The 72,089-nt window shown below is 42.3% G+C and overlaps 4 protein-coding genes and 2 pseudogenes across 4 annotated transcripts; 3 read left to right on the forward strand and 3 right to left on the reverse strand.

The window, feature by feature from the left end:
* Positions 1–7,406: 7,406 nt before the first annotated feature.
* Positions 7,407–9,985, reverse strand: LOC103300971 (olfactory receptor-like protein OLF4; annotated as a pseudogene).
* Positions 9,986–13,131: 3,146 nt separating this feature from the next.
* On the forward strand, positions 13,132–14,067 carry LOC103300959 (olfactory receptor 7A10-like). Its single transcript, XM_054718324.1, has one exon. It carries the CDS (start codon positions 13,132–13,134, stop codon positions 14,065–14,067), a length of 936 nt encoding a protein of 311 aa, XP_054574299.1.
* Positions 14,068–19,353: 5,286 nt separating this feature from the next.
* On the reverse strand, positions 19,354–20,307 carry LOC129149558 (olfactory receptor-like protein OLF4; annotated as a pseudogene).
* Positions 20,308–35,668: 15,361 nt separating this feature from the next.
* LOC129149275 (olfactory receptor-like protein OLF4) lies at positions 35,669–36,622 on the forward strand. Its single transcript, XM_054716837.1, has one exon. The coding sequence runs from the start codon at positions 35,669–35,671 to the stop codon at positions 36,620–36,622; it is 954 nt and encodes a 317-aa protein (XP_054572812.1).
* An 8,794-nt stretch (positions 36,623–45,416) lies between these two features.
* LOC103300973 (olfactory receptor 7A10-like) lies at positions 45,417–46,370 on the reverse strand. The gene has a single exon (XM_008157890.3). The coding sequence runs from the start codon at positions 46,368–46,370 to the stop codon at positions 45,417–45,419; it is 954 nt and encodes a 317-aa protein (XP_008156112.2).
* A 4,609-nt stretch (positions 46,371–50,979) lies between these two features.
* Positions 50,980–51,771, forward strand: LOC103300964 (olfactory receptor 7A10-like). The gene has a single exon (XM_054716838.1). It carries the CDS (start codon positions 50,980–50,982, stop codon positions 51,769–51,771), a length of 792 nt encoding a protein of 263 aa, XP_054572813.1.
* Positions 51,772–72,089: the final 20,318 nt, after the last annotated feature.

The following is a 72,089-nucleotide window of genomic DNA, read 5'->3' on the forward strand; positions in this document are numbered from 1 at the left end:
AAGAAGGAACAAAGGGTTAAGAATAAAAATGGTGACAAAAAAGTACTTATCAATAATAACTTTAAATGTAAATGGATTAAATGCCCCAATCAAAAGACATAGGGTAACTGGATAAGAAAACATGACCCATATATCTGCTATCTACAAGAAACCCATCTCAGAAAAAAAGATGCACACAGACTGAGGGTGAAGGGATGGAAAAAGGTTTCTCAGGCGAATGGAAATAAAAAAGAAGCTGGGGTAGCAATACTTCTATCTGACAAATTAGATATCAAAGTGAAGGACATAAAAAGAGAAAAGGAAGGCCACTTCATAATACTAAAAGGAGCAATCCAAAAAAGAAGAAATAACTCTGGTAAAGGTATACGCACCCAATACAGGAGAACACAGAATCATAAAAAAACTCCTGGAGGATATCAAGGGAGAGATTGACAACAATACAATCATAGTAGGGAACTTTAATACCCCACTGTCACCATTGGACAAATCCTCTAAACAAAAAATCAGCAAAGAAACATCAATCCTAAATGATTCACTAGACCAGATTGAATTAATTGACATCTTCAGAATATTTAACCCCAAAGCTACAGAATATACATTCTTCTCAAGTACACATGGGTCATTTTCAAAGATAGACCATATGCTGGGACATAGGCAAAGTCTCTTCAAATTCAAGAAGATAGAAATCATATCAAGCATCTTCTTAGATCACAATGGTATAAAACTGGAAATCAACTACAATAAAAACAATCCAAAAAAATCAAACACATGGAGGCTAAATAGCATGCTATTAAACAATGACTGGGTTATCAAAGAGATCAAAGAAGAAATAAAAAATATCATGGCTACAAAAAAACAAATGAAAACACAACAATCCAAAATCTATGGGACACAGCAAAAGCAGTCTTTTTTTTTTTAATGACCTAATTCATTTTTTTTATTTTTTATTTTTTTCAACTTGAACATAGCATTTAGTAACTCAACAGGACTTTTACAAAAGGAAAAATAATCATGTTTTCCAGTTAACAGGGGAGATTCCATATCATACAGTATTTATCTTATTTTTTATTTTTATTTATTTTTATTTTTTTTTTTAAAAATTTCTTTATTGATTAAGGTGTCATATATTTGTCCTCACCCCCCCATTCCCATCCCACACCCATCCCCATGGATGCCCCACCCCCCTGTTGTCCTTAACCATTGGTTAGGCTTGTATTGCATGAACACAAGTCCTTTGGTTGATCTCTCCCCCCTATCCCCACCTTCCCCTACCCACCCTCTGAGGCCCAACAGTCCAATCATGCCTCCTTGTTTCTGGGTCTGTTCTTGTTCATCAGTCTATGTTGTTCATCATTTCCCCTAGATGAGTGAGATCATGTGTTACTAGAAATATACTTATAAGAACCGAATGTGAGAAGAGCAATAATAGTTATGGTGACAGGCAAATGAATCAGTCTGTAGTGAGTTTCTTTCTGGACCAACAGTTCTTTTGAGACCCAATTTCAATGTCCACCAGTTCCTTATGTGTACATGTCGGCACTGACTTTTCAGCGTTTGCTCTTTCCTCTTCCCTCTTAGTTGTAAATCCACCATTTAGCCAGCTCTCCTGTGGTTCTGGGTGGCAGACGCTCTGTCCTCTAGTTGTATTTTTGAAATTGCTGTGCGCAGCGCAGTTCATTTGTTTCACTTTGCCGCCATCTTGGTTCTCTCCGAAAGCAGTCTTAAGAGGGAAGTTCATTGCTCTACAAGCCTACTGCAAAAAAACGAGAAACAATGATAATAAATTACCTAACTCTACAACTCAAAGAGTTAGAAAACGAGCAACAAGAAAAACCCAGTGTAAGCAGAGGAAGGAAATAATAAAGATCAGAGCAGAGATAAACAACATAGAGACAAAAACAAAAAAACAAAACAGAAACAAAAACAAAAAAAAAAAAAAAAATATCAAAAAAGCCAAGAGCTGGTTCTTTAAAAGGATAAACAAGATTGATGAACCTCTAGTCAGGCTCACCAAGAAGCAGGGAGAGAGGACCCAAATAAACAAAATCAGAAATGAAAGAGGAGAAATAACACCAGATCCCACAGAAATACAAAGGATTGTTAAAAAATACTATGAACAACTCTATTCCAACAAACTGGGCAACCTGGAGGAAATGGACATATTCCTAGAAAAATACAACCTTCCAAAACTCAATCAGGAAGAATCTAAACATTTCAATAGTCCAATAACTGTGGAAGAAATTGAAGCAGTCATCAAAAAGCTTCCAGCAAAAGAAAGCCCATAAGGCTTCACAGGGGAGTTTTACCAAACATTCAAGGAAGAACCAAAACCTATCCTCACCAGACTATTCCAGAAAATTCAATAGGACGGAACACTTCCAAGCTCCTTCTATGAAGCCAGCATCACCCTAATACCAAAACCAGTTAAAGACAACACAATGAAAGAACAAAGTAAGTGGGATCTCAATGAAAGACAATTATAGGTCAATATCCCTCATCAACATAGATGCCAAAATCCTCAACAAAATTCTAGCAAATCGAATCCAGCAGAACATCAGAAAGATCATACACCATGACCAAGTTGGATTTATCTAGGGGATGCAAGTACGGTACAATATATGCAAATCAATAAACATGATACATCACATAAACAAATTGAGAGGTAAAAATCACATAGTCATATCAATTGATGCAGAAAAAGCATTTGACAAAATACAACACCCTTTCTTGATAAAAACTCTCAGCAAAATGAGAATAGAAGGATCATACCTCAACATAATAAAAGCTATATATGATAAACCCACAGCCAACATCATACTCAATGGGCAAAAATTAAAACCATTTCCCCTAAGAACAGGAACAAGACAGGGATGCCCACTCTCACCATTCCTGTTCAACATAGTACTGTAAGTATTAGCCATTGCTATTAGGCAAGAAGAAAAAATAAAAGGCATCCAAATTGGTAAAACAAAAACAAAAACAAAAACAAAAAAACTAAAACTGTCCTTATTTTCAGATGATATGATATTGTAAATAAAAAAACCTAAAGACTCCACCAAAAAAACTATTAGACTTAATAAATGAACTCAGCAATTTGGCAGGATACAAAATTAATGCCAAGAAATCTATGGCATTTCTACACACCAATAATGAACTTACAGATAGAGAGACTAAGAAAGCAATTCCATTTACCATCACACCAAAAAAATTAAGATACCTTGGAATACACTTGACTAACGAGGTAAAAGACCTATATGTGGAAAACTACAGGACTCTGAAAAAAAGAGATAGAGGAAGACATAAACAGATGGAAGAACATACCATGTTCATGGATTGGTAGAATCAACATCATCAAAATGTCCACACTACCCAAAGCAATCTATAAATTCAATGCACTTCCCATTAAAATAACAATGGCATATTTCACAGATTGAGAATGAACTTTCCAAAAATTCATCTGGAATAAAAGAAGACCCTGATTAGCTGCAGAAATCCTGAGAAAGAAGAACAAAGTAGGTGGGATCTCAATACCAGATATCAAGCTGTATTACAAAGCCACTGTTCTCAAAACAGCCTGGAACTGGCACAAGAACAGATATATAGATCAATGGAATAGAATAGAGAACTCAGAAATCGACCCAAATCACTATGCTCAATTAATATTTGACAAAGGAGGCATGAACATACAATGGAGTCAAGACAGTCTCTTCAATAAATGATGTTGGGAAAATTGGACAGATACATGCAAAAAAAAATGAAACTAGACCACCAACTTACACCATACACAAAAAATAAACTCCAAATGGATAAAGGACTTAAACATAAGATGAGAAACCATAAAAATTACTAGAGGAATGCAAAGGCAGAGAAATCTGATATATGCCAAAGTAATTTCTTTACTGATACTGCTCCTAGGGCAATGGAAACTAAAGGGAAAATAAACAAATAAAAAGATTTAAAATAAAAAGATTTTACACAGCAAAGAAAACCATCAACAAAACAACAAGAAAGCCCACTGCATGGGAGAATATATTTGCCAATGATATCAACGATAAGTGTTTAATCTCCAACATTTATAGGGAACTCATTCAACTTAATAAAAGGAAGTTAAACAACCCAATCAAAATATGGGCCACTGACCTAAATAGTTACTTTTTGAAATAAGACAGAAGGAAGGCCAAGAGACATATGGAAATATCCTCAAAGTCACTAATCATCTGAGAGATGCAAATCAAAGCAACAATGTGGTACCATCTCACACCTGTCAGAATGGCTATCATCAACAAACGACAAGTGCTGGAGAGGATGCACAGAAAAATGAACCCTCATGCACTGCTGGTGAGAATGCAGACTGGTGTAGCCACTGTGGAGAACAGTGTGGAGTTTCATCAAAAAACTAAAATGGAACTCCCATTTGACCCAGTGATCCCACCTCTAGGAATATATGCCAAGAAACTAGAAACACGAATCAGAAATGATATATGCACCCCTATGCTCATAACAGCATAATTCACCATAACTGAGATTTGGAAACAGCCTAAGTGCTCAACAGCAGATGACTGGATTAAAAAAACTGTGGTACATCTACACAATGGAATACTACGCTGAGGTAAAAAAGATGATTTTCTTACCATTTGCAACAACATGGATGGTGCTGGAGAGCATTATGCTAAGTGAAATAAGCAAGGCAGAGAAAGATAAATATCCCATGATCTCACTCAATTATGGAATATAATGAACAACATAAACTGATGAACAACAACAGATCCAGAGGCAGAGAAACCATGATCAGAACCTCAAACCTCAGGGAAGGTAGGGAAGGTTGGGGGTAAGGGTGAGAGACCAACCAAAGGACTTATATGCATGCATATAAGTCTAATCAATGGACACAGAAACAGGGGAGTAAGGGCATGAATGGATGGTTTGGGGAGGGGGTCAAAGGGGAATAAGGACACATATGTATTACCACAACCAAAAAATAATTTTAAAAAATTTAAAAAGCTGAAAAAAATGTTGACTCGTGCATGCACGATACATATAAAGCTATTGTTGGTGACAATCGCAAGCATGTGTTTTGATCTGTCATTGTTGTTTGTGAATTTGGTTGTTTTTGTTGACATTCTGAAGCTGAAAGAAAGTGGCATTGTCCTTGACAGAATATGTCTGAAGAACAACTATTGGCACAACATACCTCTGAAGCTGAAAGAAGTCGGCGTCTCAGCCTGACACTGGCCTCCCATTTAAATTCATTCTTAGACAGTTTCCCATGATGCCAGCATTTGGGATGACTATTAATAAATCAGAAGGACAAACTCTAGATAGATTAGGACTATTCCTACCTGAACCCATTTTCAGACATGGTCAGTTATATGTTGCTTTCTCTTGAGTTCGAAGAGCAAGTGCCATTAAAGTTAAAGTTATAAATACTTCATCACAAGGGAAATTAGTCAAGCACTCTGAAAGTGTTTTTACTCTTAATGTGGTATACAAAGAGATATTAGAATAAGTTTAATCAATTTATCAGTCATTGTTTTTATCAATGTTGTTTTATATCATGTTTTTTGTTGTAAAAAAAAATCCTATATAATAAAGGGTAATATGCAAATCAACCAAATTACAGAATGACTGGTCTCTATGACATGCACTGATCATCAGTGGGCAGACGATCAATGCAGGAGCTGATCTCTGGAGGTCAGTGCGCTCCCACAGGGGAAGTGCCGCTCAGCCAGAAGCCAGGCTGACAACTGGAGAGCGCAGTGGCAGTGGCAGAAGCCTCTCCCACCTCTGTGGCAGCGCTAAGGATGTCTGACTGCCAGCTTAGGCCCACTCTCTGGGAGTAGCAGGCCTAAGCCATCAGTCAGACATCCCCTGAGGGCTCCTGGACTGAAAAAGGTCACAGGCCAGACTGAGGGGACCACCCGCCTCTCCCCACCCCCAGTGCATAAATGTCTTGCATCGGGTGTAGAGTAAAAATAAAAACTAAATAAAAAAGAAAATGCAATACTTTGCACAGTAACAAAATTAGGGCTTCACAATTTTCCCTCTTCATATTTCAGGTCATCTCTGACATTAAACCCATATTAGAGTAACTGATGAAAACTTCCCTTTCTATGTAGACTTCACTAGTAGATATACGTTTGATAGTCACTTTTTGTCAGTGTCTATAGTAGGAATTTGGGACACTGAGCTGAATAGCATCATAAATCCAGGAAACCAGTTATAAAGCAGAACAGCATGTTTGTAGTGTAATTGCCTGACACTGAACTTTTAATTTCCAAGGCATTCATTTGAACGATAACCATGTTGAATAAACATGTGGCCACCTCTGTGACACAGCTATGAGATAAGCACCCAGGCCAACTGGCCCAGGAAGTTCTCCTTATGGAAAGCCCTGGATAACATAGATCACTGACCTCATAAGCGACTCTCCTTTTCACTTTTCACACGCTATCACCTGCTCTTAAGTTTTAAATTCACCAAGAAAGAGTGAAAATTTGAAATTCAATGCATCCTCCCTTGGACTATACCAGATGCAGAGACCACAGTTGTGTTTTCTCTCTGTCTCCCACCACCCGCCCCGCCCTCTCTCTTCTTCCTTCTCCTCCCTCTATCTCTTCCTTCTCCTCATTCTCCTCTTTCCTACAACTCCTCCTCCCTCTCTCCCCATGACCTCCTGTGTGGACTCCAGGCAGGGTGTGTGAGCAGGATTTATGAGCAATGGATCTTGCTTTTATCAGGTTTTCTGAGGTTGCTGCTTGTGTGCATCTTGCAATAATAATAAGAACCACAAGGGCTGGTCCAGCCACAGCATTGGCTCAGGTCAGTGTCACAAGAATTCAAGGCCCATGAGAATGTCCCAGTCATTTATAACAAACATCTTTTTTATCAATAGGCTGAGACTTAAATGGAACAACATTTAAAATCTATATTATTAGGAAGAAATAGTGATGTAAAAATGAATGACAGATGCAAAGTGAAATCTGGTTTCATATTTTCCTGTAAAATAAAATTAAATAAAAATCCTTAGATGCCACATGTAGTTTTGTCCATATGAGTAATAAACCCTGATTATTTTATCAGGAAAACTAGAGGAAAAGAGCTTAGCCTAATATATGTCACTTTAGAAGAAATTATTTTAGAGAAATCCAAGTTGTCCCATGAAAGATATGGAAATTTCCAAATATTTCTGATCTAATGTTGAGAAAATCTTTGAGTTTATATAAAAATTATAAAAACAGAAAACTATATATATATTATAGCAGAAGCTTAATAAAGTGAGATGCTTATATTATATCGAGAAGCTGAATACAAAAAAGGGACATGGCTGGGATTAAAGAGAAGGATCCACATGATCAATCACAGCTTCTGGTTTCAAGGGGTTGAGCTATGCAACCAAGGGCACTTATTTAGCCCAGAACAATTGTCCCTTTCATACCTGCCATCCCCAAGCAGCAATTCAGAGCCATCTTTATGTCTTTGTTCCTGAGATTGTAGATGAAGGGCTTCAGCATAGGTGTGACCATGGTGTACATCACTGAAGCGATTGAACTTGACCGTCAGGTGTGGATAGGAGCAGAGCTGAGATACACGCCTAGGATGGTATAATAAAATAAGGAGACAACTGAGGGGTGAGATGCACAGGTAGAAAATGCTTTATACTTCCCCTGAACTGATGACATTCTACATAAGAAGTATAATCTTTTAGAGTGAGAGTAAAAGATCCCAACTTGAGATCACCAGCCAACAGCCCAGTTGTAAAATACATCACAGTGCCATTAAGAAAGGTGTCAGAATAGGCAAGTTTGATCATCTGCTTAAGTTCACAGAAAAACTTAATTTTTTAAGTTTTAGGGGATTTAGGGGATTAGGGGATTTCTAATTCTGCAGGGAAGGACAGTCTCGATATAATGAAGCTATGTAACAAGGAATTCAAAACACTCATGATTCAGGACACCAGAACCAGCAGTCCACAGAGCTGGGGGTTCATGATGACTGTGTAGTGCAGTGGGTGGCAGATGGCCACATACCTGTCATAGGCCATCACAGTTAGAAGGAAGTTGTCCCAACCTCCAAAGAGTGTGAGAAAATACATCTGTGTGATGCAGCCTTCATAGGTGATGGCTTTGCTCTGTGTCTGGATGTTCACCAGCATCTTTGGGACGGTGGTGGAGGTGAAACAGATGTCTACCAAGGACAGGTTGGAGAGGAAGAAGTACATGGGTGTGTGGAGGTGGGAGTCTGAGCTGACAGCCAGGATGATGAGCAGGTTTCCCAACACAGTGATCAGGTACATGGAGAGGAAAAGCCCAAATATGAGGGGCTGCAGTGCTGGTTCCTCTGAAAGTTTCAGAAGAAATTCTGAAATTGGGGTATCATTGACTTATACCATGTGGTAGTGGTCAAAACGAGGAAGAAAAATAATATGATTAATTTTACACATGTGGGTATTAACATGGTGAAATGCTAGAATTTATGTTTTTATTTTTTTCAGTCAAGAAATTATATAGTTATATTGAGTATGTCACCATTAAGGGGTCTGCTATGCTAACTTTAATTAGGAATTCTTGTCTTACACTCAGTTTACCCCCAAGAGGTAATGTAATATACAGTCTTAATGGAAGATTCTTTTATGCATTTGAGGAATTTATATTTAGTACTGACTATCTTCTAGGGTAAGAGTATAGAATGCTGAGAAATAAAGTTTTCTACAATCCAATGATGGAGAAAGAATATAAATTACCAACTAGAAAAACATATGCTCTGTCACATAGTGACAGATCCTATGAAAAATAAAAGCAGGCATAAAGTAATTTGAATGGAGATGTTGTATTTTAATGAGAGTTCAGAAAGACCCGCAAAGTGATATTTGAACAGAGTCCTAGAGGAAGACAGAGTGGGAGTCATGAAGTTATCTGGGGGAAGTGTGTGCCAGGCTGTGGGAAGAGTCAGTGCAAAGACCCAGAGGGTGGCATTTCTTTCAGATATTCAGCCTACAACCCAGGCATGTGCCTTGACCAGGGATCCAACCATGACCTTCTGGTTCATGGGTTGATGCTCAATCACTGACCAGCACTGGCCAGGCAATACTTGCTTGTTTTTTTAATCCAGAGTGATCAAAATGACTTCTTAGTTGCAATAGCCTTCTAATGCATTTTAGGTAGCCAATTTTATCATCTGAAAATGTGATTATTTTACTTTTACCCAAAACATGAGCCTACTATTGCTTTTTCTTCTTTGGTTGCATTGGTTTGAAATTTCAGAACAGTGATGCCATACATGATAGTAGCAGGCATTTGTCCTCTGTATGACATTCAAGCAGATTTCTCAAATATTTTCTTGTCAGGTCTGATAGAGTCTCATGGCTCTCATGGGTGGACTGCTTCTGTTCATAATTTAAATCAGGTAGTCTGCACTCCTTACACTTTCCTATAGATTTGAAGGGTGCCTTCGTAAGTGAATTGCTTGTCAGGTTACTGGAACCATCAGCAGAAACCAAGGACAGCTCTGGCTGGGCCTCCACTCAGCTAAGTTCTCCTAGAGCTAAGTTTTGAGGAACTTCAGGTTGACTTTAATGGACACGGGCATAGGGAGAGTTATATTGGGAGGAAAGTCAGGATGCTGAATTGGTCTGACAGCTACATTAGCCATGTCTGGGGAGAATGAGCTCAGCCTGTGTGATATAAATTTCCTGGAGCTTCCCACTAGCAGAAAAGAAGCCAGATTTAACTTTTTAAAAATATATATTTTTATTACTTTCAGAGAGGAAGGGAGAAGAAGATAGAAACATCAATGATGAGCGGAAATCATTGATTGGCTGCCTCCTGCACATTGGACCGAGTCCCAACCCAGGCATGTGCCCTTGACTGGAATCGAGCCTGGAACCTTTGGGTCCCCAGACTGACGCTGTATCCACTGAAACAAACCAGCTAGGGCTTAACTTCTCTTTTAATTTTACAAATTTTTATTTGACTTACTTACTGCCCATGTCTGAATCTAAACACTTAAATCAGGGGTCAGCAAAGTACTTCCCAAGAGCAAATCCCACCCACAGCCTGTCTTTGTAAAGAGGCTTTATTAGTAGGGTGATGGTAGCCCTATAAAAGATATGTCTACATTCTAACCCCCAGTAACTGTAAATGTGACCTTATTTGAAAAATGGCTCTTTATAGATATAATTAAGAATCTCCAGATGAAAACATCATGGATTAGTCAGTTGGACCCTAAAAGCAATGACCAGGCTCCTTATAAGATATAGAGTGGAGAGGCACAGAGAAAAGGAGACCACACGTCTCCTGAGATTGGAGTGATGCAGCCACAAAGCCCAGGGATGCTTGGAGGCACTAATAGCAGGATGAGGCCAGGAGCACAGCCTCCCTTAGAGCTTCTGCAGGGAGTGCAGCCTTTCTGACACCCGGAGTTTAGACTTCTGGCATCAAGAATCTGATGAAATAAATTCTTGTTGTTTTAAGCGACCCAGTTTGGGCTTAGTTGTTACAGAATCCACAGAAAATTAATACCTACAGCCAAGCCCATCCGTGTGGGTATTGCCTACAAGTGCTTTCACACTACAATGGCAGAGTTAAGTAGCTGCAACAGAGAACTGATGGTCCAACAATAATCTTTATCTAGTTCTTTACAAATATTTTTGGCAGTGACTGCTCTAAGTCATTATCAGGTACCGGTTTTATATTCAAAGTATTCTTTTCCATTATAAAGAAATGCTCTGAATAGCCTCACTGGCATATATATATATATATATATGTATGTATGTATATGTATATATATATATATACACACACACACTATATATATATATATATATATACATACATACAGTATATATGTATGTATATGTATATATAGTATACATATGCATACATGTATTATATACTATATATATACATATGTATGTATATGTATATATACTATATATGTATATATATATACTATATATACATATATATACATATATATAAACATATATATATGTATATATATATACATACCTATGTGAGATTAAAGATGTGAATGCAATTTTACCAGATCTGGGGAACTTTTACAAAGGACATACTACCTCTGCAGCCAAAATAATTTACCCCCCCCGCCCCAATCAAGTGCATTTTCAGAATCAATCTCTGGTTTTCAAAGTTGAGGTCAAGGGGAAGTTTCTGCGAGGTTCCTGCTTGGAATGGATGTGGTCAGGGACATCACTCAATCTCTGTGTCAGACACTCCGTGTGACTCACAGCAGCTCAGAAGCTCATGATGTTATCCTGTTCATGTGTCCTGCATGAGCACTTACATACCCTGGGGAGATGTTCATTCCAGGAGAGGTGGAACGATAGGTAGGAATTGAATATGCACCTGGAATTGAATGTTCACCTCAAGATGAACCCACTGAGACCAAACTAGCAGAAGAGTTGCCTTTTATTTATGGCCACATGGTATCAAGGTAGCTGAATTGCTTAGAGAACTGAGCAACAGTAACACAGTTCATTTAATGAGGAGCTCTGAGAATTCAGCCTCAGACCTCCCTCTGCAGACTCACCTGCAGCTCCTCAGACACAGGCTAAATGCATTCTCTCTGTGCCTCTCTAAGATGTTCAGCTGCTCTGGAACCAGCACCTGACCTGCATTTCTTGCCCTTTCCACATCAATTGTCCAAGGAAGGAAGGACCAGTAGAGCCAAATCCAGTGAGTGATGCCATTGGGGGTGCCAGAGTGAGCACTGTGGGAAAGCATCGTGGGGAGAAGTAAAGCTTTTAATAATCACGTCTTCAGGGGGAACAGTCAGGCTGATGAAATAGTGAAAGGGATGGACTCAAGATCCTGCACATTTGGTGTCCTTAGCTCTGAAGGGCTTTCTTGCAACTTGTTCCTTTTCAGCCGCTTTCTTCTCATCATCTCAGAGTACAATTACATGGCCTCTCTCCTCCCACAGCAGGAACTGACCCCTCCCTTCTATCTGCTCAGCTCTCAGGATTCTTTCTATTTCATCCTTTGCATTTCCTTTTCTTTGTGAAGCATTGACAGAGTGAGGCAGCCTTGCAGAGTAGCAAAGCACTGACTTAGAGTCAGGGAGGTGTGAGTTCTAATTCACTCTTCTACAGCTAGTGCCTGATGGATCTGGGAACTCTTCTTACATTCTGTAGGTCTTTCTCTCATCAGCACAAGAGTGAGTAGAAGGAGATCTCAGAGAATGCTCATGGATGAACAGGTGCCATGCATCAAGTGCCCAGGACCAGTGCACCTGGCTCTCTGCTGGGCTCTTCACTCTTATTATTTTCCCTCATTAGCAGGAACTGGCCTTTTAAACTGTTCTCCCATTTATTGCATTGAATTCCAGATTATTTTTACTGCGGCCCAAAACAAGATATGCCTTTTACATTGTGATCCAGCAATTTTTGTACACAAATACAGAAACACACACACACACACACACACACACCTGAACAAAGGGAACCATACACCCTCACTATGTATGTTGCACTCTAATATTTTGTTTTGTGCCTTCTTGACTCTATTCTCTTTCACCATTCTGTGTCCTTTCTGAGTCTCTAATACCTAAAACAAGTGTCATCTCAGGGCTTTGGCACTGCCTCTTTTCCTACCTAACCCCCACCCCAAATAACCTCATGTCTCCCACTTTGTCTTTCTTGAGGTCTCTGTTCAATTGTCACCTTGTTTGCAGGGCTTTCTGAACTCCCAGTTTAAAATAATACCCATCCACTCTCTTTTATACCTACTTTTGTTTTTTATTTACATGACACCATCTGACTTGGTATATGACATATATGTTGTATATATTCTTTCACTATCATTATATTATAAGAATTTTGTTTCTGAGCATCCTATACACTTTCCCTAGAGGTGGGAAATGTCAATAAATATTCCTCAAGCGCATGAACGCATTTCTCATGAAAACAGTGTAATTCATGACCACCTTGGAAACAAAGATTGAGAAAGACAGGAGTTCCTAATCAGAGATGTCACGGGGATGATATGTACAAAAAATAAATATTGTTGCTTTATTATAAAATTTAATTGTAGCATTTAAACTGTGCTTGTAATGGCCATTAGTGCAAAAAGTAATCATGCTATTTTTTTCTTTCCTACTAGTCGCCTCCAACCCATGGGTCCTGGAAATGATACTCTGATTTCAGAATTTCTTCTTCTGGGATTATCAGAGGAACCAGCACTGCAGCCCCTCATATTTGGGCTTTTCCTCTCCATGTACCTGATCACTGTGTTGGGAAACCTGCTCATCATCCTGGCCGTCAGCTCAGACTCCCACCTCCACACGCCCATGTACTTCTTCCTCTCCAACCTGTCCTTGGTAGACATCTGTTTCACCTCCACCACCGTCCCTAAGATGCTGTGGAACATCCAGACACAGAGCAAAGCCATCACCTATGCAGGCTGCATCACCCAGTTATATTTTTTTCTACTCTTTGGAGGACTGGATGACTTTCTTCTAGCTGTGATGGCCTATGACAGGTATGTGGCCATCTGCCACCCCCTGCACTATATGGACATCATGAACCCCGGGATCTGTGGACTGCTGGTTCTGGTGTCCTGGATCATGGGTGCTCTGAATTCTTTGTTACAAAGTTTAATTGTGTTGCCTTTGTCCTTCTGTACAAACTTGGAAATCCCACACTATTTTTGTGAACTCAAAGAGGTGGTCCAACTTGCCTGTTCTGACACCTTTCTTAATAACATGGTGATGTATTTTGTATCTGTTCTACTGGGTGGTGGTCCCCTCGCTGGTATCATTTACTCTTACTCTAAGATAGTGTCCTCCATTCGTGCAATCTCATCATCTGAGGGGAAGTATAAGGCATTTTCTACGTGTGCTTCTCACCTCTCAGTTGTCTCCTTATTTTATGGAACAAGCATAGGAGTGCATCTCAGCTCTGCTGCTACCCACAGCTCACACTCAAGTGCAGCAGCCTCGGTGATGTACACTGTGGTCACACCCATGCTGAACCCCTTCATCTACAGTCTCAGGAACAAAGACATAAAGAAGGCTCTGAAAGGATTCTATTGGATGGCACAATTATTTTGAAGTAAAAAGTTCCCTTGGTTTTGGGACTCCAATACTAAAAACCAGAAATTGTGATTCTTTAATCACATTGTGTTTTTTAGATTTGCTCTTTTTGGTTTTTTAAAAAAATATTTTTATTGATTTCAGAGAGGAAGGGAGAGGGAGAGAGAGATAGAAACATCAGATTGATCGGCTGCCTCCTGCATACACCTTCCTGATAATTGAACCCACTACCTGGGCATGTGTCCTGACCAGAAATCCAATGGTGACCTCCTGGTTCATGGGTCGATGCTCAACCACTGAGAAACACAGGCCAGGCCAGACTTGTTGCTTTAATTTCTGTCCTTGAATTTCCTTTGTTTGTTTCAACTTCTCTATACAATTTAAGTAACCATTATATTAAGCTTCCTGCTTTGTCTGTTACATAGACCGTTTTCCCTTTGTTCTTTTTTAACCTTCCCAAAGTTTTTTCCAACCTTGGTCTGAAATAGTGAGAAGTTTTCATTTACTTCACTAGAAACATTGATGTCTTAAGAAAAATTTATTCTCAAATGACATATATCATTGTAAGTAATTTGTTCTGTTTTGTAGGTAGAATAGTAATAAGTGGTATTACTCATGTAAAAAAAACTGCACTTGGCTACCTAATCCATTGTATAATTTCATTCCATAAAATCTGAAACACCATGTGTCCCTCATTTTTTGTACATCGGTACCTTAACTGTTCTTCCTGATATTATGGATTTTATCATTGTTCCCTATAAGTCTCAGTCTATTGATAGTGATGCAATAGGATAGGAATGCCTGGGCACTAACCTGGTTCCTACTAGTTGTTCCTCAGACCAGAGTCAATGTCCTGGGTGGATGGACTCTTGTGGTCCTTACTATAATTACAATGGCCATCATGGAACTATGAAAACGTAAGGTTCCTTACTCACAGGTCCTGTACGCCCAAAGCCACACAGGAAGCTGTGTGTATGCATGTGTGTGTGTGAAAGAGAGAGAAATGGGCTTGGGCTGAAGGACTCTGCCTCTACCGGGGACCAAGGGCAGGATGGCTATGGTTTTGTGGGTTTGATTTTTTAAATGTATCTTTATTATTGAAAGTATTACAGATGTCCTCCTTTTATCCCCACATTAACCCCACTCCTCTCTCCTGTCCCCTCCCCAGGCCTTCGCCCCACTATTATCTGTGTCCATGGGTTATTCATATATGCATATAAGTTCTTTGGTTAATATCTTCCCTCCCCCCTTCCCTCTGAAGATCCACAGTCTGTAGCATGCTTCCATGTCTCTGGATCTATTTTGCTTGGCACTTTATTTTGTTCAGGAATTTCTTTGACTGACTTATTTCACTTAGCATAATACTCTCCAGGCACCTCCATGCTATTTCAAAGGTAAGAGATCCTTTTTTCTTTCCAACTGCATAGTATTCCGTTGTATAAATGCACCATTTTTGTTGTGTGTGTGTGTGTGTTTTTTAAAAATATATTTTATTGATTTTTTACAGAGAGGAAGAGAGAGGGATAGAGAGTTAGAAACATCGATGAGAGAGAAACATCGATCAGCTGCCTCCTGCACACCCCCGACTGGGGATGTGCCCGCAACCAAGGTACACGCCCCCGACCGGAATCGAACCCGGGACCCTTCAGTCCGCAGGCCGACGCTCTATCCACTGAGCCAAACCGGTTTCGGCATGTGTGTGTGTTTTTTAATCCATTCTTCAATGGATGGGCACCTGGGCTGTCTCCAGATCTTAGCTATTGTAAATAACGCTGCTATGAACATAGAAGTACTTATTCTTTCTGATTAGTATTTCAGACTTCTTAGGTTATATTCCTAGAAGTGGGATCACTGGGTCAAATGGCAGTTCCATTTTTATTTTTATTTTTTTGAGGAAACTCCACACTGTTTTCCACTGGGGCTGTACCGGTCTGCATTCCCACCAGCAGTGTACTAGGGTCCCCTTTTCTCCACATCCTTACAAGCACTTGCTGTTAGTTGATTTATTGATAGTAGCCATTATGGCAAGTGTGAGGAGGCACCTCACTGTGCTTTAATTTGCATCTCTCTGATGATTAGTGACCTTGAGGATTTATTCATGTGACTCTTGACCAGTTGTGCGTCCTTTTTTTTTGGATAAGTGTGTATTTAGGTCTTCCATCCATTTTCTGATTGGGCTGTTTGTCTTCCTTTTGTTGATTTGTATAAGTACTTTATATATTTTAGGTTTGCTTTTTATTTGAAACCTAAGATCAGGAATTAAGGCAGGGGAAGGAAATGCAGGGTCATTAATATGGTCAGTTGTCTAGGTTACTCAGGGTTTTCAAAGGGGGAATTTTATAACATGTTAATTCTTGTGTAAATATCACACAAATTCTGTGTCTGTTCCTGTGTGTAATTCCAAATGACCTTTGCTCCCTAGATATATCTATTGTCTAATGTGAAGTTTCTCCCTTTGTTTGTTTTGAAAATGTTTCTAATTAAAAATAAAATTTCATATATTAATTTTTCCAAAACAAAATCATTAAATTTAAAATAAAAGGGGAACTTCATGGATAAAGGCAACATGAGTGCTTAGGTAGGAGCTGTGTCATGCATCTGGCAATATGATTATTTGTGATGGATGTATTTGAAACAAAAGCTTAGTCAAACATGCTACTGTACTTTATACCTAATTTCCAGGTTTCAATGTTGTATTTAGCTGAGCATCCAGAAAAGCTACCAAAGTTACTGGAAAAAGTTGATTATCAAATATCTATATCTCAGTGGAACCTACTTGGAAACAGAAGTGAGAGATTCAGAGACAGGAAGAGCAGTGAGACATTCTGAGCTCAAGATGAGGTAAAGCTCCTGAGGCTTCAGAAGGGAAGAACAACATTGCAGGACAATGAGAAGAGCAGATGTTCAGTAATTAGAAATTTGCCCTGCCATATATACTGGTATAGGTCATAAATGTTATCTCTGATGATAACTCTTATTATAAGAAAGACCCAAAACATAAATTTTTAAGGGAGAGGTAAAAGTTTGCCTTGGACTCCCAGGGTCTCAGTTGCCTACAGCTCAAAAATAATCCAAGTACATGTTTTGGGGTGACTCATTCTGAACCCTTACAATAGTGACCCAGTTTCATTCTTTTGCCTGTGGTTGTCCAGTTTTCCCAGCACAATTTATTGGAGATACTACCTTTCCTCATTTAAATTCTTGGTTACTTTCTCCTAAATTAAGGACCTTATGTGTGTGGGTTTATTTCTTGGCTGTCTATTCTTTTCAATTGATCTATGTGTCTGTTTTTTATACCAGTACTATATTGCTTTCATTACTATCAACACTAATAAAAGAGTAAGATGCAAATTGACCATACCTTTGCAACGCCCACCAGCCAATCATGAGCGAGTACGCAAATTAACCCAACAAAGATGGAAGCTTAATTTGCATATGCAGGTGCTGAACGGCCAGGGGCTGGGGGGAGGGTGCTTGCGTGGTCACCATGGCGATGACACTGGCGTTCTGCATCTCCCCAGGCCCTCCGGGCCTCTGGGAAGCGTGGTAAGGTGTAAAGGCGGCTCAGGGCCTGAGTGAAAAGGTGGCTCATGCCAGAGCAAAGGCAGTGCCGGCAGCCAGGGAAAGAAGGCCCATTCTTGCATGAATCTTTGTGCATCAGGACTCTAGTAGCTTTATAATATAGTTTGAAATCAGGGAATGGGTTGCCTCCAGCTTTGTTTTGCTTTCTCAGATTGCTTTGGTTAATCAGGGTCTTATGCGGTTTAACCCTTTGCACTCACTTGCTTTTTTCTTGATTCCTGCTACCAATGCTAACCGTGTCGAATCACACTCGACATCCGAGTGTAAAAGGTTAACACAAATTTTAGTTTGTTCTATTTTTGTGACAAAATGACTCTTCAGCCCTCAGGTGTTAAGACAATAGAATTCTATTTCTAAATGCTACTGACTGATACATTTAAAGTGCCTCCCATCCAGCTAGGTTGAGATCTTGTTGGTCTCATAACTGATCAAGGTGGCCATAGTAGAGGCTAATCAGTTGCCCCAGATTTGGATCTGCCTCTGAATGTGGTTGCATAATTGGTCGAATGATATCTTAGAAATAAGAACACTTTTTCATGCACTGCTATAGCAGCAGCAGAAGAATGAATACTGATTAGGAGAGCAGACTCTGGAGCTAAGTAGTCTGTTTTTGTGCCCTAGTTTCAGCACTTACTAGCTTTGTGACCTTGGGCAATTTGCTTAACCTTCTGCTTCCTCAATTTTCTCAATTTTAATTAATAAAGTTATTGTGTCAGTTAGTGATTTTTGAGTATCAAATTGTCTCACTACTCCACAACTTAAAGTGTGTAAACAGGGGTCACTGGGTAGATTTGGTCTTTCTTATGCTTCTGGTCAGGGCAGTGGCTCACTGACCTTGGATGAGTCTCTCACCCAAGTTTTGGATTGACTGGTGGTAGGCTTGTCTAGTGCCTTCAGCTGGCACACTGGGGCTGGAGGCTTATTCCAGATGGTCTGGGCTTGTTTATACAGCCATGGCTGTATTCCAAGAGGCAGATGTGTGCAAGGCTCAGAATTAGCCCAACATCACTTCTACCACATTATTCTGGTCAAAGAAACCCATAAGATTGAAGTGGTGGGCAAACAGTTATAGGGGGTGTAGGTCATATTGCAAAATGAGAGAATACAAGGTGTCCATTGATAGGGGTCATTGATACAATCAATCCTCATCATTGTTAATCTAGTCTATTAGCTTCCTTTGGTAAAGGCATTTGTGTTGAAATTTCACATTAAGTGGAAGAAAAAAAATCTAAAGTCAGTTTGGTGATTCTGCTCCATTAGCAGATCTTGTGAATTCCCAATTTCATAAAATTGAAACCAAGCCAGAATTCCTTCTCAACCAAAGACCCTACCCCCAATGTCTCATTTGCAAGAAAATGGACCTGAGTACCTTTTCCTTATATTCACCAAAGTAAATTTTTTCAGACATCAATCAGGGTCTTGTGGCACTAGTCCCTCCTCTGGAATCTGTGATTACGTAGTGACACATACCTTTAGTTGGCTTTATAAGAACTAAAATGTTCTACAAGAAAATCTTTGAGATTGTATACAAATTATAAAAACAGAAAACTCTATATATTATAGCAGAAGCTTAATAAACCGAGTTACTTATATTATATAGAGAAGTTGAATACAAAAAAAGGGACATGCCTGGGAATAAAGAGAGGGATCCATTTCTCTTTCACATGATCAATCACAGCTTCTGGTTTCAAGGGGTTGAGCCATGCAATCTAAGGCACTTATTTAGCCCACAATAACTGTCCCTTTCATACCTGCCATCCCCAAGAAGCTATTCAGAGCCATCTTTACATCTTTGTTCCTGAGATTGTAGATGAAGGGCATCAGCATAGGTGTGACCATGGTGTACATCACTGAAGCGATTGAATTTGACTGTGAGGTGTGGATAGGAGCAGAGCTGAGATACACGCCTAGGATGGTACAATAAAATAAGGAGACAACTGAGAGGTGAGATGCACAGGTAGAAAATGCTTTATACTTCCCCTGAACTGATGACATTCTACATAAGGAGTACAATCTTTTAGAGTGAGAGTAAAAGATCCCAGCTTGGGATCATCAGCCAAGAGCCCAGTTGTAAAATACATCACAGTGTCATTAAGAAAGGTGTCAGAACAGGCAAATTTGATCATCTGCTTAAGTTCACAGAAAAAGTGGGGGATTTCTAATTCTGCAGTGAAGGACAGTCTTGATATCATTAAGCTATGTAATAAGGGATTCAAAACACTCATGATCCAGGACACCAGAACCAGCAGTCCACAGAGCTGGGGGTTCATGATGACTGTGTAGTGCAGTGGGTGACAGATGGACACATACCTGTCATAGGCCATCACAATTAGAAGGAAGTTGTCCCAACCTTCAAAGAGTGTGAGAAAATACATCTGGTTAATGCAGCCTTCATTGCTGATGACTTTTCTCTGTGTCTGGATGGTCCACAGCATCTTTGGGATGGAGGTGGAGGTGAAACAGTTGTCTATCAAGGACAGGTTGGAGAGGAAGAAGTACATGGGTGTGTGGAGATGGGAGTCTGAGTTGATGGCCAGGATGAAGAGCAGGTTTCTGAACACAGTGACCAGGTACATGGAGAGGAAAAAGCCCAAATATAAGGGGCTGCAGTTCTGGTTCCTCTGAAAGTTTCAGAAGAAGAAATTCTGAAATTGGGGTATCATTGCCTTGCACCATGTGGTAGTGGTCAAAACGAGGAAGAAAAATAATATAATTAATTTTACACATGTGGGTATTAACATAGTGAAATGCTAGAATTTATGTTTTTATTTTTTTTCAGTCAAGAAATTATGTACTTATATTGATTATGTCGCCTTTAAGGGGTCTGCTGTGATAACTATAATTAGGAATTCTTTTTTTTAATTTTTATTTTATTTTATTATTATTTTTTTATTTCTTTATTGATTAAGGTGTCACATATTTGTCCTCATCCCCCCATTCCCATCCCACACCCCTCCCCACGGATGTGCCCACCCCCCTGTTGTCCTTAACCATTGGTTAGGCTCGTATGCATGCACACAAGTCCTTTGGTTGATCTCTCCTCCCTACCCCGACCCTCCCCTACCCTCCCTCTGAGGCCCGACAGTCCGATCAATGCCTCCTTGTTTCTGGGTCTGTTCTTGTTCATCAGTCTATGTTGTTCATCATTTCCCCTAGATGAGTGAGATCACGTGTTACTAGAAATATACTTATAAGAACCGAATGTGAGACGAGCAATAATAGTTATGCTGACAGGCAAATGAATCAGTCTGTAGTGAGTTTCTTTCTGGACCAACAGTTCTTTTGAGACCCAATTTCAAAGTCCACCAGTTCCTTATGTGTACATGTTGACACTGACTTTTCACCTCTGGATGGTGGACAGATGGAGGTAATGCAGGTCCAACTCCCTCTGGTTTGGTCTCCCCCGGACCCAGGGGCGCGGCTTCACCCGGACTCAGGGGCGTGCAGCCTCACCCAGACCTGGGACCCAGCATCACCCAGACCCCGGGGCGCGTGGCCTCACCCGGACCCAGGGGCGCGCGGCCTCCCCAAGACCCAGGGGCGCGCAGTCTCACCCAGACCCGGGGGCGTGCGGCCTCACCCGGGCCCGGGATCCAGCCTCACCCGGACGCAGGGGCACGTGTCCTCTCCTGGACCCAGGGGCGCGCGGCCTCACACGGGCCCCGGACCCAGCCTCATCCAGACCCAGGGGCGCGTGGCCTCTCCCGGACCCGGGACCCAGCCTCACCTGGACCCAGGGGCGTGTGGCCTCTCCAAGACCCAGGGGCGCAGCCTCACCCGTACCCGGGACCCAGCCTCACCCGGATCCAGGGGCGCACGGCCTCACCCAGACCCGGGATCCAGCTTCACTCGGACCCATGGGCGCGCGGCCTCGCCCAGACCGGGGACCCAGTCTCACCTGGATCCAGGGGTGCACGGCCTCACCCGGACCCAGGATCCAGCAACACCCGCACCCGGGACCCAGCCTCACCCGGACCCAGGGGCGCACGGCCTCACCCAAACCCAGGGGCGTGCGGCCTCACCCGGACCCAGGGGCGCGCGATCTCACCTGGACCCGGATCCAGCCTCACCCAGACCCAGGATCACGGCCTCACCCGAACCCGAGACCCAGCCTCACCTGGATCCAGGGGCGCGTGGCCTCCCCGGGACCCAGGGCACGCAGCCTCACCTGGACCCGGGACACAGCCTCACCTGGACCCAGGGGCGTGTGGCCTCACCCAGAACCAGGGGCGCGCGGCCTCACCTGGACCCGGGACCCAGCGGGGCTTCGTCTTATTGACCCCAATTCCTGTCGGTCAATTCCCTCTCAGCAATTCCTTCGGCCATTTTCTCAAAGCTCCGGGGCGGCTGCCGCAGAACTCGCTGGCGGCGGGCTCGGCGAAGCTCCGGTGCGCCCGGTGCACGGGGGTGGGCTGGTCTGAGGTCGCTGCAGTGGCACTCGGATCTGCAGCGGCAACCAGTCTCCGGGCGAGCGCACCTGGATCCAGGACCCAGCGGGCTCTCGTCTTCCTGATCCCAACTTCCATCGGTCAATTCCTTCTCAGCAATTCCTCCGGCCATTTTCTCAAAGTTCCAGGGCGGCTGCCACGGAACTCACTGGACGGCGGGCTTGTCAAGGCTCTGGTGTGCCCGCTGCACGGCGGCGGGCTGGTCCAAGGTCGCTGCGACAGCGACTGGGTCTGCAGCGGTGACCGGTTGCCGGGCGTGCGCACCTGGCCGCTTCCGGGGCGCAGAGATTCTCGAATGACTCGGAGGTCAGCAAGTGCAGATTCTCCCACCCCATGACCCCCAGGGGCTCGTCTGTCTGTGCTCGGCAGCGAGCAGAGCCATCCCCTCAGCCGGAGACCGCCGGGGGAGCCGCTCCGAGCACGTTCCAGGCCGCCATTTTGTCGCCAGAGCTGTAGTTCTTAAAGTGTGATCTTTGACTCATTGGCATCAGCATCATCCCGTGTCCCCCTCTCTTTTATTCTAGTTGTAAAGCATCCGCTCAGCCAGGCCTCCGGTGGTTCTGGATGGTGTCTGCTCTGTTTTCCAGTTGTAGTTTCAAAATTGTTGTGGTAGGCAACAATAAGGCGTCTTCCCTATGCCGCCATCTTGGTCCTCCAGGAGATTCTTAAGTAACCTCATAAATGTGGTTCTGAACACTGTGTCGTCCATTAGTTTACTTTCCTCCATCCCTTCTCTTCGTGACCTGCTTTGGTGTCTCCACATTTTAGCTGCCTCCCTATGTTGATGGAGTGGCTTTGTGTGGTCAGTGACCTATAGGGGCCGGTAGCTCAGCTTCCCCAATCTCCCTAGGTGGTCGCTCTTGGTACCCCCCTTTGTGAGCTGAGTGCAAAGTCTTGGTGTTGTTAAGCCTTGATTGCTATTGGTACACTGGGAGGATTTGACCTCCAGTCCAATTGGCTGTGAGGATCAGCTGTGTCTACGCCAGGAGACAGCCTTATTCAACTAGACTTGCAAAATTGTACAAGCCTCTGTGCTCAGCTTGGGTGGGGTGGAGTTTCAGGGTGGAGCCTACAGCCTTGGCTTCCCGTCAGCCCCGCCCTATGAGGTTCCTGGGTCTCAGTGTCCCTCTGTACTCCCTGCAAACACCTCTGAGAGAAAAGCGCCCTGGAGTTTCGCCCTCTGCCAAACAGTCTAGTCTCTCCCCCAATGAATCTGGATTCCCAGATTCTCACCCGGAACTGGGTTTCAGTGTAGTCGGGACTGGGGCTCAGCACAGTCTGGCACTTTTGTCTCCTTCCCACCAGGGCAATTCAGCGGCATAGTCAACAGACCATCCTCTGCGCGCATTCCTGTGCGTGCCTCCGGTGCTCTGCCTTTCGCCGCTCCTCTGTGTTTCCGCCTTACAGCCCAGATTCCCCCAGTATGAGCCTGGGTCCCCAGGGTCTCGCCTGGAACTGGGGTTCAGTGCAGTCAGAGCTGGGGTTCAGCGCAATCTGGAGCTTTTATCTCCTTCCCGCAAGAGAACACCGGCCAGGCAGTCAGCCGCCCCGTCCTCTCTGGCTGCGTCCTCCCCGCACGCGTGCGTGCTCGTGTCTCCACCCGTGTCTCCATACCTCAGGCTTTTACGGCTCCTCTGATTTTCCTTGTGGTTTTCTCTTTCCTTCTAGTTGTGGGCATTTCAGTCAGCCAGCTTTCCTGTGGTTCTGGATGATGTCCGTTTTGACTTTTAGTTGTATTTTTGAAATTGTTGTGCCAGGCTGTAGGTTAGGTATTTAACCTATGCCGCCATCTTGGTTTCTCTTGTAATTAGGAATTCTTGTCTTACACTCAGTTTACCCCCAAGAGGTCATGTAATATATAGTCTTAATGGAAAATTCTTTTATCCATTTGAGAAATTTATGTTGAGTACTGACTATCTTCTAGGGTAAGAGTATAGAATGCTGAGAAATAAAGTTTTCTGCAATCCAATGATGGAGAAAGAATATAAATTACCAACTAGAAAAACATATGCTCTGTAAAATAGTGGCAGATGCTATGAAAAAGAAAAGCAGTCATAAGTAGTTTGAATGGAGATGTTTTATTTTACTGAGAGTTCAGAAAGACCTGCAAAATGATATTTGAACAGAGTCCTAGAGGAAGACAGAGTGGGAGTCATGAAGTTATCTGGGGGAAGTGTGTGCCCTGCTGTGGGAAGAGTCAGTGCAAAGACCCAGAGGGTGGCATTTGATTCAGATATTCAAGCCTATAACCCAGGCATGTGCCTTGACCAGGGATCCAACCATGACCTTCTGGTGCATGGGTTAATGCTCAATCACTGAGCAGCACCAGCTGGGCAATACCTGCTGGTTTTTTAAATCTAGACTGATCAAAATGACTTCTTAGTACAATAGCCTTCTAATGCATTTTAGGTAGCCAATTTTATCATCTGAAAATGTGATTATTTTACTTTTACCCAAGACATGAACCTACTATTGCTTTTTCTTCTTTGGTTGCATTGGTTTGAAATTTCAGAACAGTGATGACATACATGATAGTAGCAGGTATTTGTCCTATGTGTGACGTTCAAGCAGATTTCTCAAATATTTTCTTGTCAGGTCAGATAGAGGCTCCTGGCTTTCATGGTGGACTGCTTCTGTTCATAATTTAAATCAGGTAGTTTACACTCCTTACACTTTCCTATAGATTTGAAGAGTGCCTTAGTAAGGGAATTGCTTGTCAGGTTATTGGAGCCAAGAGCGGAATCCAAGGACAGCTCCTGGCTGGGCCTCCACTCAGCTAAGTTCTCCTAGAGCTAAGTTTTGAGGAACTTCAGGTTGACTTTAATGGACACGGGCATAGGGAGAGTTATATTGGGAGGAAAGTCAGGATGCTGAATGGGTCTGACAGCTACACCATCCAGGGTTTGGGGAGACTGAGCTCAGCCTGTGTGATATAAATTTCCTGGGGCTTTCCACTAGCACAAAAGAAGCCAGATTTAACTTTTCTTTTTTTAAAAAAAAATATTTTTTATTGATTTCAGAGGAAGGAAGAGGAAGAGAGATAGCAACATCAATGATGAGCGGGAATCATTGATTGGCTGCCTCCTGCACGTTGGACTGAGCCCGCAACCCAGGCATGTGCCCTTGACTGGAATTGAACCTGGAACCTTTGGTTCCAGACTGATGCTCTATCCACTGAGCCAAACCAGCTAGGGCTTAACTTTTCTTTTAATTTTACAATTTTGTATCTGATTTACTTACTGCCCATGTCTGAATCTATACATTTAAATCAGGGGTCAGCAAAGTATTTCCCAAGAACAAATCCCAACGACAGCCTGTCTTTGTAAAGAGGCTTTATTAGTAGGGTGATGGTAGCCCTATAAAAGATATGTCTACATTCTAACCCCCAGTAACTATAAATGTGATCTTATTTGAAAAATGGCTCTTTATAGATATAATTAAGGATCTCAAGATGAAAACATCCTGGATTAGCCATTTGGACCCTAAAACCAATGACCAGGCTCCTTATAAGATATAGAGTGGAGAGGCACAGAGAAAAGGAGACCATACATCTCCCGAGATTGGAGTGATGCAGCCACAAAGCCCAGGGATGCTTGGAGGCACTAATAGTGTAATGCCCAGTGTTCAGAATCCCCCAAAACCCCCCAGGAAGGAGCCAAGACCCGCTGTAACTGCAAGAGAACCTTTATTCGTGCTAGCACGAGCTCTCATCTCCAGCGATCACTGGGGGAAAAGAGGCCCTCTCTTGCCAGAACAAAGGCTTTAAAGGGGGTCTCAAGTAGTGGGCAGGAAGAGTGTTTATGACCCCCATGATTGGTCAGGGGTAGGGTGAGGGGTCCAGTTACACAGGGGCACACTGGGTAGCTTGCCTAAAGTGGACTGAGTCCATCTCTCTACATTCCTATTGGCAGGTACATGCAACTGTTACATTCTTGCAGTCTACAGGGAGGGGCAGCACGGTAATTTGGCTCTATCATTCCCCCCTTTGTCATGAGACTTACAGACCCAATCATGGGTCAGTTGGCACCCCCATCTCTTCTTCCGTTGGTAGAGGCTTATACCGAGTGTGTAGCACCATCATCTGCACGACCCCTACTCGTTCCTTGATGAACTGAACTAATCTATTGATGATGTAGGGTCCGACGGTCAGCAGCAGGAGTAGGATTATAAGGGGCCCAACTAGGGCAGAGAGGAGGGTGGTTAACCAGGGGGACCAGTTGAATAGAGATTCATACCAGGACTGTGATCTCTCTCTTTCTAACCTGCGCTTCTGCAATCCTTCTCTCAGGAGGGCCATAGACTCTCTTACGACCCCGGAGTGGTTGACGTAGAAGCAACATTCCTCTCCCAAAGCCGCACAAAGGCCCCCTTGCTGCATGAACAATAAGTCTAATCCCCTCCTATTTTGTAGTACCACCTCCGATAGGGAAGTGAGTGACTCCTGTAGATGAGAGATTGATTTCTCAATTCTTTCTATATCTAAATCTATGGCCGCCCTCAGAATCCCATAATTCTTATCCTGGATGACGAGTGAAGATATCCCAGTTCCTGCTCCTGCCAACCCGAGCCCCAAGAGCACAGCCATAGTCAGGGCGGTAATAGGCTCTCTCTTGCTTCTGGGATTGGCAGAGCCAAACCTGTTAAGTATCTCGTCCCCCGTATGATATATGAGTCTGGGGATCAACTGGACGAGTATGCAAAAGCCTTCCCTCGGGGAGTTGAGGACTCTTGTGTGGATGCAGGGAGCGAGGCCACTGGAACAGACCCACCAGGTATTCTCAGGGGGAAGTAGATACACTGTCTTATTGGGAACAGTAAGGACCTCATTACAGAGATGCGACTGTTCTGGGGGCACGTGGCCTATACAAGTGCCCTGTCCTGTTACTGTCTGGAGGGTTAGCCTTGCAGCAGACTGCTGCCACCTACAGGAGCTGGAATTAATGGCTGTGGTGTATTTGCCGCTAAGAGCAATGCCTTCATAGTATGGTGGCTGGATATCTAGACAGAGCCAACAGGACTCAGTCAGGTCAGGCCTCGAAGCATTCAGAACATGGAATGCTCCGACAACCGTGTTCCACAAGGGGTCTGCATCAGGCGGAAGCCCGCGGGCCGGGGTAGGGGATGCAGGCGATGTCCTGATAGGGACTGGGGATGTAGAGGGCTGTGAAGCTGGAGTCCGGGTGCTCTTGGGCACGGACACTCGGGGGGTGGCGGGCCGGAGGGCCACTACTCGGTTGGGTCCCACCCCTGCACGGGTTTGCTGGGTAAGGGGCGTCGCCTGTACTCGGAGGGTAAACAGCATCCCCGGGTCTCCCACCCCATTGTAAAGTCTGATTCCCCAAGTTTTTCCAGCGTCCCATCCTGTTGCCTTTTTCCCCTGTTCTGTGAAGGACATTCGCACGGGGTTGCAGAGATACCTCCCAAATCCCACAGGGCAAGGCGGCGCCTCCGACCTTGTAACCTTTATCAGGTCGTCAGTTTTCGGGGGAGCCCACCAGATGTGCCCAGTCGAGACACACGACCAAGAGGCGCAGAAGTAGCTCCCCATTCCCCCGCATGAGTCCTGGGTGTGTCCTCGTGAGTGCCCGGGGCAAACATAGAAATAGAATTTTCTGAGGTTCCTGGACCCCGAGAGGTTTGGCCCATCGAAATCCCCAATAGGCTCTCCAGTTGTTATGTCAGGAAAGAAGATAAGAAGGTCTATATAGAGATCCGGGAACCAAGTGTCTCTGGGGTGGATTTGAGAAGTCTGGTTAACTACTGTCCCCGAGCTGGTGTCTATGATCTGCCAGGTGATGTTGAAGGGGGTGTGGGGACTCCCGGTGGTGGGAGTGGCCGCGAGCAGGGTTACCAACATCAGGCAGGTTGAGAACGCCTCAGCTTGAGCTTGAGCGGGTTGCATTGGTCTCGACTAACGCTCCACTGGGCGATGAAGTCTTCACGGATCACCGAGGGGTCTGCTGGCCGAACGTGGGTGTGATGGACCCAGGTGGCGACGCCGTCCACTTTGAGAGCGGTGGGGGTCGTCAGCACCACGACGTAAGGACCCTTCCAACGTGGCTCAAGGGTCTCCCGGCGGTGTCTCTTGACGTAGACCCAGTCCCCCGGCTTATGCTGGTGAGGAGTCGGGGTTGGGCCAGTCTCGTAGATAGCGCGGAGGCGCGTCCAAATGTCCTTGTGCGCCTTCTGGAGCCCTCTCAAGGAAAGAAACAGTTCTTGACTTTCAAATTCTGCAAGAGAGTCAGCTTTAAGGTTGGGGATAATAGGGGATGGCCGGCTGAACATGATCTCATAAGGGGTAAAACCCAGGGTGTAGGGGGAGTTCCTAACCCGGTAAAGGGCATATGGAAGGAGAGCCACCCAGTCCCCGCCAGTCTCTATGGTCAGTTTGGTAAGGGTCTCTTTTAGAGTTCTATTCATCCTCTCTACCTGCCCTGAGCTTTGGGGCCTATAAGCACAATGTAATTTCCAATTTGCCCCAATGGCCTTGGCCACTGCCTGCGTTACCTGCGAGACAAAGGCTGGTCCATTGTCCGACCCTATCTCAGCGGGAAAACCGTACCTGGGCAAGATGTCTTCCAGCAGCTTCTTGGCCACCGTCTGAGCTGTTTCATGCTTAATTGGGTATGCTTCTACCCATCCGGAGAAGGTATCTACAAATACTAATAAATAATTATAGCCATACTTTCCTGGTTTAACCTCAGTGAAGTCGACCTCCCATTGTGCTCCAGGCTTGGTTCCTCAGAGCCGGACTCCTTTTTCACTCGGCCCGGTTCTTGCATTTGTGAGTTGACAGGTCTTGCAGGCAGATATGACCTGTTCTATTTTGATGTCCTGTTGGTGGATCTTAATTCTGGCGTGTCGGATTAAGTCCTTTAATTTGCGTGCCCCCAGGTGAGTGGACCAGTGCATGTGCTTTATCATGGAGACTCCAAGCTGGTCTGGCAGTATGAGCTCCCCTTGCGGTGTATACCACCACCCCTTCTCCTCTTTTGCTTGGGGAAGCTTCCTAATGCGCTGTAACTCCTCCAGGGAATATCCTGGCTGAACTGGCAAAACTGGGTCCCCTGGGTCTGGGAGCTGTAGGGCCATGGTGGGGATCGGAGAAAGGGCTACTGCCTTGGCTGCCTGGTCAGCCCTGCGGTTTCCTCTTGCCACTGGGTCGTCAGCCTTCTGGTGCCCTTGACAGTGTATGATTGCCAACTTGGCAGGGAGCCATAAGGCCGAGAGCAAGTCAAGTATCTCCTGTTTATTTTTTATAGTCCGCCCCTCTGCTGTCAGTAACCCTCTCTCTTGGTAGATTGCCCCATGAACATGAGCGGTGGCGAACGCATAACGGCTGTCTGTGTAGATGTTGAGCCGCCTGCCAACTCCCAGTGTCAGGGCCTTGGTGAGGGCCACAAGCTCTGCTCTCTGGGCTGACGTCCCGGAGGGCAGGGCCTCTGCCCATACAGTGTCCGTTTCAGTGACTACAGCTGCACCCGCATACCTGCTTCCGTCCCGTACGAAACTGCTTCCATCCGTGAACCAGGTGACGTCTGCATCTGGAAGGGGCTGGTCGGTCAGGTCCTTCCGGATCCCATGCACTTGTTCCAGGATTCCTGCACAGTCATGTAGGGGAGCATCTAGGTCAGGGTCGGGCAGCAAGGTGGCAGGATTGAGAGCCGCACTGGGAAGAAACCGTACTCTGGGAGGGTTGAGAAGGAGACTCTGGTAGTGTGTTATACGTGCGTTGCTCATCCATCTCTCAGGAGGCTGCCTCAGGACTCCCTCAATGGCATGTGGGGTGGTGATCCAGACTTCCTGCCCCAGAGTCAGCTTGTCAGCGTCTTTGACTAAAAGCACCGTTGCCGCAATAATCCTTAGGCACGGTGGCCATCCGGCAGCTACAGGGTCTAACTTTTTGGACAAATAAGCCACCGGGCAGCTCCAGGGGCCTAGGGTTTGAGTCAGGACCCCTTTCGCTATTCCTTTGTGTTCATCTACGAAGAGGTGGAATGGCTTCGTGATATCTGGCAGGCCCAGGGCCGGAGCACTTAGGAGGGCTTTCTTTAACTGCTCAAAGGCTGTCTCCTCTCTCTCAGTCCATTCAAATGCCTTTCCCTCCTTGGTTGCCTCGTATAGGGGCCTGGCTATCTCCCATATCTGACTCCCCTCCATCAACAACTTTTTCTGTCTTCAGCTAATGGTGGTGGCTAAGGTGGTATTTTCAGGATTACTTAATTTTCCTAGGTTTCCATCTAGGTTTGTGTAAGTGCACTTTCTGATTCGCACTCAATGACAAAATTGCCTATGGATGCATTTCTCAGAACTTATCCCAGTTTGTTAAGCAGTGCATAATTGTTCATCTTTCATTCAAAATCTTAAGCAAACACAATTTTTGGTGAAGATGGCCTACAACTACTTGCCCCTTACTCTACAACAGGACCAAAACTTGCTCCTCAAAGAGTGGTCCTCACACTAGGACCTCAAAACCAGCTTTTCCTGGAACTTTTGAGAAATGAAGATGCCCCAGATCCACCAGCACCTGCTGAATCAGCATCTGTACTTGAACTACAATCGTGGGTGAATCATATTGATAAAGACTAACAGGAATTTAAGCAAACATAACCTGTCAGGAGGGGCTATGGGAGGAGCTAGCACTAATGGAATTTCTCACACTGTATGTAATCAGGAGAGCCCTACAGGAAGAACTCCATGTTTATAAAACTCCATGGTTCTAACTTCCCCTTCCCTCTTCCTTCCCCTCCACAAGTACCCCTCCATCTTGGCACACAGGCCAGAGTGTGCATGTGGCTTGTCATGAGTTGCAATATTTTCTTTTTTCCTGAATAAATCCTCTTGGTGATGAAACACCTAGTCAATAATATTTTTAAGTCAATAATATGCACTGTGAAATTGGAGAAGGGCTCATCTAGACTAGGAATTTTTACCTTCTAAATATGACATAATTATGTGTGTTGGGTATTGCAAGTATTTACCAGCCTACCTTCAGATATTCCCTCATTGGGAACCACTGCACAGTTTGAGAACTGAAAGCGTCATGACATCCAATCAACATCTATTCCTTACTCTGATTATAATTTTAGGTTGGTCACTAAACTTCTTCAAGCCCCACTTCTGCAATGGAGATGGAAGGTCATAATTTTATCACTTCAGAGAAAGAACTTTTATAAAATTTAAATCAAACAATGCATATAAGATACTAAACTCAGATTGGATAGCATTAAATTATATAATTATGTCTCATAATTAACAAAGGTCTTCTAATGTGGGACTAAATAGCAGCTCTTATCTTCTGATATAAGTATAAAATTTCTCATTGTTTTGGAAAATGTGTCATGAAGCCAAGGAGGGTGGTGCCCAAGCTTTACATCAAAGTCACACAGTCCTCTCCTTTGTTGAAGAGAGAAATAGCAATTTCCTGGAGGTATCATGGGTTGTGCCCCACGACAGATCAGTATTTTGAAAATCCAAGTTTCCTAGTCAAGCCAGTCTCAACAGTCTTGGACTTTAGAGAAAATTTAATTCAAAGTTGGGTAAGGTGCTGGGAGATGAGACCTCAAGAGAGTCATGGAGAAGGAGTAACAAAAATAGGATTCACCTAACTTCTAACCTGGTCCTTTGGGAACAAGGAATCAGCAGAAAATTTTTCCATTCTGTTCAGACCAGTGTGTCCCACAGGGAAACCGGGTGCTCAGAGGTGGGAGCAACAATGCCAACAGCATCTAACCAGCAGTTAAAGGAGGAGTAATATCTTCTCTGCAGCAGACTCACAACATGTGCAAGGTTAGGCTGGAACAGAACATATTTGTTTCTTTTGGAGTCTCAAGTCTGACTCTGAGATTAGTGCTTGACTCCTTCCTGCTCTTTTGTCTGAGAACAGAGCTTCAGTCTCCCACATTAACCATCCAGGGAGCAATTCAGACTTCTACAAGGAGCCCTTCCTTTCAGAGACCCCAACCAGGTGAGTCTGAGAGTGCAGCAGATGCTGTGGGAAGATTCAAGGAATGCATCCCAGAATTTCTCCCTGAGGTAACCTGAGAGCCTACCCAGGCCAGCTCAGAGCTGAGAGACTGCCATAAATGTTTGCTAGGTAGGCTAAAATATAGTTAATATATTTAGTATGTTCAATAAGTTTTCTCCTAAAAACATTGCTGTTTGGCATAGAATTCCTTTATATATGTATGATGGATTTAGGGGAATGGATGAAAATGTATTAATTTTGTGTGGTCAACTCTATCAGTCTGTCATACTGTGTCTTCACCCATTACTTGTAAACATAAACAGTTCTACATGTTTCACCTTGGCAAAAACATTTTTTTGCATTCAATGAATGATCTGTTCTATCAATTTTCTAAGCATAATCTATTTATGTTTATATAGGTAGAAATTATAACTGTAGATAGTGCTTTCTTCACTGCCTTTTATAAGTATATATTTTTTTCTACATCCTTGCCCATATATCTGGGATTGGAGACCAATACTGATGTAATTAAATTTTATGGGGTTTGTTTGTTTTTGCTTTTGCTTTTCTTTTGAAATTAGTTTTATAATTCTATTCAATTTTATTAATGCCATTATTTGTATACACAATATTTAACCATGTTTATTTTCCCTGCCATTTTTATATTATGAATATTCCATACCTTAACTTTTTCCATATAAAAGCACACATTTATAAAACTACATAAATGAAAAAAGTCAGTGATCTCCCTGCTCATTTGACCTCACATCATACAAAGAAGGCCGAGTACAATGAAATAAGTGTGCTATGATATCACAATCTCAGGGGTAAATATGTGAAGAAAGGGGATCAATTAAGCAGGATTTTATGAAAAATGTTCAGGGATGATTTGCACGTTGACAAGGAACAGAACCAGGACTAGTGCCCACCCATCAGTTGTGTCACAAAAGAGATCAAAACTCAAAGCCAAAAATAGCAAAGGAAAGATGCTATTGAGCCATATAAACACCAGAGTGATCTAATAAACGTGGCATAGGTGCAGGAATCACAATTAGATCAGAGGCTGGGGAGGACGCTGTGATGAGGCCAGTGGTGCAGTGAAGGTCCAGTCGGTGTGTGGTTCCTTGTGTCTGAGGTAACTTCAGCACCCACGCTGGCTCTCTGGTCTCTCTATACTTGCCTCTCTGCTGGGCTCTTCACTCTTATTACTTTTCCTTCATTAGCAGGAAATGGCCTTTTAAGCAGGTCTTGCATTTCTTGTGTTGAATTCCAGATCTGTTTTACTGTGTCTCAAAATAAGACACGCCTTTTATATTGTTATCCAGCATTTTTGCACGCGCGCAAACATACACACACACACACACACACACGCACGCACACGAGAGAACAAAGGGAACCATGAATGATTATGTATGTACCCTCACTGTGTATGACACACTCTAATACTTTTTTTTGTGCCTCCTGGATTCCATTCTATTTCATTTTTAAAACTGTAATCTGACCACTCTAATGGGTCTTGATCTCAGAATATGGAGAGCACTTCTCGAGCATGTCCTCCACATCAAACTTCATAGAATCCTGTCATAGAATACATGCATATCAGCCACACTAAACTAAATCTGAAGGGAGAGAAGGTACTCGTATAACATGCTATATGCCTCAAGTACTCACAGTCTAGCAAGAAACAAAGACATGGGATTAAATAAATACTCACCGTGGGTGCCCTAACACTTAGATTAAGAGCATGAGAAAGTGACCTTTTCCTGTGCTAATGTTAGAAAGAGAAAAGGTTCATGAAGGAGAGGATCCAGTCTCTGAAAGAGGAGTTGGAGTTTGGAGGATGGAGAGGGGAGTGAAAATTCCAAAAAGTCCAGTGGGGAGAACCCCAAGCAGAGGAAAGCAAGCCCATAAAGGGTCTGAGCCCTGCAGCTGTGATGTCAGGTGAAGCTGGAGTCAAGTTCAATGTTTAGGAGCCCAGTGTGAGGGAGGCCAGGGCTCTGTGAGGGTGGAGCTGACCGAAAGTTCATAGACACTTGAGCCTCATGTTTGAAACTATGGAATTTTGGCTTTTATCTCCAGTGAGGTATCACTAGGGGAGGAATTTAAATCAGAGTGTTCAATGATCAGCTTTAAAGTTCACACTGAGTCAATGTGAATATTTGGCTAAAGGGGTGCCTGCCTGTTAGATGGGAGAGATGACAGGGAACTGAAATATGTCTGTGGAATTGGAGACCAAGAAGTTGGGAAGCAATAAATACATTTCAGAGGTAGAAGAAAATAATCACCCTCATCCCATCAGAGTGGTAACCATTCATTTACCAACAAGAAGGAAGTGCACCAAACTCTCTACATAGAGTATACTGATTATCTATCCTCCATCATAGGCTGATGGGTACTAAAATCCTCATCATCAGGTGAGTACATTAACAATTATTAAGCTGTATCCCTAACCAGTTTGGCTCAGTGGATAGAGCATGGACCCAGGACTGAAGGGTGAAGGACATATTTCTGGGGTGCAGTCTCAATCCCCAGTAAGGGGTGTGCAAAAGGCAGCCAATCAATGATCCTCTCTCATCACTGATGTTCTTATCTCTTTCTCCTTCTCCCTTCTTCTCTGAAATCAATAAAAATACATATTTTAGAAAAAGACAGAGAGAATCTTAAAAGCAGCAAGAGAAAAGCAAGTTAGTTACCTACAAGGGAGCACCCATATGACTCTCAGCTGATTTCTCAACAGAAAACATGCAAGCCAAAAGGGAGTGGTAAGAAATATTCAGTGATGAATATCAAGGACCTACGACCAATATTACTCTATCCAGCCAAGCCACCATTTAGAATTGAAGGTCAAATAAAGAGCTTCACATACAAGAAAAAGGTAAAGGAGTTCATCACCACCAAAACAGTGTTACAGGAAATGTTGAAGGGTATTCTAAAGAAGAAGAAAAAGAGGGGGAAGGAAAAGAAGAATGAGGAGGAGGGGAGGGTGAAGGAGGAATAGGAGGTAAAGGAAGAAAAGGAGAAGAAAAAAATAGAAAATATGAAGAATAGAATGGCAATAAAAACATATCTCAGTAATTAAAACTAAAAATCAAGGTAAATGAAATTAATGAACAAAATAAACTGATGAAAAAAATAGAACCAGAGGCATAGAAATATGGAACAGACTGACGAATCTCAGAGGGAAGGGAGAGAATAGGGAAGAGATTAACCAGAGCACTTATACACATATATGCATTACCTATGAACACAGGCAATCAGATGGTGAAGACCTGCAGTGGAATGGGAACTGGGTAAAGGGGGTAATGGAGTTGGGAAAGGAGGACATCTGTAATACTCTCAATAATAAAGATTTTAAAACAAACAAACAAAAAAACAAAACAAAAACAAAAAACACAACACCTGTGTAGTCCATGGCCACCTTGGGGAAAAGGTCTGAGGAGGACAGAAATTCCTCATCAGAGATGTTATGGGTTGGGGGTGGGGGTGTCTTAAAGAGGATGATATGTTCAAAATATTACTTTACTGCAAAATATAATTGCAGCATTTCAATTGTGTTAGTAATAGCCAATTGTTTAAAATTGGATCATGCTATTTTTTCTTTCCTACAAGACACCTATACCACATGGGAAGAGGCAATGATACCCGAATTTCAGAATTTCTTCTTCTGGGACTTTCAGATGAACCAGCACTGCAGCCCCTCATATTTGGGATTTTCATCTCCATGTACCTGATCACTGTGTTGGGAAACCTGCTCATCATCATGGCTGTCAGCTCAGACCCGCACCTCCATACACCCATGTACTTCTTCCTCTCCAACCTGTCCTTGGTAGACATCTGTTTCACCTCCACCACCATCCCAAAGATGCTGATGAACATCCTGACACAGAGCAAAGCCATCACCTATGAAGGTTGCATCACCCAGATGTATTTTTTCCTACTATTTGCAGTGTTGGATGACATCCTCTTGACTGTGATGGCCTATGACCGCTTTGTAGCCATCTGCCACCCCCTGCACTACATGGTCATCATGAACCCCCGGCTCTGTGGACTGCTGCTTCTGGTGTCCTGGATCATGAGTGCTCTGCATTCCCTGTTACAAAGCATAATGGTATTGCAGCTGTCCTTCTGTACAGACTTTGAGATCGCCCACTATTTTTGTGAAATCCAACAGGTCTTCCAACTTGCCTGTTCCGACACCTTTCTCAATAACATGGTGATTTATTTTGCAGCTATGCTACTAGGTGCTGGTCCCCTCGCTGGGATCCTTTACTCTTACTCTAAAATAATGTCCTCCATTTGTGGAATCCCATCAGCGCAGGGGAAGTATAAAGCATTTTCCACTTGTGCATCTCACCTCTCAGTTGTCTTCTTATTTTATGGAACAGTCCTAGGAGTGTATCTCAGCTCTGCTGCTACCCACAGCTCACACTCAAGTGCAGCAGCCTCAGTGATGTATGCCGTGGTCACACCCATGCTGAACCCCTTCATCTACAGTCTCAGGAACAAAGACATAAAGAGGGCCCTGAGAAGAATCTATGGGATGGCAGGTACAGAAGGGACAATCATCCTGAGGTAGAAAAGTGCTCCAAGACCCAAAACCAGAAACTGAGATTCCTTCATCAGATGGTAGTTTTCAGACTTGGTCCTTGTGTTCTGTCCTTGAATTTCCTTTGTTTGTTTCAACTCTTCTATGCAATTTAAGTAACCATTTTATTAAGCTCTCTGCTTTGTCTGGTATATAGACAGTTGTTCCCTTTGTCTTTTTTTACCTTCACAAAATTTTTTCCAAACTTTATCAGAAATATTTGGACATTTTCTTTTAATCCACTGGCATCATTGATAACTTAATTTCTTCTCAAATAGCTTATATCATTGTATGTAATTTGTTCTGTGTTCACCATGTTTCCCTCATTCTTTGTACATTAACTGATCTTCCTGATGCTGTAGGCTTTATAATTGTTCCCTACAAGTCTCTGTCTATTGATAGTGACGCAATAGGATAGGAATGTGTGGGCACTGGCCTGGGTCCTACAACTTGTTCCTCAGATCAGAGTCAGTGTTGTGACTAGATGGATCCTTATGGTCCTTATGATTTCAACAACCATCATGGAACTATGAACATGTAAGTGTTATTACTCACAGGTCCAGCATGCCCAAATACCACACCGGAGAGTTGGAATTAGGGCAGGGGAAGGAAAAGCAGGCTCACCCCGGTGTTTCGTTATCTAGATTACTCAGGGCTTTCCACAAGGGGAATTTTATAATATGTTAATCTTATGTAAAAATCACAAAAATTCTGTGTTTAATTCCAAATAAACTTTGCTTCCTAGATATATCCATTGTTTAATGTGAACTTCCTTCCTTTGCTTGTATTGAAATTGCTGCTAATTAAAAATAAAATTTTATGTATTTCAAATCAAATTTAAAATAAAAGGAGAACTTTGTGGGTGGCGTGCTTACTTATGTAGTAGCACTGTCATACATCTGGCAATATGATTATCTGACATGGATGTCTTTGTAAAAAAGCTTAGTCAGGTACTTGTGCTACAAAAAATGTTGCTGTATTTCATACATAATTTCCAGGTTTTATTGTCTTTTTTAGCTGAGGATCCAATTGTGGCAATTATAGTAAGGACCATAAGTGTCCATCTAGTCACATAGGGATTGGTCTCAGAAAAAAGTAGTGAGACCCAAGCCAGTGCCCAGGCATACCTACCCTATTTCATCATTATCAATAGACTGAGATTTATAGGGAAAAATCATGAACTACCATAGTTACTGGAAAAAAATTGATTATCCAATATCTATCCCCAATGGAATCAACATTGAAGCACATATGAGAGGTTCAGAGATAGAGACAGTGAGTTACCGTTTATATGACATTCTAAGCTAAAGATGAGGTAAAGCACCTGGAGCTACAGAAGGGAGGAAGGACATTGTAGGACAATAAGAAGAGAAGATGCTCAGTAATTAGAAATTTGCCCTGCCCTAGATATAGGTCACAAAATGTTATCTCTGATGATAACTCTTATTATTGGCAAGACTCAAAATTTAAATTCTTTAAGGGAGAGGTAAAAGTTCCTATCTGGCAACTAAAGGGGAGCTCAGAGGGGATGTACAAAATAGAAGGTTTTTATAGGAAAGAGGGAGGGGAAAAGGAGCTATTAGAAACAGAGAAAATAAGGATTATTTGGGGACCATGACATCTTTTATTTGGGGGAAGAGGAGAGGAAGAATTTTTATCATACAGATTCCCTCTTCTTTCAGTGAGGGATGGGGAGGACCAACGTGACAGATTACTTACTGGTCCTTGACCAGAAATTCAAGGCTGGTTGATTAAAATGAAGCTCTGAGGGAGGTTGAAACTTCCATTAAATCCAGTATGAAATCTAGATTTAGCATCATGGGTTTGTCACTGGAGTGATGCCATTTTGGGTCTGTGGTCTTCTCTTTAACAGTAGTATGCACATTAACAATGTTAAACACAGAATATCCATAAATACAGAATATCTTTCCATTTATTTTTGCCTTTTTCAACATTTTTAGCAATGTTTTATAGTTTATTTGTAGGTATTTAATTCTTTTTGATGCAATTAGAAATGGAATTGTTCTTTTAATATCTCTCCTAACTGTTCATATAGAAGCAAATTATTATATATTTATTTTGTATCATTGTTGAATCTGTTTATTGGTTCTAAGAAATTTTTAAATAATTTATTGGAGTACAATAACTTAAAACAAACTAAACATAGTTAACAGCAAAATTTCTGAGCTAAAGGAGTTATGCAAAAATTAAGAGTGCATACTGCACATGTTCATATACATAACATAAAAACACAAAACTTTTAATAACTTTGTTATATAATTGTAAAAAATGTAATTAGCCTAATCCTCTGTTTCCCTATTTCAGCTGGTGATGTGGAATAATAAACCTAATTCCAATAGATATTGGTAGAAATAAATAAAATGTTTTTTAAACATAGAGATGTCTAATAACTCTTCCATAGGTAGGAAGTGTATGTACATATACATGTATGTACATTTGTACATGATTTTCTTTCAAATAAACACAACACACAAAGACATAACACAGATTTTCTTTAATGTTGAAAGAAAATTTTAAAGAAACTTGGTGACAATAGAAATTAAAGAATTAATGATTAAATTAATATGAAACTAAGATAATTTACAAATTTAGATAAAACAATGTAACGTAGAAAGTTGACCTTAATTTTAGTAACGAATTACATTTCCTATATTAATGCACAAAGACCTCAACGTCAGAACCACATTTACTTCTGTAACTGAAGCGTTTGTCCACCAGGCACCAGGTGAGTCACACACACTGAACATGAGATTTGTAGTGGAGAGATTAGATCCACTTTATTGGTAGCACTGCAAGCAGAACGGGAAAGGTATTGCTCAAAACCCAAACTCCTGGTTCCTTTACTGGCAGGTGGTTTTAAAGGGTGAAATTGGGGGTTGGGGTCTTCAATGGGTGATCAGTTCATGTGTATATTCTGATTGGTTGGAGCAGGTGTTACAATGAGATACTTTAGGAATTGTGATCATCTGTCATCCAATGTCAGCTAGTCTGGGGTTTATGTGTCTGTGGTCATTGGTTTTCTACCTCGTAGAACATTTTAGTTCTTATAAAACCAACTCAAGGTATATGTCACTACGTAATCACAGATTCCAGAGGGGGGACTAGTGTCACAAGACCCTGATTGATGTCTGAAAAAGTTACTTTGGTGAATATAAGGAAAGGGTACTCAAGTCCGTTTCCTTGCAAATGAGACATTGGGGGTAGGGGTTGGGCTGAGAAGGGATTCTGGCTTGGATTCAATTTTATGAAATTGGGAATTCACTAGCTCTGTTAATGGAGCAGAATCACCAAATTGACTTTAGATTTCTTTTTCTTCTACTTAATGTGAAATTTCAACACAAATGCCTTTACCAAAGAAAGCTAATAGAATAGATCCATGGTCGGCAAACTGCGGCTCGCGAGCCACATGCGGCTCTTTGGCCCCTTGAGTGTGGCTCTTCCACAAAATACCACGGCTTGGGCGAGTCTATTTTGAAGAAGGGGCGTTAGAAGAAGTTTACGTTTAAAAACATTTGGCTCTCAAAAGAAATTTCAATCGTTGTACTGTTGATATTTGGCTCTGTTGACTAATGAGTTTGCCGACCACTGGAATAGATTAACAATGATGGGGACTGATTGCCTCGATGGCCCCTATCAATGCACTCCTTGTATTCTCTCACTTTCTAATATGATCTTCACCCCCCATAACAGATTCAGTCTGTTTGCCCACCACTTGAATCTTATGGGTTTCTTTGACCAGAATAATGTGGTAGAAGTGATGTTGTGCTAATTCTGAGCCTTGCACACATATGTCTCTTGGAATACAGCCATGGCTGTGTAAACAAGCCCAGACCATCTGGAATAAGCCTCCAGCCCCAGTGTGCCAGCTGAAGCCACTAGACAAGCCTACCACCAATCAATCCAAAACTTGTGTGAGAGACTCATCCAAGGTCAGCTGAGCCATTGCCCTGACCAGAAGCATAAGAAAGACCAAATCTACCCAGTCATCCCTACTTACACACTTTTAATTATGGAGTAGTGAGGCAATTTGATACATGAAAATCACTAACTGGCACAATAACTTTATTAAGAAAAATTGAGAAAATTAAGGAACCTGAAGATTAAGCAAATTGCCCAAGGTAACCCAGCTAGTAAGTGCTGAAACTGGGGCACAAACACAGGCTACTTAGCTCTACAGTCTGCTCTTCTAATCAGTATTCATTCTTCTTCTGCTGCTATAGCAGTGCATGAAAAAGTGTTCTTATTTCTAAGATATCATTCGACCAATTATGCAACCACATTCAGAGGCAGATCCCAACCTAGGGCAAATGATTGGCCTCTACTATGGACACCTTGACCAGATATGAGACCAGGAAGATCTCAACCTAGCTGGATGGGAGGCACTTCATATTTATAAGTCAGTAGCATTTAGAAATAGAATTCCACTGTCTTAAAACCTGTGGGCTGAAGAGTCATTTTGTCACAAAAATAGAACAAACTTAAAATTTGTGTGAAACTGCATAAGATCCTGATTAACCAAAGCAATTCTGAGAAAGCAAAAAGAAGCTGGAGGCAACCCATTCCCTGATTTTAAACTATATTATAAAGCTACTAGAGGCCCGGTGCATGAAATTCCTGCACAGGGCGGGGGGGGGGCGGTTTGAAACTCAGCCCAGCCTGCACCCTCTCCAATCTGGGACCCCTTGAGGTATGTCTGACCAGCTGTTTAGGCCTGATCCTAGTGGGATTGGGCCTAAACGGGCAGTTGGACATCCCTCTCACAATCCAGGACTGCTGACTCCTAACTACTCGCCTGCCTCTGCCTGATTGCCCCTAACTGCTTCTGCCTGCCAGCCTGATCACCCCCTAACCACTCCACTGCCAGCCTGATCAATGCCAAACTGCTCCCCGGCCAGCTCGATTGCCCCTAACTGCCTTTCCCTGCCGGCCTGGTCACCCCTAACTGCCCTCCCCTGCCAGTCTGGTTGCCCCTAACTGTCCTACCCTGCAGGCCTGGTCACCACAACTGCCCTCCCCTGCTGGCCCAGTCACCCCTAACTGCCCTGTCCTGCAGGCCTTGCCCCCAACAATTGCCCTCCCCTGCAGGCCTGGTCACCCCTAATTGCCCTCCCCTGCAGGCCTGGGTCCCCCCCTAACTATCCTCCTCTGCAGGCCTGGTCACCCCACAACTGCCCTCCCCTGCTGGCCTGGTCTCCCCAAACTGCCCTCCTCGCCGGCCCGGTCACCCCTAACAGCCCTCCCTGCTGGCCTGATCATCCACAACTGCCCTCCACTGCAGACCTAGTCTCCCCCCACTGCCCTCCACTGCTGGCCTGGTTCCTCCCAACTGCCCTCCCCTGTAGGCCTGGGTCCCCCCCAACTGTCCTCCCCTGCAGGCCTGTTCCCCCCCCAACTGCACTCCCCTGCAGGCCTGGGTTTCTCCCCCAACTGTCCTCCCCTGCAGGCCTGTGTCCCCCCCAACTGCCTTCCCTTGCTGGCCTAGTCTCACCCAACTGCCCTCCTCTCCCAGCCTGGTCACCCCCAACTGCCCACAGCTGCCCTCCCCTGCCAGCCATCTTGTGGTGGCCATCTTGTGTCCACATGGGGACAGCCATCTTTGACCACATGGAGGCGGCCATCTTGTGTGTTAGAGTGATGGTCAATTTGCATATTACTCTTTTATTAGATAGGATAGTAATGAAAGCAATATAGTACTGGCATAAAAACAGACACATGGATGAATGGAAAAGAATTGAGAGCCAAGAAATAAACCCACACACATAGGTCATTAATTTAGGAGAAATGAAACAATAATGTTAAATGAGGAAAGGACAGTATCTCCAATAAACTGTGCTGGGAAAACTGGAAAACCACATGCAAAAGAATGAAGCTGGGTCATTATTGTAAGGGTTCAGAATGAGTCACCCCAAGACATGTACTTGGATTATTTTTGAGCTGAAGGCAACTGAGACCCTGGGAGTCCAAGAGAAACTTTTACCTCACCCTTAAAGAATTTAAATTTTGGGTCTTGCCAATAATAAGAGTTATCATCAGAGATAACATTTATGACCTATACCAGTATATATGGCAGGGCAAATTTCTAATTACTGAACATCTGCTCTTCTCATTGTCCTGCAATGTCGTTCCTCCCTTCTGAAGCCTCAGGAGCTTTAGCTCAGAATGTCATATATACACTACCTCACTGCTCTTCCTGTCTCTGAACCACTCACGTAGGTTTCCAAGTAGACTCCACTGGAAGAGAGATATTTGATAATCCATTTTTGCCAGTAATTATGGTAGCTTTTCTGGATGCTCAGCTAATTACAACATTGAAACCTGGAAATTAGGTATAAAGTACAGCAGAGTGCTTGACTAAGCTTTTGTTTCAAATACATCCATCACAAATAATCATATTGCCAGATGCATGACACAGCTACTACACAAGCCCTCTTGTTACCTTCACCCATGAAGTTCCCCTTTTATTTTAAATTTAATGATTTTGTTTTAGAATAATTAACATATGCAATTTTATTTTTAATTAGAAACATTTTCAAAACAAACAAAGGGAGAAACTTCACATTAGACAATAGATATATCCAGGGAGCAAATTTCATTTGGAATTACACACAGGGACATGCATAGAATTTGTGTAATATTTACACGAGAATTAACATGTTATAAATTCCCCTTTTTAAAACCCTGAGTAACCTGGACAACTGACCACATGAATGACCCTGCTTTCCCTTCCACTGCCTCAATTCCTGCTCGTAGGTTTCAAATAAAAAGCAAACCCAAAATATATAAATTACTCATACAACTCAACAAAAGGGAAGACAAACAGCCCAATCAGAAAATGGTTAGAAGACCTCAATAGACACTTCTCCAAAGAAGGACGCACAAACTGTCAAGAGTCATATGAAAAAATCCTCAAGGTCACTAATCATCAGAGAGATGCAAATTAAACCATAATGAGGTGCCTGCTCACACCTGCCATAATGGCTACTATCAATAAATCAACTAACAGCAAGTGCTTGTAAGGATGTGGAGAAAAGGGAACCCTAGTACACTGCTGGTGGGAATGCAGACTGGTACAGCCATGGTGGAAAACCATGTGGAGTTTCCTCAAAAAAATTAAAAATGGAACTGCCATTTGACCCAGTGATCCCACTTCTAGAAATATAACCTAAGAAACCTGAAACACTAATAAGAAAGAATAAGTGCCTCTATGTTCATAGCAGCATTATTTATAATAGCTAAGATCTGGAGACAGCCCAGGTGTCCATCCGTTGAAGAATGGATAAAAAAAAAACAACGGTGGTACATTTACACAATGGAATACTATGCAGTTGTGAAAAAGAAGGATCTCTTACTCTTTGAAATAGCATGGAGGGACCTGGAAAGTATTATGCTAAGGGAAATAAGTCAGTCAGAGAAAGACAAATATCACATGATCTCACTTACATGTGAAATTGAACAAAATAAAGTGCCAAACAAAATAGATCCAGAGACATGGAAGCATGCAACAGACAGTGGATCTTCAGAGGCAAGGCAGGGAGGGAAAAATTAACCAAAGAACTTATATGCATACATGAATAACCCATGGACACAGATAATAGTGGGGCGAAGGCCTGGGGAGGGGACAGGAGAGGGGAGTGGGGTTAATGTGGGGAAAAAAGGAGGACATCTGTAATACTGTCAATAATAAAGATACATTTTAAAAGAGCAAACCCACAAAACCATAGCCATCCTGCCCTTGGTCCCCAGTAGAGGCAGAATCCTTCAGCCCAAGCCCATTTTTCTCTCTTGCACACACACACATGCATACACACAGCTTCTTGTGTGGCTTTGGGCGTACAGGACCTGTGAGTAATAAACCTTATGTTTTCATAGTTCCATGATGGTTGTTGTAATTATAAGAAGGACCACATGAGTCCATCCACCCAGGACATTGACTCTGGTCTAAGTAGTAGGAACCAGGCCAGTTCCCAGGCATTTCTATACTATTGCATCACTATCAATAGACTGAGACTTATAGGGGACAATGATAAAATCTATAATATCAGGAAGAGCAGTTAAGGTACCAATGTACAGAGGATGAGGGACACATGGTGAAAACTGGGGTTTCAGATTTTATGGAATGAAATCATATAATGGATTAGGTAGTCAAGTGAAGTTTTTCTACATGAGTAATACCATTTATTACTATTCTACCTACAAAACAAGAACAAATTACTTACAATGATATATGTCATTTGAGAAGAAATTATCCTTAAGACATCAGTGTTTCTAGTGAAGTAAATGAAAACTCACTATTTCTGATCAAGGTTGAAAAAAACCTCGTGAAGGTTAAAAAGGGACAAAGGGAAAAACTGTCTATATAACAGACAAAGCAGGAAGCTTAATAAATTGGTTACTTAAATTGTATAGAGAAGTTGAAACAAACAAAGGAAATTCAAGGACAGAATAAAAGGAACAAGTCTTGCCCCGCCTGTGTTTCTCAGTGGCTGAGCATCAACCTATGAACCAGGAGGTCTCCATTGGATTTCTGGTCAGGGCACATGCCTGGGTAGTGCGCTCAATGCCCAGGAGTGGGTATGCAGGAGGCAGGCAATCAATACTATTCTCTCATCATTGATGTTTCTATCTCTCCCTTTCCCTTCCTCTCTGAAATCAATAAAAATAAGTTTTTTAAAAAATAAAAGGAGCAAGTCTAAAAAACACAATGTGATTAAAGAGTCACAATTTCTGGTTTTAAGTTCAGTAGCTTAAAAACCAAGGGCACTTTTTACCACCGGATGATTGTCTCCTTCATACCTGCCATCCCAAAGAATCTTTTCAGGGCCCTCTTTATGTCCTTGTTCCTGAGACTGTAGATGAAGGGGTTCAGCATGGGTGTGACCACAGTGTACATCACTGAGGCTGCTGCACTTGAGTGTGAGCTGTGGGTAGCAGCAGAGCTGAGATACACTCCTATGCTTGTACCATAAAATAAGGAGACAACTGAGAGGTGAGACGCACAGGTAGAAAATGCTTTATACTTCCCCTGAGCTGATGGGATTGCACGTATGGAGGACACTATCTTAGAGTAAGAGTAAATGATACCAGCGAGGGGACCACCAGCTAATAGCACAGTTATAAAATACATCACCATGTTATTAAGAAAGGTGTCAGAACAGGCAAGTTGGACCACCTCTTTGAGTTCACAAAAAAAGTGCGGGATTTCCAAGTCTGTACAGAAGGACAATGGCAACACAATTAAACTTTGTAACAAGGAATTCAGGGCACCCATGATCCAGGACATCAGGAATAGCAGTCCACATACACGGGAGTTCATAATGATGATATAGTGCAGGGGGTGGCAGATGGCCACATACCTGTCATAGGCCATCACGGCTAGAAGGAAGTCATCCAGTCCTGCAAAGAGTATGAAAAAATACATCTGGGTGATGCAGCCTGCATAGGTGATGGATTTGCTCTGTGTCAGGATGTTCACCAGCATCTTTGGGACAGTGGTGGAGGGGAAACACATGTCTACCAAGGACAGGTTGGAGAGGAAGAAGTACATGGGTGTGTGGAGGTGGGAGTCTGAGCTGACAGCCAGGATGATGAGCAGGTTTCCCAACACAGTGATCAGGTACATGGAGAGGAAAAGCCCAAATATGAGGGGCTGCAGTGCTGGTTCCTCTGAAAATCCCAGAAGAAGAAATTCTGAAATCAGAGTATCATTCCCAGGTTCCATGGCGTGGAGGAGACTAGTAGGAAAGAAAAAAATAGCATGATTAGTTTTTGCACAAATGGCCATTACAAGCACAGTTGAAATGCCACAATTATATTTTATAACAAAGTAACAGTATTTATTTTTTGTATTATCATCCCCCATGACATCTCTGATTAGAAATTCCAGTCCTCCTCAAACTTTATTTCCAAGGTGGTCATGGATTACACTGTCTTAATGAGAAATGCATTCATGCAGTTGAGGAATATTTATTGACATTTCCCACCTCTAGGGAAAGTGTACAGGATGTTCAGAAAAAAACATTCCTAGAATATAACCATAGTGAAAGAATATATGCAACACATATATCATATACCAAGTTACATGGTGTCATGTGAATAAAAAAAAAGAAAGTAGGTATAAAGAGAGAGGATGGAGTGTTATTTTATACTGGGAGTTCAGGAAGCCCTGACAACAAGGTGACAATTGAACAGAGACCTCAGGGAAGACAGAGTGGGTGACACAGGGTTAGTTGAGAATGGAGGATTATGCAAGAAAAGAGGCAGTGCCAAAGCCCTGAGATGACACTTGTTTTAAGTATTCAAGACACGAAAAGGATTCAGAATGGTGAAGAAGAATAGAGTCAAGGAAGCACAAAAGAAAATATTAGAGAGCATCATACATAGTTAGGGTATATGGTTCCCTTTGTTCAGGAGTGTGTGTGTGTGTGTGTGTGTGTGTGTGTGTGTGTGTGTGTGTTTCTGTGTGTGTTGTGTGTGTGTGTGTGCTAAAAATACTGTTCATAATGTAAAAGGCATGTCTTAATTTGGGCCACAGTAAAAATAATCTGGAATTCAATGCAATAATTGCGAGAACAGTTTAAAAGGCCAGTTCCTGCTAATGAGGGAAAATAATAAGAGTGAAGAGCCCAGCAGAGAGCCAGGTGCACTGGTCCTGGGCACTTGATGCATGGCACCTGTTCTTCTGTGAGCATTCTCTGAGATCTCCTTCTACTCACTCTTGTGCTGATGAGAGAAAGACCCACAGAATGTAGGAAAAGTGCCCAGGTCCATCCGGCACTAGCTGTAGAAGAGTGAATTGGAACTCACACCTTCCTGACTCTAACTCAGTGCTTTTCTACTCTGCAAGGCTGCCTCACTCTGTCAATGCTTCACAAAGAAAAGGAAATGCTAAGGGTGAAATAAAGCAGAATCCTGAGAGCTGAGCAGATAGAAGGGAGGGGTCAGTTCCTGCTGTGGGAGGAGAGAGGCCATGGAATTGTGCTCTGAGATGGTGAGAAGAAAGGGGCTGAGAAGGAATGAGTTGCAAGAAAGCCCTTCAGAGCTAATGACATCAAATGTGCAGGATCTTGAGTCCATCCCTTTCACTATCTCATCAGCCTGACTGTTCCCCCAGAAGACACGGTTATTACAAGCTTTACTTCTCCCCACGATGCTTTCCCACAGTGCTCACTCTGGCACCCCCCCCCCCCCCCCCGTGGCATCACTCACTGGATTTGGCTCTACTGGTCCTTCCTTCCTTGGACAATTGATGTGGAAAGGGCAAGAAATGCAGGTCAGGTGCTGGTTCCAGAGCAGTTGAACATCTTAGAGAGGCACAGAGAGGATGCTCTTATCCATGGCTGAGGAGCTGCAGGTGAGTCTGCAGAGGGAGGTCTGAGGCTGAATTCTCAGAGCTCCTCATTAAATGAACTGTGTTACTGTTGCTCAGTTCTCTAAGCAATTCAGCTCCCTTGAAACCACGGGGCCATAAATAGAGGGCAACTTTTTTGCCAGTTTGATCTCCATGGGTTCCTCTTGGGGGCCAGATGCATATTCCCTTCCTACTGATGGGTCCACCTCCCCTGGAATGAACATCTCCCCAGGGTATGTAAGCGCTCATGCAGGACACATGGACAGGATAACATCCTGAGCTTCTGAGCTGCTGTGAGTCACATGGAGTGTCTGACCCAGAGATTTAGTGATGTCCTGACCACATACATCCCAAACAGGAACCTCCCAGAAACTTTCCCTTGACCTCAACTTTGAAAACCAGAGATTGATTCTGAAGATGCATTTGATTGGGGGGGGGAGGGTAAATTATTTTGGCTGCAGAGGTAGAGTTTCCTTTGTACAAGTTCCCCAGATCCAATTATTCAATTTTTTTCAACTGGAGTAAATACTTTCACATCTTTATGCTCATATATGTACATTTTTTTTCTGACCAGCGATGCTATTCAGAGCATTTCTTTACAATGGGAAAGAGTACTTTGAATATAAAACCAGTATCTGATAGTGACTTAGAGCAGTCACTGCCAAACATATTTGTAAAGAACTCGATAAAGATTATTATTGGACCATCAGTGCTCTGTTGCAGCTACGTGACTCTGGCATTGTTGTATGAAAGCATTTGTAGGCAATACCCACAGGGATGGGCTTGGCTGTAGGTATTTATTTTCTGTGGATTCTGTAACAACTAAGCCTAAACTGGGGTGGATTAAAACAACAGGAATTTATTTCATCAGGTTCTTGATGCCAGAAGTCTAAACTCCGGGTGTCAGGAAGGCTGCACTCCCTGTAGAACCTCTAAGGGAGGCTGTGCTCCTCGCCTCATCCTGCTATTAGTGCCTCCAAGCATCCCTGGGCTTTGTGGCTGCATCACTCCAATCTCAGGAGACGTATGGTCTCCTTTTCTCTGTGCCTCTCCACTCTATATCTTATAAGGAGCCTGGTCATTGGTTTTAGGGTCCAACTAGATAATCTCAAGATGAAATCCTTAATTATATCTATAAAGAGCCAATTTTTAAATAAGGTCACATTTGCAGGTACTGGGGGTTAGAATGTAGACATATCTTTTATGGGGCTACCATCACCCTACTAATAAAGCCTCTTCATAAAAGCAGGCTGTGGGTGGGATTTGCTCTTTGGGGAGTACTTTGCTGACCCCTGAGTTAAGTGTGTAGATTCAGACATGGGCAGTAACTAAATCAGATACAAAATTGTAAAATTAAAAGAAAAGTTAAATCTGGCTTCCTTTCTGCTAGTGGGAAGGTCCAGGAAATCTATAGCATGCAGACTCTGCTCAGTCTTCCCAGACCCTGGCTGATGTAGCTGTCAGACCCTTCCACCATCCTGGCTTTCCTCCCAATATAGCTTTTCCCTATGCCAGTGTCCAATAACGTCAACCTGAAGTACTTCAAAACTTAGCTCTAGGAGAACTAAGGTGAGTGGAGGCCCAGACATGAGCTGTCCTTGGATTCCGCTCTTGGCTCCAATAAGCTGACAAGCAATTCCCTTACTAAGGCACCCTTCGAATCTATAGGATAGTGTAAGGAGTGCAGACTACCTGATTTAAATTATGAACAGAAGCAGTCCACCATGAAAGCCAGGAGCCTCTAATATTGAGAGTTTATTAACTCTATTATCTTATAATAAATTAATAAAAAAATCATCCAAATATACTAGAATCATCTTAAGATATGCAAATGATAGTATATAAAAGCACTTCTGAGAAACTGTACATAAGATATTTCTTAATTATCATAAAATTATCAAAGCTAATGTCCTTGTTCATTAGCTAATATCAGACATGACAAGAAAATATTTGAGGAATCTGCTTGTAGGTCATACAGAGGACAAATATACCTGCTACTGTCATTTATGTCATCACCGTTCTGAATTTCAAATCAATGCAACCAAAGAAGAAAAAGCAATTATAGGTTCATGTTTTGGAAAAGTTATTAATCACATTTTCATATGATAAAATTGGCTACCTAAAATGCATGAAGGCTATTGCAACTAATAAGTCATTTTGATCTGTCTGGATTAAAAAAACCCACAAGCATATATTCCCAGCCAGTGCTGGTCAGTGATTGAGCATCAACCTATGAACCAGAAGGTCATGGTTGAATCCCTGGTCAAGGAACATGCCTGGGTTGTAGGCTTGAATATCTGAAACAAATGCCACCCTCTGGGTCTTTGAACTGACTCTTCCCACAGCAGGGCACACACTTCCCCCAGATAACTTCATGACTCCCACTCTGTCTTCCTCTAGGACTCTGTTCAAATATCACTTTGCGGGTCTTTCTGAACTCTCAGTAAAATACAAGACCTCCAATCAAACTACTTTATGCCCGATTTTCTTTTTCATAACATCTGTCACTATGTGACAGAGCATATGTTTTTCTACTTGGTAATTTATATTCTTTCTACATCATAGGATTGTATAAAACGTTATCAGCATTCTATACTCTTACCCGGCCTAGAAGATAGACAGTACTCAACATAAATTCCTCAAATGCATAAAAGAATTTTCCATTAAGACTGTCTATTACTTGACCTCTTGAGGGAAAGCTGAGTATAGGACAAGAATTCCTATTCACAGTTGTCACAGCAGACCCCTTAAAGGCTATATAATCAATATAAGTATACAATTTCTTGACTGAAACACATAAATTCTAGCATTTCACTGTGTTAATATGCACATGTGTACAATTAATAATATTATTTTTCTTCCCAGTTTTGACCACTACCACATGGTACCTGGCAATGATACACGAATTTCAGAATTTCTTCTTCTGGAACTTTCAGAGGAACCAGAACTGCAGCCCCTCATTTTTGGGCTTTTCCTCTCCATGTACCTGGTCACTGTGTTGGGAAACCTGCCCATCATCCTGGCCTTCCGCTCAGACTCCCACCTCCACACGCCCATGTACTTCTTCCTCTCCAACCTGTCCCTGGTAGACAACTATTTCACCTCCACCACCGTCCCAAAGATGCTGTGGAATATTCAGACACAGAGCAAAGTCATAAGCAATGAAGGCTGCATCACACAGATGTATTTTCTCACACTCTTTGGAGGTTGGGACCACTTCCTTCTAACTGTAATGACCTATGACAGGTATGTGGCCATCTGCCACCCACTGCACTACACAGTCATCATGAACCCCCAGTTCTGTGGACTGCTGGTTCTGGTGTCCTGGATCATGAGTGTTTTGAATTCCTTGTTACATAGCTTAATGATATCGACACTGTCCTTCCCTGCAGAATTAGAAATCCCCCACTTTTTCTGTGAACTTAAGCAGATGATCAAACTTGCCTGTTCTGACACCTTTCTTAATGACACTGTGATGTATTTTACAACTGGGCAGTTGGCTGGTGGTCTTCTGGCTGGGATCCTTTACTTTTACCCTAAAATAGTGTCCTCCATATGTAGAATGTCATCAGTTCAGGGGAAGTATAAAGCATTTTCTACCTGTGCATCTCACCTCTCAGCAATTTCCTCATTTTATTGTACCATCCTAGGCGTGTATCTCAGCTCTGCTCCAATCCACACCTCACAGTCAAGTTCAATCATTTCAGTGATGTACACCATGGTCACACCTTTGCTGACCCATTCATCTACAGTCTCAGGAACAAAAACATAAAGATGGCTCTGAATAGCTTCTTGGAGATGGCTGGTATGAAAGGGACAATTTGTATGGGATACACAAGTGGCCTTGATTTCATGGCTCAACCCCTTGAAACCAGAAGGAAGCTGTGATTAATCATGTGGAAGAGAACTGGATCCTTCTCTTTATTCCCTGGCATGTCCATTTTTTGTATTCAACTTCTCTATATAATATAAGTAACTCACTTTATTAAGATTCTGCTATAATATACAGTTTTCTGTGTTTACCATTTTTATACAATCTCAAAGTTTTTCTGAACCTTGCATCAGAAATATTTGGAAATTTTCATATCTTTCATGGGACAACTTGGGTTTCTCTAAAATAATTTCTTCTCAAGTGGCATATATTAGGCTAAGCTCTTTTGCTCTAGTTTTCCTGAAGAAATAATCAGGGCTGTATTACTCATATGGACAAAACTACATGTGGCATCTAAGGACTTTTATTTAATTTTATTTTACAGGAAAATATGAAACCAGTTTTCCCTTTGCATCTGTTATTCATTTTTACATCACTATCTCTTCCTAGTAATGTAGATTTTAAATGCTGTTCCATTTAAGTCTCAGCCTATTGATAAGAAAGATATTCATTATAAATGCCTGGGGCACTCACTTGAGCATGAATTCTTGTGACACTGACCTGAGCCAATGTTGTGCTGGACCAGCCCTTGTGGTTCTTATGATTGCAAGATGCACACCAGCAGCAACTTTTAGGGAACCTGGTAAAAGCAAGGTCCATTGCTCACAAATCCTGCTCACACACCCTGCCTGAAGTCCACACAGGAGTTTATGGGGAGAGAGGGAGGAGGAGTTGGAGGAAAGAGGAGAATGAGGAGAAGGAAGAGAAAGAGGGAGGAGAAGGAAGAAGAGAGAGGGGGGAAGGAGCAAGAGAACACAACTGTGGTCTCTGCATCTATTACAGTCCAAGGGCAGGATTCATAGTGTTTCAAATTTTCACTCTTTCTTGGTGAATTTAAAACTTAAGAGCAGGTGTTAGCGTGTGAGAAGTGTAAAGGAGAGTCACTCATGTGGTCAGTGATCTATGTTATCCAGGGCTTTCCATAAGGAGAACTTCCTGGGCCAGTTGGCCTGGGTGCTTATCTCATAGCTGTGTCACAGAGGTGGCCATATGTTTATTCAACATGGTTATCTTTCAAATGAATGACTTGGAAATTAAAAGTTCAGTGTCAGGCAATTACACTACAAACATGCTATTCTGCTTTATAACTAGTCTCCTGGCTTTATGATGCTATTCAGCTCAGTGTCCCAAATTCCTACTATAGACACTGACAAAAAGTGACTATCAAACGTATATCTACTAGTGAAGTCTACATAGAAAGGGAAGTTTTCATCAGTTATTCTAATATGGTTTTAATGTCAGAGATGACCTGAAATATGAAGAGGAAAAATTGTTAAGCACTAATTTTGTTACTGTGCAAAGTATTTTTTTTATTTTTTATTTTTTACTAGATGCCTGGTGCAAGACATTTGTGCACTGGGGACGGTGTGGGGGGTGGGGGGTAAGGTGTGGTCCCCTCAGCCCAGCCTGTGCCCTTTTGCAGTCCGGGATCCCTCAGGGGATGTCTCACTGATTGATGGGTTAGGCCCGCTACCCTCAGGGCGTGGGCCTAAGCTGGCAGTCAGACATCCTTAGTGCTGCCACTGAGGCAGGAGAGGCTCTCGCCACCTCCCCTGCACTCGCCATCTATCAGCCCGGCTTCTGGCTGAGCGGCGCTTCCCCTGTGGGAGTGCACTGACCATCAGGGAGCAGCTCCTACATTGAGCGTCTGCCCCCTGTTGATCAGTGCACATCATAGTGACCGGTTGTTCTGCCGTTTGGTCAATTTGCATATTACCCTTTTATTATATAGAATTTTTTTTACAACAAAAACATGATATAAAAACAACATTGATAAAAACAATGACTGATAAATTGATTAAACTTATTCTAATATCTCCTTGTTTACCACATTAAGAGTAAAAACACTTTCAGAGTGCTTGACAAATTTCCCTTGTGATGAAATATTTACAACTATAACTTTAATGTCACATGCTCTTCGAACTCGAGAAAAAGCAACAGATAACTGACCATGTCCAAAAACGGGTTCAGGTAGGAATATTCCTAGTCTATCTAGAGTTTGTCCTTGTGATTTATTAAGAGTCATCCCAAATGCTGGCATCATGGGAAACTGTCTTTGAATTAATTTAAATGGGAGGCCAGTGTCAGGCAGAGATGCCAAATTCTTTTGGCTTCAGATGTACATTGTGCTAATAGTTAGTCTTCAGACATATTCTGTCAACGATGCCACTTTCTTTCAGGTTCAGAATGTCAATAAAAACAACCAAATTCAAGATCAACAATGACAGATCAAAACACATGCTTGCTATTGGCACCAAGAGGAGCTTTATATGATTTGTTCATACACCAGTCAACAGTTTTTTTCCCAGCTTTTTTTATTTCAAGAAAAACTATTTTAAATATGATAATGTTACATGCATAAACACCAACTATACAAGAAAAATTATCTCACATGTAATAATATTACATGCAATAAACATTAATATTTCAAGAGTAAAAAGATTTTAAGTATAATAATATTGCCAAAACTGTACTAACATAGTATGATATCACAAAAGTTGTAGGAAATATTAAAAATCTGAAAATAACAGGATTACTTCTATTATAGTCTAGTATATATATATATTTTATCCCTCTGGCTCTATTTTTGTTCATCAGTTTATGTTGTTCATTATATTCCACAAATGAGTGAGATCATATGATTTTTACCTTTCTCCCACTGGCTTATTACATGTAGCATGATGCTTTTAAAGTCTATTTTGTTGGATATGAGTATTGCTACTCCAGCTTTTTTTTCTTTTTCATTTGCATAAAAATTTTTCTTCCATCCCTTCACTTTCATCCTGTGTGTGTCTTTCATTTTGAGGTAGGTCTCATAGACAACATATAGTTGGGTCATGTTTTTGTATCCATTCAGCTACCCTATGCCTTTTGATTGGAGCATTTAATCCATTTACATTTAGGGTTATTATTGAGAGGTACTTATTTATAACCATTTTAATTCTGTATGGCTAGGTTTCCTCTCTGTTTCTTCTTCTCAGCAATCCCTTACAGCAATCCCGTTAGCATTTCTTGTAATGCTGGCTTGGTGGTGATGAACTCCTTTAGCTTTTTTTTTTTTTTTTGTGTTGTTTTTTTTTTGGCGGGGGGAAGCTTTATTTGTCCGTCTATTTTGAATGATAGCCTTACTGGATATAGTAATCTTGGTCTCAGATCCTTGCTTTCCATTACCTTGAGTACTTCATGACATTCCCTTCTGGCCTGTGGAGTTTCTGATGGGAAATCAGGTGTCAGCCTTATATGAACTCCTTCGTGGGTAATAGTTTTCTTTTCCCTTGCTGCCTTTAAGATTCTCTCTTTGTCTTTAACATTTGGCATTTTAATTATGATGTGTCTGGGTGTGGGTCTGTGTGGGTTCTTCTTGATTGGAGTTGTCTGTGTCTCCTGAACTTGTGTGACTTTTTCCTTTACTAGGTTAGGGAAGTTTTCTACCATTATTTCTTCAAACACCTTTTCTATTGCTTTCTCCCTTTCACCTCTTCTGGCACAACTACTATTCTAATATTGTTAGGTTTCACATTGTCCCACAGCTCCCTTAAGCTTTCCTTCTGTTTTATAATTATTTATTTTTCTTTTTGGTTCTGTAATTGAGTGATATTTTCAACTCTGTCTTCTAATTCACTGATTCGATCCTCAGCTTTCCCTAATGTGCTGTGAATTTCTTCCAATGTGTTCTTTATTTGTGTTATGTCATTCTTTATCTCTGACTGTTCTTTTTTCATATTTACTATATCTTTTATCATACTATTGAGCATTTTTAACATCATTACTCTGAGCTCTGTTTCAGACAAATTTCTTATCTCGGCTTCATTTATCTCTTCTTCTGGAGAATTCTCTAGTTCTTTCACTTGGAGATTGTTTGTTTCCTCATTTTGTTTGTCTGTTTGGGTTTGTGACTATGTTTTAGGCAGATCCTCTATACCTCTCAATCTCTAGTGCAGGACTGGGTTAAAGGCTGTTTTTGACTAATTAGATCAGGCAAAGACTCAAAGCCTCCAGAGACCACCTCTGTCTACAGACTAATAGGATTCTGACTTGAATTGCCCCCAGGCAATCTTCCTCAGGTGTGGTGAGAGTTTTTTCAACAGGCTGGGGCAGTTGCTTCTGCCTGGAGGCTAATTGTTACTTTTAATCTCTTAAGTGTCCTCAGGGCAAGGTGTTTTCCAATAGGGTGTGTAGACTGTCTTCCACCCAGGTAAGGTGGATGTCTATGTGGGAAATATATTCTCTTCTGTGTAAGGGAATGACTCAGCCCAGGAAACTTAGGGTGTCTGGCTTCTGAGCTCTATCTCCTGAGTCCCCAGTCCTGGGTTCTGCTAACTTTCAGCTGCCACTCCCTGGCAGACACACCCCACTGCTTTTCACAGCTAGATGTTATGTGGGTATCCTCCTCAGTTTGCTGCTCTCATCTGGGGAGCACAGCTTCAGGATTAGATTGCAGAGTTCTCGGTGGCATCCCCCACCCCCACAGCTGAGCTATCTCTCCAGGAACTTGCCCTCTGTGGGTGTTCAGCCAGCCCTTTCATGCCGACCAGTCTCTATGTGATCTACACCTTCTGTCCTTGGGTATCAGGGTTCTCTCCTGTGAGTTTTCCATTGATTATTCAGGAAGCCTTTCCATATTTCAGTTGAAATTTCAGCTTGTTCCTGGGAGCATGTCTGTGCAGCATCATCCTACTCTGCTGCCATTTTTAATCTTCCAAAGTATTGCTTTTTCCACCCCCGGGTCCGGGTGAGGCCATGTGTCCCTGGATCCGGGTGAGGCCTCGCGCACCTAGGTCCGGGTGAGGCCACGCGCCCCTGGGTCTGGGAGAGGCCACGCGCCTCTGGGTCGGGGTGAGGCCTTGCGCCCCTGGACCCGGGTGAGGCCACGCGCCCCTGGGTCCAGGTGAGGCCACGCGCCCCTAGACCCAGATGAGGCTGGGTCCCTGGGCCCGGGTGAGGCCATGTGCCCCTGGGTCCAGGTGAGGCCTTGCGCCCCTGGGTACGAGTGAAGCCGGATCCTGGGTCCGGGTGAGGCCGTGTGCCCCTGGATCCGGGTGAGGCTGGGTCCCGGGCCCGGGTGAGGCCACGCGCCCCCTGGGTCTGGGTGAGGCCACGTGCCCCTGAGTCCGGGTGAAGCCGTGCCCCTGGGTCCAGCCGAGACCAAACCAGAGGGAGTCGGACCTCCGTTACCACCATTTGTCCACCATCCAGAGCTGAGGAGTCAGTGCTGACATGTACACATAAGGAACTGGTGGACATTGAAATTGGGTCTCAAAAGAACTGTTGGTCCAGAAAGAAACTCACTACAGACTGATTCATTTGCCGGTCAGCATAACTATTATTCCTCATCTCACATTCAGTTCTTATAAGTATATCTCTAGTGACACATGATCTCGCTCATCTAGGGGAAATGATGAACAACATAGACTGAGGAACAAGAACAGAACCAGAAACAAGGAGGCATCGATCGGACTATCGGGCCCCAGAGGGAGAATAGGGGAGGGTGGGGGGAGGGGGGAGAGATCAACCAAAGGACTTGTGTGCATGCATATGAGCCTATCCAATGGTTAAGTTCAACAGGGGGTTGGGGCATCCGTGGGGATGGGTGTGGGATGGGAATGGGGGGATGAGGACAAATATGTGACACCTTAATCAATAAAGAAATTTTTTTAAAAAAAGTATTGCTTTTTTATGCTCTACTCATCAAAGTATGGAAGATTTATGTCCATGTATAAGGGGCTTCTTTGCATTAGGGTCAATGGTTGGTTAGGGTATTTTTTCTTTTTAAAGAATTGTATTTCCCTTTCTGTTTGAAAATTCCAGTGCTGTCTACAAATGGTGACGGAATAGAGTCGGGTTTGGAGTCTGTTCCTGGGGCGGAGAGTCGGAGCAGCAGAGGCTCGCAGAGGGAGTGTATGTGGGCAAGCCAAGGGACAGCTAAACTCCAGGAGAAGGCGGGGGAGTGCTGGGCAGTGTTCCCCTGACCGTGCAGCACCCACAGGGGCTGGGTCCCCTCCTGGAGCTGCGGGCTCGCCGGGCGCCTCGCCATCTTGCAAGGAAAGGAGGATTTTAGTGGAAACCTGACTTTCTGCGACAACTGCAAACACTGAACTGCTGGGAGCACCAGACCACCGGTCCCCTATCAGCGCAAACATTCGGATTCAAAGAAACTCTTCACTACACCACGGAAAGGTCAGATTTCGTCTGAAATAAGCTGCGGTTTCATAACTCCCCCACCTTTCCCAAACTTTCCCCCTGTAATTTGAAAGTCTGTTTGATGCTTTACTGTCTCTGTATCTATCTTTTTGTTCACCACTTTATAATGTTCTTTACTATCCCTAAATGAGTGAGATCATGTGGTATTTTTCTTTCATTGACTGGCTTATTTCACTTAGCATAATGTTCTCCAATTCCATCCAGGTTGCTGCAAATGATGAGAATTCCTTCTTTTTTATGGCAGCATAGTATTCCATTGTGTAGATGTACCACAGTTTTCCGATCCAGTCATCTGCTGATGGGCACCTAGGCTGTTTCCAAATCTTAGCTATTGTAAATTGTGCTGCTATGAACATAGTGGTGCATATATCCTTTCTGATTGGTGTTTCTAGTTTCTTCGGATATATTCCCAGGAGTGGGATTACTGGGTCAAATGGGAGTTCCATTTTCAGTTTTTTGAGGACACTCCATACTGTTCTCCACAGTGGCTGCACCAGTCTGCATTCCCACCAGCAGTGCACGAGGGTTCCTTTTTCTCCGCATCCTCGCCAACACTTGTCGTTTGTTGATTTGTTGATGATAGCCATTCTGACAGGTGTGAGATGGTACCTCATTGTTGTTTTGATTTGCATCTCTCGGATAATAAGTGACTTTGAACATGTTTTCATGTGTCTCTTGGCCTTCCTTCTGTCTTCTTTTGAAAATATTCTGTTTAGTTCTGTTGCCCATTTTTTTATTGGATCATTTATCTTCCTCTTATTAAGTTGCATAAGCTGCCTGTAGATGTTGGAGATTAAACCTTTATCAGTGATAGCATTTGCAAATATGTTTTCCCATGCAGTGGGCTTTCTTGTTGTTTTGTTGATGGTTTCTTTTGCTGTAAAAAAGCTTTTTATTTTGATGTAGTCCCATTTGTTAATTTTCTCTTTAGCTTCCATTGCCCTAGGGGCAGTGTCAGTGAAGAAGTTCTTGTGGCATATGTCTGAGATTTTGTTGCCTGTGGATTCCTCTAGTATTTTTATGGTTTCCCGTCTTATGTTTAAGTCCTGTATCCATTTTGAGTTTATTTTTGTGTATGGTGTAAGTTGGTGATCTAGTTTCATTTTTTTGCACGTATCTGTCCAGTTTTCCCAACACCATTTATTGAAGAGACTGTCTTGACTCCATTGTATGTTCATGCCTCCTTTGTCAAATATTAATTGAGCATAGTGGTTTGGGTCGATATCTGGGTTCTCTATTCTGTTCCATTGATCAATATGTCTGTTCTTGTGCCAGTACCAGGCTGTTTTGAGAACAGTGGCTTTGTAATACAGCTTGAAATCTGGTATTGAGATCCCACCTACTTTATTCTTCTTTCTCAGGATTGCTGAGGCTAGTCGGGGTCTTTTTTTATTCCAGATGAATTTTTGGAGAGTTCTTTCTAGGTCTGTGAAATATGCTGTTGGTATTTTGATGGGGAGTGCATTGAATCTGTAGATTGCTTTGGGTAGTATGGACATTTTAATGATGTTGATTCTACCAATCCAGGAACATGGTATGTTCTTCCATCTGTTTACGTCTTCCTCTATCTCTTTTTTCAGTGTCCTGTAGTTTTCTGCGTATAGGTCTTTTACCTCCTTAGTTAAGTTTATTCCTAGGTATCTTAATTTTTTTGGTGCGATGGTAAATGGGATTGCTTTTTTAGTCTCTCTTTCTGTAAGTTCATTATTGGTGTATAGAAAAGCCATAGATTTCTTGGCATTAATTTTGTATCCCGCTACATTGCCGAATTCATTTATTAAGTCTATTAGTTTTTTGATGGAATCTTTTGGTTTTTTTATGTACAATATCATGTCATCTGCAAATAAGGACAGCTTCACTTCTTCTTTTCCAATTTGGATGCCTCTTATTTCTTCTTCTTGCCTAATTGCGATAGCTAATACTTTCAGTACTATGTCAAACAGGAGTGGTGAGAGTGGGCATCCCTGTCTTGTTCCTGTTCTTAGGGGAAATGGTTTTAGTTTTTGCCCATTGAGTATGATGTTTGCTGTGGGTTTATCATAAATAGCTTTTATTATGTTGAGGTATGAGCCTTCTATTCCCACCTTGTTGAGAGTTTTTATCAAGAAAGGGTGTTGGATTTTGTCAAATGCTTTTTCTGCATCTATTGATATGACTATGTGATTTTTATCTCTCAATTTGTTTATGTGATGTATCACGTTTATTGATTTGCGGATATTGTACCATCCTTGCATTCCTGGAATAAATCCTACTTGGTCATGGTGTATGATCTTTCTGATGTACTGCTGGAGCCGATTTGCTAGAATTTTGTTGAGGATTTTGGCATCAATATTCATGAGGGATATTGGCCTGTAATTCTCTTTCATTGAGTTGTCTTTATCTGGTTTTGGTATTAGGGTGATGCTGGCTTCATAGAAGGAGCCTGGAAGTGTTCCTTCCTCTTGAATTTTTTGGAATAGTCTAAGGAGGATAGGTTTTAGTTCTTCCTTGAAAGTTTGATAAAACTCTCCTGTGAAGCCATCTGGCCCCGGGCTTTTGTTTGCCGGAAGCTTTTTGATGACTGCTTCAATTTCTTCCATAGTTACTGGCATGTTGAGCTGTTTAGAATCTTCCTGATTGAGTTTTGGAAGGTTGTATTTTTCTAGGAATATGTCGATTTCCTCTAGGTTGTCCAGTTTGTTGGAATAGAGTTGTTCGTAGTATTTTGTAACAATCCTTTGTATTTCGTCGGGATCTGTTGTTATTTCACCTCTTTCATTTCTGATTTTGTTTATTTGGGTCCTCTCTCTTTGCTTCTTGGTGAGCCTGGCTAGAGGTCCATCAATCTTGTTTATCCTTTCAAAGAACCAGCTCTTGGTTTTGTTGATCTTTTGTATTGTTTCTTTGGTCTCTATGTCGTTTATCTCCGCTCTGATCTTTATTATTTCTTTCCTTCTGCTTACACTGGGCTTATCTTGTTGCTCTCTCTCTAACTCTTTGAGTTGTTGGATTAGGTAATTTATTACCATTGTTTCTTGTTTTTTGCAGTAGGCTTGTAGAGCTATGAACTTCCCTCTCAGGACTGCTTTCGCTGTGTCCCATAGATTTTGGATTGTTGTGTTTTCATTGTCGTTTGTTGCCATGATGTTTTTTATTTCTTCCTTGATGTCTTTGGTAACCCAGTCATGGTTTAATAGCATGCTGTTTAGTCTCCAAGTGTTTGATTTCTTTGGGTTGTTTTTATTGTAGTTGATTTCCAGTTTTATGCCACTGTGATCTGAGAAGATACTTGATATGATTTCTATCTTCTTGAATTTGGAGAGACTTTGCCTATGTCCTAACATATGGTCTATCTTTGAAAATGACCCATGTGCACTTGAGAAGAATGTATATTCTGTGGCTTTGGGGTGAAATGTTCTGAAGATGTCGATGAATTCCATCTGTTCTAGTGAGTCATTTAGGATTGATGTTTCTTTGCTGATTTTTTGTTTAGAGGATTTGTCCAATGGTGATAGTGGGGTATTGAAGTCTCCTACTATGATTGTATTACTGTCAATCTCTCCTTTGATATCTTCCAGGAGTTTTTTAATGTATCTTGGTGCTCCTGTATTGGGTGCATATATGTTTACCAGAGTTATTTCTTCTTGTTGGATTTCTCCCTTTAGTATTATGAAGTGGCCTTCATTATCTCTTGTTATGTCCTTCACTTTGAGATCTAATTTGTCAGATATAAGTATTGCAACCCCAGCTTTTTTTTTCATTTCCATTTGCCTGGAAAACCTTTTTCCATCCCTTTACTCTCAGTCTGTATGCATCCTTTTTTTTGAGGTGGGTTTCCTGTAGACAGCAGATATCTGGGTTTTGTTTTCTTATCCAGTCTGTTACCCTGTGTCTTTTGATTGGGGCATTCAATCCATTTACATTTAAAGTTATTATTGATAGGTACTTATTTGACGCCATTTTTATTCTATACCCCTGTGTACCTTCTTTGCTTCCTATTTCTTTCTTTCTTTTTTTTTTTTTTTTACAGCAGACCCTTTAGCATTTCTTTCATTGCTGGTTTGGTGGTGATAAACTCCCTTAGTCCTTTTTTGTCTGTGAAGCTCCTGATTTCACCTTCAATTTTGATTGATAGCCTTGCTGGGTACAGTATTCTTGGATTTAGACCCTTCCTTTGCATGACTTGGTATATTTCATTCCATTCCCTTCTGGCCTGATGAGTTTCTGTTGAGAAATCAGTTGCTAGTCTGATGGGGGTTCCTTTGTATGTAACTGTCTGTCTCTCTCTGGCCGCTTGTAAGATTCTTACTTTGTCGTTGGTGTTTGCCAACTTAACTATAATGTGCCTTGGCGTCGGTCTTTTGGGGTTCATTTTGCTTGGAACTCTGTGAGCTTCTTGGATTTGTGTGGGTTTTTTCTTCCCTATATCAGGGAAGTTTTCTGTTATTATTTCTTCAAACAGGTTTTCTATTCCTTGCTCAGTTTCCTTTCCTTCTGGCACCCCTATTATCCTGATGTTGTTTTGTTTTGTATTGTCCCGAAGTTCCCTTACGCTCTCCTCAATCTTTCTAATTTTTGTTTCTAGAAGCTGTTGTAATTGGGTATTTTTTTCCATCTTGTCTTCTAGCTCACTTATGCGGTCCTCTGCTTCATCTAGTCTACTCTTGATGCTTTCTATTGAGTTCTTTACAGCAGCGATGTCATTTTTCATTTCTTCTTGGTTCTTCTTCATTTCTCTTGGTTCTTACTCATATTGTCGAATTTGTCTTCCATCCTTTTCAGCCACTGTATGACCATTTCTCTGAATTCTTTCTCTGATAGGTTGTTTGCCTCTAAATCGTTTACTTCCTTTTCTGGTGATGCCTGCTTCTCTTTCCTGTGGGGGCTGTTTCTTTGTCTCCTCATGGTCTCTCTTCTCCGGATGTCTGGTTATATAGATTTCTCTCTCTGGCGTTGATTTAAAGGTATAAAATACAACACAACCAGGCACAACAGACAAGGCACTGAACAGAATTGTATTCACAATATTAATAACCTCCAATAAAGGTAACCACCAGAGAAAGACAAATTAGGGAATAGGAGTGGAAGAGGGAGAGTAAAAAGAAAGAACAACAACGAAAAAAGAAAAAAAAAAAACAAACAAACAAAGAGTGTGAATCTGAACTTGGGAAAAGAGCAGAAAGAAAGAAAAGAAAAAGAAATAACAGAAAAGAAAAGAAAAGAAAAAAAAAGTAAGAGAGACAAGAATGATACTAAGAGAGAAAAGGGGAACAAACTATATATATGGGGAGTAAACTCCACTAGAACAACCACTATTCCCAGCAAATTCCAGCAACACGAGCCTGGAGATTAATACAAACTGCAACAGCAGCTAATATCAAGTGAGGCAAGGGAAAACAAAAGTAAAAAACAAACAAAAACAAAGCAAACAAAAGAACCAACCAAACCAACAAAAAGAATAATCAAAACAATCTCATAAAAAAGCATAAAAATTCAATCTAATCAACATTCAAGCAAACAACAACAAAAGGCCCGAGAGAAAAATAATTTTTTTAAGGTAGCGTAGAGAGAGGTTTGTAGGGATTTGGAGCAGGGGGTTGGGAATTAGATATATAAGTAGGGTGAAGTTTTAGCAGGGAGTAAACTGAAAAAGTAGGGAAAATCTAAAGCCAGAAAGGGTTAAGATAAACTGGGGACCAAAAGGGGAAAGGTTAGGAGGAGAGTGATGGCATAATGTTAGCTTTGAGATAGGGTAAAGCGATTGTAAGGGAAAGATGCAAATCGAATGTAGGACACTAATCCAAAAATAAAAGAAAGAGAAAATCAAATGACATTAAAAAAAAAAAAAGTAAAATAATAGTAATAATAGTGCTGATTGAAAATAAAAATGTAATAATTAAAAAGGTGAAAATCGAGTGAGGAAAAAGAAAAAAAATTAGTTTCTTAAGTAAAAGATGCAAAAAATGAAAATAAAAAAATATGAGAATAAAAAATTTAAAAAATTTAAAAAAGAATTGAAAATTAAAAAATAGGAAGACTAAAATGTGCAGTAGCGGCTGTCATTCACTTCCTCTATTATTCTGTTTGGTACGCCTTTTTCCCAGTCTGGGCAGTATTTCAGTTCAGCTTCATTCCAGGGCTCCTCAGTGTTGGAAGCCAGTCCTGCTTTTTAAGCCAGCCGTGTCTTAATTTCTCGTATTTATTTTTTATTACACCAGAGACAATTAGCGTTTCAGCCCCTGGGTGGCAGTGTTTCTGAATTGACTTCCGGGCCTCTCTAGCTCTTTTTTTTTTTTTTCCCCCCTCTATGGCACTCACTACCAGTTTGTGGAGGTGTGCGCCTCAGAGCTTGTGGAGGTGTGCGCCTCAGAGCTGCCTCTCTGATGGTCACACGCAGCTCTGGTCCCCAGGTTCCGAAAAAACACCTTCCCCCTGCAGTCTTTCAGGGTTTCCACCTGGGTTTTTCTATGTGTTGGGCTTAGCAATCAGAGTCGGAAAGAGCCCAGGTGTGCGGACCGTGGGTCTGTGCGCCAGACCAAGGAGCCTGCACTCCTTTGAAAACTCCTAGTCTGACCCTCCTCGTCAGATTAAAATGAGTTGCTTTCAAGAGGTCACTTCTGTTAGCAGCTCAGAAGACCCCCCTCCTCATTCACGGATCACGGCAGTTCCAACTGCCGCCGACTTTTCTAGGCATAGACCTCCCGGCTCCTGCAGGTCCTGCGGCTGCCGCGCTTCCCTCACCCAGCGCCTCCCTCACCCACCGCGGGGATCAGAAAGCGCAGCTTATTTCAGACGAAATCTGACCTTTCCGTGGTGCAGTGAAGAGTTTCTTTGAATCTGAATGTTTGCGCTGATACGGGACCGGTGGTCTGGTGCTCCCAGCAGCTCAGTGTTTGCAGTTGTCGCAGAAAGTCAGGTTTCCACTAAAATCCTCCTTTCCTTGCAAGATGGCGAGGCGCCCGGCGAGCCCGCAGCTCCAGGAGGGGACCCAGCCCCTGTGGGTGCTGCGCGGTCAGAGGAACACTGCCCAGCACTCCCCCGCCTTCTCCTGGAGTCTAGCTGTCCCTTGGCTTGCCCACATACACTCCCTCTGCGAGCCTCTGCTGCTCCGACTCTCCGCCCCAGGAACAGACTCCAAACCCGACTCTATTCCGTCGCCATTTTCCGGTTCCCACTTAGGTTTTTCCAACCTTGATCAGAATGTAAATTCCAGTTTATTTCCTGAACAACATGGATTTCTTTAGATTAATGTATTCTCAAATGACATACATCATTGTAAGGAAGTTGTTCTTATTTTATAGATAGAATAGTCATAAGTTGTATTACTCACTGGGAAAAACTTTGCTTGGTTACTCACACTATTTATATAATTTCATTCCAGAAAAATCTGACACCTCAATTTTAACTTTTATGTTTCTCATTCTTTATTCATAAGTACTCTAACTGCACTTCCTGATACTGTTGACTTTATCATTGTTCCTTATAAGTCTCGGCCTATTGATGGTAATGCTATAGGCTGAAAATGCCTGGGCACTCGCCTTGGGCCCTGCTACTTGTTCCTCAGACCACAGTCAATGTTGTGGCTGGACGGGTTCTCGTGGTCCTTATTATAATTGCAACAATCATGACGGATCTATGAAATTGCAAGGTTTATTACTCACAGGACCTGGAGGATACACAGCATCCTAAGGGCCACATCAGAAGGTCTCAGAATGGGGGAAGTGTGGAAGAAGGGAGAGAGAAAATAGGTTGAGTTGGGAGGGGAGACTTGGGTGCTTCTCTAGTAGCCTTGTCATAAAACTGGCAATAGGATTATTTGAGATAGATGTCGTTGAAACAGATGTCTCATACACTAGTATCATTTACACTAGTATAATGCTACTAAGATTTATAACTAATCTCATAGTTTTATTATCTTATTCAATTCAGTGTCTAGAATACCTAGAATAATACCTGGGAACATTGATTATGAAGTATATATGTCCCAGTGGCTTCTATATGGATATGAGGCAGGAGAGAAAGAAACCAAAACCCCCACATCTGGGCATGATCAAAGAGAAAACAGTTTATGGCAGGAGACCCCCTGCAGTGGTTAGAGGTCACAACAACAAGGACTGACTAGAACCAGATCATTCCAAGATGGAAGAAAATTGACCAAAGACCGACCCCAAAGCTCATTAAACCATCATTACAATGAAAAGTGACACCACAAATAGAAAGGTGGCCAAGGGGGACAAACTCCATGACACTTCCACAACAACCCTGTTAGGAACAAGGCCCCCTCCCACCCAAAAGGCAGAATCAGAATTTGTTGCCACAGCTCTTAGAGACAGACCCGCTGCCCCCTTCCACCTTGAACACACATAAAATCCCAGGAACTAACTGACCACCGGTGCAACTCACTCTCGAGTTGGTCCTCTCATATGGGTACTTTTCTTCTACAGTGGTACCCACGCCCAGGCCTCTTTCTTTGTCTCTACCTGAATAAAACTTGCTTTATTCTCACTTGGATTCATCCTTGAAGTCTTTCCTGGATGAGTCAAGGATCTGGAGGTCACCTGACACTCAAAAGTTCCAGATTGTGCTGGGGGGCAGGACCAAGCCCCAGCACAGAAGCGGTCCAGTAACACATACATTCATGAGAGGTACAGAGACAAAGGGGAAATGAGGCACATGTGACATTCTGAGCTAAAGAGAGGTATTGGAGATACTGCCCTTTCCTCATTGTGTACTCTTGGCTCCTTCTTCCTAAATTAATGACCTTATGTGCATGGGTTTATTTCTGGGCTCTCTGTTTTCTGTTTCTTTGATCTGTGAGTCTGTTATTATGCCAGTACTGTGCTACTTTAATTACTGTAGCTTTGTATGTAGTTTGAAACCTGTGAGCATGATGGTTCTAGCTTAGTTTTGCTTTCTCAAGATTGCTTTGGCCCTAACCGGTTTGGCTCAGTGGATAGAGCGTCGGCCTTCGGACTCAAGGGTCCCAGGTTCTATTCCGATCAAGGGCGTGTACCTTGGTTGTGGGCACATCCCCAGTAGGGGGTGTACAGGAGGCAGCTGATTGATGTTTCTCTCTCATCAATGTTTCTAACTCTCTTCCTCTCCCTTCCTCTCTGTAAAAAAATCCATAAAACATATTTTTAAAAAAAAGATTGCTTTGGCACTTCAGGATCTTTTGTAGCTCCTACAAATTTAAGAACTGTTTGCTCTATTTCTGTGAAAAATGACATTGGAATTTTGATAGAGATTGCACTGAATCTATAGATTGCTTTGGGTATTTTTTAATTCAATCAAGTAAATTTGAAGATCTAATTGGCTTTATTAAGTGATTCGTGAATCAGACAGCATCCCATCTAACAACTAAGAGAAATTTCTGGAGGGTTGTACAAAAGTAGAAGGTTTTTACAGAAAAAAAGAGTAGCATAAGGGAGCTATTAATAACTGAAAAGAAAGGATGGGGGCGGGGGGCTTTGACATCTTTTCTTTGGGAGATGAGAACAAGAGGGTTTTATCATGCAGATTCCTTCTTCTTTCTACAGGGGTGGAGAGGGCCCATGTGACAGACTACCTCACTGGTGCTTCACCAAAAGATTCCAACCTGGTTGATTAAAATAGCATTTCTTGGAGGTGGAGACACTTCCATTAGATCCAGTATTAAATCCGGGTTTGGCATCCTGGACTTTTAGCATGAGTGATGCCATTTTGAGCCTGTGGTAGGGCATAACAATATTAATTTTTCCAATTAGTGAGCAGAGTATACCTTTCCATTTTTTGTGTCTTTTTTCATATTTTTAAACATATTTTTATTGATTTCAGAGAGGGAGAGGGAGATAGAAACATAAATGATGAGAGAGAATCATCAATTTGCTGCCTCCTGCACAGCCTCTACTGGGGATCAAGCCCACAACCCAGCATGTGCCCTTGCCGGAATCAAACCCGGGACCTTTTAGTTCACAGGCTGATGCTCTCTCCACTAAGCCAAACCAGCTAGGGCTTTTTTCCATATTTTGTATTGATTTCAGAGAGGAAGGAAGAGGGAAAGAGATAGAAACATCAATGAATGATGAGAGAGAATCACTTATTGGCTGCCTCCTGCACTCCCCATTACTGGGGATGGAGTCCGAAACCCAGGCATGTGCCCTTGACCAGAATTGGACTCAGGCCCCTTCAGTCAGCAGTCCAACACTCTATCCACTGAGCCAAACTGGCTAGGACTTTTTTTTTAATTTAATTTTTATTTTTTTAAATATATTTTATTTATTTTTTACAGAGAGGAAGGGGAGAGGGATAGAGAGTTAGAAACATCGATGAGAGAGAAACATCGATCAGCTGCCTCCTGCACACCCCCCACTAGGGATGTGCCCACAACCAAGGTACATGCCCTTGACCGGAATCGAACCTGGGACCTTTCAGTCCGCAGGCTGACGCTCTATCCACTGAGCCAAACCAGTTTCGGTGGCTAGGACTTTTTTTGTGTCTTCTTCAATAATATCCAGCAATATGTTATAGATCTCAATGTACAGGTCTTTAATTTCCTAGGTTATGTTACTCCTAATATTTTATTCTTTTTAATGCAGTTGTAAATGGGATTATTTTCTTAATTTCTCTCTCTGACAGTTTGTTATGAGACACCACAGATGTCTGCAAATTGATTTTGTATCCCACAATGTTGCTGAATTCATTTATTGATTCTAACAAAATGTTTTTATTTTTTAAAAAAAACTTATTGGAGTGAATGAATGAAATAAACTGAATGTATTTAAAATGCAAACTTTTCTGAATTAAAGGAGTCATACAGAAATTAAGAGTACATGTAATCACCCTGATCCTCTGCTTCCTTATTTCTGGTGGTGATGTGAGGTGATAAACCTAATTCAGTCAATTTTGTTAATAAATAAAATATTTAGAAATATTTGGTGAGTCTAAGAACCCTTTCACAAGTATTGCATCTATGTATCCATACATCTGTGTATACTTTATATGATTTTCTTTCTAAATAAACACATAGACATATATGTCCAACACAGACTCATTAATATTTTCACCATTAATGTTGAAAAAGAACTTGAAAACATTGGAGAGAATAGAAGTTAAAAAAACAAATCATTAAACTCACATGAAACTAAAAGAAAGTAAAAATTAAGACAGGAAGATTTAAAGTAGAATTGTTGAGGAAGATGGCGGCAGAGCTGGTGGAAGTTGCTCTCTCCTCCTCCCTGCCCTGAACTGGAATCACAACTAAATTATACAACAATCAACCTGAATAACCAACTGAAAATAGCTGAGCAGAAGTCTTACAACCAAATATTTGCAGAAGAAGCCACATCGGGACCAGTGCCATCTTTCCTGGGGCAAACACTCCCCTCCAATCTGCATCAGCCTAGGGGACTGCACAAGCCCCATGCTCCCAGACCCCCTGCAATCCTATCTGAGCTCACAGCCCACAAAGGAGTGTGCTGTCTGAGCCTGTACTAGGAATGGGGAGGCGGTGACCTTATTTCTAGAAACTCAGATCAATGCAAAAGATAATTACTTGAACTTGCATAGTAACCTTAACTTGTTTACTGTGCTTTCTCCCATATCTAACTCCTCTCCAGCAATACCTTTTTCTGTCCTCAACTAATGATGGTGGTTAAGGTGGTATTTTCAGAAGTTACTTAGTTTTCCTAGTTCTCTCCCACATATATAGGAGGTATACATGTTATTAAACTTGTGTTTGTTTTTGTCCTGTCAATCTGTCTTTTATTACAAATACTAGTGGCCCAGTGCACAAGATTCGCGCCCTTTGGGGAGGTGGGGGGTGGAAGGGCGGTGGCTCCCTCAGCCCGGCCTGGGCCCTCTCACAGTCCTGGAGCCCTCCGGGGGATGTGTCCCAGTCCCACATCCTTAGCACTGCCATGGAGGCAGTAGAGGCTCCAGCAACCACTGCTGTGCTAGCCAGCCTTGAGCCTGGCTTTTGGCTGAGCAGAGATCCCCCTGTGGGAGCACACTGACCACCAGGGGGCAACTCCTTCATTGAGCGTCTGCCCCCTGGTGGTCAGTGCACGTCATAGTGACGAGTCATTCTGCTGTTCCTTCGATTTGCATATTACCCTTTCATTATATAGGACCTGTAAGCCAAGAACCCAGAAGAGTTTAGGTTAAATTATTTCTCCACCCCTACAGAACAACAGGCTATACCATATAGCCTAGGGGAGTAGAAGGCTATACCATCTAGGTTTGCGTAAGTGCATTTTCTGATTCGTAATCAATGACAAAATCACCTATGGATGCTTTTCTCAGAACATATCCCTGTTTGTAAAGCAATGCATGACTGTACATCTTTCATTCAAAGTCTTAAACAAACAGAATTTTTGGTGAAGATGGCCTACAACTACTTGCCCCTTACTCTACAACAGGACCAAAACTTGCTACTCAAAGAGTGGTCCTCAGACCAGGACCTCAAAACCAGCATTTTCCTGGAACTTATGAGAAATGCAGATGCCCTGGCCCCACCAGCACCTGCTGAATCAGCATCTGTACTTGAATTAGAATTGTGGGTGATTCATATTGATAAAGACTAACTGGAACTTAAGCAAACATAACCAGTCAGGAGGGTGTATGGGAGGAGCTAGCAATAATTGAATTTCTCGCACTATCTGTAATCGTGAGAGGCCTACAGGAAGAATCCTAGGTTGATAAAAAAAAAAAAACCCTGGTTCTAACTTCCCCTTCCCTCTTCCTTTCCCTCCATAAGTATCCCTTCATCTTGGCACACAGGCCAGAGTGTGCATGTGGCTGGTCATGAGTTGCAATACTTTCTTTTTTCCTGAATAAATCCTCTTGGTGATGAAACACCTAGTCAATAATATTTTTTAGTCAATAATATGCACTCTGAAGTTGGAGAAGGGCTCATCTAGACTAGGAATTTTTACCTTCTAAATGTGACATAAATATGTGTGTTGGGTATTGCAAATATTTACCAGCCTACCTTCAGATATTCCCTCATTGGGAACCACTGCACAGTTTGAGAACTGAAAGCATCATGACAGATTCTAATCAATACCTTACTCTGATTATAATGTTGGGTTGGTCACTAAACTTCTTCAAGCCCCACTTCTGCAATGGAGAATGAAGGTCATAATTTTACCACTTCAGAGAAAGAACTTTTATAAAATTTAAATCAAACAATGCATATAAGATACTAAACTCAGATTGGATAGCATTAAATTATATAATTATGTCTCATAATTAACAAAGGTCTTCTAATGTGGGACTAAATAGCAGCTCTTATCTTCTGATATAAGTATGAAATTTATCATTGATTTGGAAAATGTCTCATGAAGCCAAGGAGGGTGGTGCCCAAGCTTTACATCAAAGTCACACAGTCCTTTCCCTTGTTGAAGAGAGAAATAGCAATTTCCTGGAGGTGTCATGGGTTGTGCCCAATGACAATCAGTGCTTTCAAAATCCAAGGTTCCTAGTCAAGCCAGTCTCCACAGTCTTGGACTTCAGAGAAAATTTAATTCAAAGTTGGGTAAGGTGCTGGGAGATGAGACCACAAGAGGGTCATGGAGAAGGAGTAACAAAAATAGGATTCACCTAACTTCTAAACTGGTCCTTTGGGATCAGAGAATCGGCAGGACATTTTTCCATTCTGTTCAGACCAGCGTGTCCCACAGGGAAACTGGGTGCTCAGAGGTGGGAGCAACAATGCCAACAGCATCTAACCAGCAGTTAAAGGAGGGGTAATATCTCCTCTGCAGCAGACTCCCAACATGTGCAAGGTTAGACTGGAACAGAACATATTTGTTTCTTTTGGAGTCTCAAGTCTGACTCTGAGACTAATGCCTGACTCCTTCCTGCTCTTTTGTCTGAGAACAGAGCTTCAGTCTCCCACATTAACCATCCAGGGAGCAATTCAGACTTCTACAAGGAGCCCTTCCTTTCAGAGACCCAGCCAGGTGAGTCTGAGAGTGCAGCAGATGCTGTGGGAAGAT

The sequence above is a fragment of the Eptesicus fuscus genome, chromosome 6 (assembly GCF_027574615.1).
Source record: "Eptesicus fuscus isolate TK198812 chromosome 6, DD_ASM_mEF_20220401, whole genome shotgun sequence".
NCBI classification, from domain to species: Eukaryota; Metazoa; Chordata; class Mammalia; order Chiroptera; family Vespertilionidae; genus Eptesicus; species Eptesicus fuscus.

Coding starts and splice junctions, on each gene's coding strand:
- LOC103300964 (XM_054716838.1), top strand. CDS start 50,980: ATGTACCTGGTCACTGTGTTGGGAAACCTGCCCATCATCCTGGCCTTC.
- LOC129149275 (XM_054716837.1), top strand. CDS start 35,669: ATGGGAAGAGGCAATGATACCCGAATTTCAGAATTTCTTCTTCTGGGA.
- LOC103300973 (XM_008157890.3), bottom strand. CDS start 46,370: ATGGAACCTGGGAATGATACTCTGATTTCAGAATTTCTTCTTCTGGGA.
- LOC103300959 (XM_054718324.1), top strand. CDS start 13,132: ATGGGTCCTGGAAATGATACTCTGATTTCAGAATTTCTTCTTCTGGGA.